The 72,089-nt window shown below is 44.5% G+C and overlaps 1 protein-coding gene across 1 annotated transcript; it reads right to left on the bottom strand.

Moving 5' to 3' along the window:
* Positions 1–21,926: 21,926 nt before the first annotated feature.
* On the bottom strand, positions 21,927–66,870 carry LOC126272494 (valacyclovir hydrolase). Its single transcript, XM_049975385.1, has 6 exons — positions 66,072–66,870; positions 65,903–65,993; positions 60,226–60,395; positions 45,898–46,051; positions 45,476–45,734; positions 21,927–22,165 (listed from the first exon to the last, which is right to left on the bottom strand). The coding sequence occupies exons 1-6, from the start codon at positions 66,183–66,185 to the stop codon at positions 22,075–22,077; spliced, it is 879 nt and encodes a 292-aa protein (XP_049831342.1). The 5' UTR covers positions 66,186–66,870; the 3' UTR covers positions 21,927–22,074.
* Positions 66,871–72,089: the final 5,219 nt, after the last annotated feature.

The raw sequence follows: 72,089 nt of genomic DNA, 5'->3' as shown, positions 1-72,089 counted from the left end.
AGGGATTTGGTGTTTTGGAGGCTAGGAAGGTCTCCTCTAGATGGCCCATGAAAAGGCTGGCATAGGAAGGTGTCATGCTCCAGTCACTGCACAGCATTTTATATTGGTATCACTACCAATCAGCTGTACACCAGGATAAATGGACACTGTCAAAAATGTTGCCAAAAACATGCTAGACCACCTTGTGGCACAACATGCAGCTGAACATAACACACTTGATTTCAATGCCTACTTCAGTACCTGAGTCATCTGGATCTTTCTCCCACTGTCAGCTTTTCTGAACTGCGCAGATGGGAATTATCTGTACAACACATTTTCCGGTCCTATAGCTATCCCAGCCTAACCTATGGTAACTTACTATACCCACACCCTCCACCCAACAGTTTGCACCCCCTCTGTCCTATCATCTCCTCCCAATTCTAATCTCCCACCCTGTTTATTTGCCAAAGCATCCACCTGTCTTTCCCCACTCCTCTCTTTTTTTGCTCCTTTTTCTCCACCTCCATGCCTCTAGGGGACTATCCAGGGCCAAGCCGAAATGGTGTCTATATAATTTATTGTTAAACATAAAGTAATTGTGTTCACAATTCAAAATAATTACATAAGTTCAGCAATTTCAAGATCTGTTAACTTTTTTGAAGCAAATTATTTTCATCAATCTCCTACATAGTGTCAACTGGAACATTGGGATATAAGCTAGTGATATCAAAAGAGATTATCTTGGCCCGCAGAGAATATGTGAATAATTTTCAACTTGTTAATCAGAACTACTGAATTTTTAATAGAAGAACTCTTTCAAACACATATGCTTCTTTAAATTTTATGTGTAGAAACCTGGCTGACTTATGATCCATAGCCAGTAATGTCAACAGTCAGATTGACTGGGTATCGATCTTTAGGGACCTTTTGCTAGTGGTTTGGGATTCACATTTATGAGCCATTTTTTACAGAACTTTCCAACCAATTTTTTAGTATTTTGTAAACCATACCTAATTTCTTTTTGGAAACTGGTAGTTAGGTCTGTGACAGTCTCTATGATATCGTTTTGTTCAAAAAATCTATCAGTTTTAGCTATATATTCACTCTTATTTCTTTTACAATTTTAAAAATGGGTATGGCAGTTGATTTTAATAAACACTGTATGAAACATTGTCTGATGCCAGATTATGTAAAAGCAAATATCAATGCCAAACAGAGTAACAAGGCCTAGTTAATTACAAAGAAACTAGTATAAGAAGTTCTGTCTAACATAATTGTGGAGCTTCATTCTAAGAAAGGTAAGTTAAATGAATAAGCATACATGTCTTATTTGTTATTCAATATCTATTTGAGAGACAATTTCAATTTTCAAATGGACAACGTTTAGTGTTATACCAGCGATGGGTTATGTAATCTAAAAGTGAAATTACTGACTGAGAGAAAAATAAATTAGTAAAATTGTTAAAAAAATCCTCTGTGGTTAAAAGCACCTATATATCTGGTAGTAACCAGCATGAGCATGAATTTTATGATAGGGTGGTAAACAAGACTGATATTAGGTTTATGCAGGAAGAAAAAGATGTTTTGTGTAAAAGTGTTAAATATAATGTGAAGCCTAAACTCACTGATCCCAATGTCACTGAAAACTTTGTTGTAGATCTTAAAAATCTGTCCCGACAATTTCAAAATAAAGAAATTTCAACAAGTTAAAATTGCACATGTATGCTGTAATGTGGTGGAAATAGAATGTTCTTTCAAAGACAGCATGTTCCCTGCAGAACAGATGATAATTAGTGGTATAAATTGCAAACTTAATAACACTGATACTTTATTAACTAAATCAGGTAAAGGAAATACTGTAATAGTTGTTCATAAGAGTGAATATATAGCTGAAACTAATAGATTTCCTGAAGAAAACAACATCTTAGAGACTGACACAGGCTGAACTGTTAGTTTGCTAAATGAAATTAGGTATGGTTTACAAAATAATAAAAAATTGGTTGGACAGTTCCCTACAAAATGGCTCATAAATATGAATCCCAAACCATCAGTTTTGAGGAACTAGTTTAAGGTCCTTAAAGAAGAATATCCAGTCAGTCAGACTGTTGACATTACTGGCAATGCTTACCATAAGTTAGCTATGTTTGTTGTTGTTGTTGTTGGGATGTTTAAGGGGGACTAAACAGCTAAGGTCATCAGTCCCCCATTCCAAAAACAGGCGAAACAAAATTTACGGAACAAGTAAAACCTCAAGGGGGGAGGAGACGCCCCTCCCCCCAGTCACTGAAAGAACACCAATGTGGCAGCGAACACTAGAGACAAGAAGAGTACAGACGAACACTGGACAGAAAGAAACGGAAGAAAAGAAGAGGGCCGGAGACTGGTTGACCGATCATGGGAACAAAAATTGGGAAAGAGTCAACCATCCGAATACACAAATGAAAATCTGCAACCAACGAGACACTCGAGGACAAGATACACAGAAAGGGAAAGGGACAGGTCCCCTCTAAATCGAACCATAAAAAGGACTACCACGGATAAAATTTAAAACATCGTCAGCCATGGAGGCATTGTCGCATAAAACCAAAGGCAATGTGCCCGGGAGATTAAAAGTCTGCCGGAGGGTGCGCAGGCGGGGACACTCAAACAAAATGTGGGCGACTGTCAACCGGGACCCACACTGACACAGGGGGGGATCCTCCTGAAGCAAAAGATGTCCGTGCGTCAGGTAGGTATGGCCGATGCGGAGCCGACACAGAATGACAGAGTCCCTGCGAGAAGCCCGCAGGGAGGACCGCCACACATCGGTCGTCTCCTTAACAGCCCGCAGTTTATTCAGAGAAGTCAGGCTACGCCACTCATCACGCCACATCTGAAGCACCTTACGGTGCAACGCCAGCTGCAAATCACGAGCCGGGAGGCCGATCGCCAAAGTGGGGGCGTCGACCGCCCCTTTGGCCAGCCTGTCGACACGTTCATTCCCCGGGATGCCAACGTGACCTGGCGTCCAAACAAAGACCACCGAACGACCCGAGCGGGTAATGGCAAAAACAGACTCCTGAATAAAGGATACCAGAGGAGAAGAGGTATAGCAGCGGTCGATAGCCTGGAGGCTGCTCAGGGAGTCACTGCAGATGACGATGGACGTACCTAAGCAGTAACGCATATGCTCAAGAGCACGCAATATGGCCACCAGCTCTGCAGTAAAAATACTGCAGCTAGCCGGCAAGGAACGCTGTTCAACATGGGCAGCGTGAGCAAAAGCGTAGGCAGGATGACCATCCACCAGGGAACCATCAGTGTAGACAGGCTCACAGCCTGAAAATGAGGCGACGAGCGCAAGAAAACGGCGACGGAGGGCCACATGCGGAACCGAGTCCTTGGGTTCATGTGCCAAGTCCAGGCAGACGGACGGACGGGTCATACACCAGGGAGGCGTGGGTGCACAGGCCCGGAAGGGCGGCAGAAGAGGGAACGACCCCAGTTCCGACAGCAGGGACTGGACGCGGACAGCAATGGAAAGCCCAGACCTAGGTCGCCGGTCGGGCAGAGGGAGGACCCTGGCAGGGAAAAGCAGGCGATGATTGGGATGGCCCGGTGAGCAATGCACGTGGACAACATAGTCGGCGAGCAGTCGGTGGCGGCGAATCCGCAGCGGGGGAACCCCAGCCTCCACCAGCAGACTATCCACGGGGCTTGTACGGAAAGCGCCAATTGCAAGCCGAACCCCACAGTGGTGTATGGTGTCCAACAATGTCAACACTGAGGGTGATGCAGACCCATAGGCCAGGCTCCCATAATCAAGCCTGGACTGCACAAGGGCTCTGTACAATCGCAACAGCGTGCTGCGATCTGCACCCCAAGACGCATGGCTCAGGCAGCGGAGGGCGTTGAGGTGCCGCCAGCACTTTTGCTTCAGCTGAGTAATATGAGGAACCCATGTGAGCCGGGCATCAAAGATGAGTCCTAAGAAGCGGCTAGTGTCCACCACTTCAAGTAGGTGACCGTCGAGGTAAAGTTCCGGATGAGGGTGGACCGTCCGACGCCTGCAGAAGTGCATAACTCGAGTCTTGGCCGCAGAGAACTGAAATCCGTGAGTCAGAGCCCATGATGCCGCCTTGCGAATGGCTGCTTGCAGCCTGCGTTCGGCGACTCCTGTAGTCGTTGAGCTGAATGAGATGCAGAAGTCGTCAGCATACAAAGAAGGAGACACCGACGACCCCACGGCTGCAGCCAGACCATTAATGGCCACTAGAAATAAGGAAACGCTCAACACCGAGCCCTGCGGGACCCCATTTTCCTGTATATAAGATGAACTAGAGGCGGCACCGACTTGCACCCGGAAAGAGCGGCGCAATAAAAAGTTTTGAAGAAAAGCTGGGAGCTGACCACGAAGACCCCACTCGTGCAACGTAGCAAGGATGTGATACCTCCATGTTGTGTCATACGCCTTCCGCAGATCAAAAAATACAGCAACGAGATGCTAATGGTGGGAAAAGGCCGTGCGGATAGCAGATTCCAGCCGCACCAAATTGTCCGCAGCAGACCGGCCCTGACGGAAGCCACCCTGGGATGGAGCGAGGAGACCGCGCGACTCAAGGACCCAACACAAACGCCGCCCCACCATACATTCGAGCAATTTGCACAAAACGTTGGTGAGGGTAATGGGACGATAGCTGCCCACCGCCAGAGGGTCCGCACCGGGCTTCAAGATGGGAACGATAACACCCTCTCGCCATTGCGACGGGAACACGCCCTCGCTCCAAATGCGGTTAAAGATGGTGAGGATGTGTCTCTGGCAGTCCCCGGAGAGATGCTTCAACATCTGCGCATGGATGCAGTCCAGTCCTGGCGCTGTATCAGGGCAATCAGCGAGGGCAGCGAGGAATTCCCTCTCGCTGAAAGGAGCATTGTATTTTTCAGAACGACGTATATGGAATGATAACGGCGTCCGCTCGGCGAGCTCCTTTAGAGAGCGAAAGGCAGGAGGGTAAGTTGCAGTCGCAGAGCTCGTAGCAAAGTGCGTGGCAAGGTGGTCAGCAACGGTGGCAGCGTCCGTGCAGACAGCGCCGTCCAGGGAGATTCCAGGGACACCCATAAGGGTCTGGTATCCATAAATCCGCCGGATGCGGGACCACACGAGCGACGGGGAGACACGGGAGCCCAAGGAGGAAATGTACCTCTCCCAGCACTCCTGCTTACGTCATGCAATAAGACGACGGGCCAAGGCGCGGAGCTTCTTAAAGGCGATGAGGCTCTCCAGAGACGGGTGCCGCTTATGACGCTGGAGAGCCCGCCTACGGTCGCGAATAGTCTCAGCAATCTCCGGCGACCACCAGGGGACAGCCTTCCTCCGAGGGAGTCCAGAAGAGCGGGGGATGGCAGTCTCGGCCGCACAAATAATTGACGAGGTCAAGACACGGACCACCTCGTCAATGTCACCCTGTGGGAGAGAAGCAATGGTGGCAGCGGAAGTAAAAGCCGGCCAGTCAGCCGTGTTGAGAGCCCAGCGGGGCAGGCGCCCAGAAGAACGACATTGGGGCAGTGACAAATAGATAGGAAAATGGTCACTACCACACAGGTCAGGATGCACTCTCCAGTGAAGGGATGGGACAAGTCCGGGGCTGCAAAGAGAGAGATCGATGGCCGAGAACGAGCCATGGGCCACACTGAAATGCGTGGGAGCACTGGTGTTCAAGAGGCTACGGTCGAGCTGAGCCAACACAGCGCGACCGCTGTCATCGGAGACAGTCCCACCCCATAGAGGGTTGTGGGCATTGAAATCGCCCAGAAGCAGCAATGGCGGCGGAAGTTGAGCCAGCAGCGCAGCCAAGACATGTCGGGGGAGCTGCCCAGATGGAGGAACGTAAATAGAGCAAACAGTAATAGCTGGCGAGAGCTCAATCCTGACAGAGACTGCCTCTAAAGGCGTCAGAAGGGGTACTGGCGAGCTACAGACAGAGTGGTGAACAAAGAGGCAAACTCCACCTGAAGCTCGTTGACAGTCAGCGCGGTTCTTATAGTATCCCCGATAACCGCGAAGGGCAGGTGTCCGCATTGCTGGAAACCAACTTTCCTGAAGACCAATGCAGAGAACAGGGGAAACACTCAGAAGCATCCGGAGCTCAGGCAGGTGGCGGAAATAACCGCCGCAATTCCACTGGAGAATGGAAGCAGGAAGGGACTGGGAGGGCGTGAAGGCGACTAAATGGCAGACGGCGCCGCAGTGTCAACGGCCGCCACCGGGCGAGAGTCAGCTGTGTCCATAGGAGAGGCCCCCGAGGGTTCCGTGAGGGCGATATCCGCGGCAGAGGCGAGGATCTCCACCGCATCCCCAGAGCCAGAACTATTGACAGCAGGCGGTACTGAAACTGCCGGAGCGTCCTTCTTCTTGGACGCGTTCTGTTCCTTCTTCTCGTGTCTGTCCTTTGGCTTAGAGGGCTGGGAGAGTTTCTCTGAAGGAGCGTCGGAGGCTGACGACGACGCAGAAGCCCTACGACCAGCAGGTGGAGGAACCTTCAGCCACTGGCTGACATCCGGCGGGGTAGCAGAAGAAACGGAAGAAGGGAGGGCCCCGAGGGACCCCTTCCGCGAGAGAGGAGCCGGCAGAGATGGCGCCGGCGGAGAAGGAGGGGGAGGGGGAGGGGGAGGGATCGAGCCCCCTGGTTTTGGAGCAGATGTCACTCCCGAAGCATGTGCGGGGGGAGTGACAGAAGGGGGTTTGCCCCCAACTGCTAAGGGGGCAACAGAGGAAGGCTTGCCCCCAGACACGAGGGGGGCAGACAGAGATGTACGGCCCCGAGGGCCCACTGAAGGCGACACAGAGGAGGAGACAACTGCCGCCCGCGAGGGCGACGATAACGTGGCTGCTGCATAAGAAGTGTGAAGAGGGACAGGATGCAACCTTTCAAATTTCAGTTTTGCCTCGCGATAAGTAAGCCGGTCCAGGGTCTTAAATTCCATAATCTTCCACTCCTTATGAAGAACGGGGCAGTCCGGCGAGCATGGAGAATGGTGTTCCCCACAGTTGACACAGACAGGCGGAGGCGCACATGGAGAATCGGGATGAGAGGGGCGTCCGCAATCTCGACATGTGGCGCTGGATCGGGAGGACATATGCCCAAACTTCCAGCACTGGAAGCACCGCATCGGGGAGGGACGTATGGCTTGACGTCACAACGGTAAACCATTACCTTGACCTTCTCAGGCAATACAGCACCCTCGAAGGCCAAGATAAAGGCACCGGTGGCCACCCTGTTGGTCTTGGGTCCTCTGTGCACACGACGGACAAAATGCACACCACGTCGTTCCAAGTCAGCTCTCAGCTCGTCATCGGACTGTAACAAGAGGTCGCGATGGTAAATAATCCCCTGGACCATATTTAAGCTACTGTGGGGAGTGATGGTAACAGATACGTCTCCCAGCTTATCACACAAGAGCAACGCCCGTGACTGGGCTGGGGAGGACGTCTTGAGGAGGATGGACCCATTCGTCATTTTAGACAGCCTCGCCACTTCCCCAAACTTATCCTCCAGGTGTTCCACAAAAAACATAGGCTTTGTCGAAAGAAAGGAGTCACAATCAGTCCTGCTGCAGACACGGTATTGTGGTACATAAGGCTCCTGCTTGGCACTAGATCTGCGTCCCTCCCATGGCGCAGCCAACGAGGGGAACGACTGAGGATCATATTGTGCAGCATCAAATTCAATTCTGCCTCGCTTAGAGACGCTGGTGGCAGTGCGACCACCAGCTTGGTGAGATTTATTGCGCTTCATTGCGCCACATCCGCCCAGATGCCACCTACTCTGAACGAGGGCTCTCCCCAAGGGCGCCACCCAGCCAAAGCAACGGGTACCTGGCCGATATCCCATTGCCCGGAGTCCCCGTGCCCCAGACAAGATGGGCACATACTCCTTGGCATGCATGGGGAGGAAACAGCTCTGGCATCTGTAGTGCGATCCCTGCGTGGTCAGGGGGCTACCACCAAGAGGGTACATGACGACCCCACCACAAAGGTCTGGCTACCGCGCTGGATTTTAGGTGTTGAAAGGGTCCACAGTTGTTGTGGGCGCTAAGAAGGGGATTGCGCACAAGACGAGGAGGCAACCCAGAAGACATGGGGTGTAAATCCCTCCACACGATGATAGCATGCAAGATGGAGGTGCACGATGGACTAATAGAAAAACACCACGTAAGGCGTCCTTCCCCAAATGGCACGCACTAACAACGGAAATTTTGAAAATGGCAGGTCAAACCCAAGTGGGGACCATCACATAAGGCCGAAACTTTGGAGACTCCTTTTAGTCGCCTCTTACGACAGGCAGGAATACTGCAGGCCTATTCTTACCCCGAACCCCGCAGGGGGGAGCTATGTTTTTATATGTAAAGTGTAAAGAAGCATATGTGTTTGAAAAGAATTTTTCCATTAAAAATCCAGTAGTTCTGATTAGCAAGTTGAAAACTATCACATGTTCTCTGCAAGCTTTTGATATCCATAGCTTATATTCCAATGCCCCAGATGGCTCTATGTTGAAGATTGTTGAAAATAATTTGCTTCTTCACAAAAAGTTAACAGATCCTGAAATTGCTGAACATATGACACTGTTTTGAACTGTGCTTAAATACAGTTACTCTATGTTTAACAACAAGTTATGTAATTATATATGCAGCCTTTTGACTTGCCCATGGATAGTCCCATAATTATTTATAAATTCCCTCAAAGAAGATTTCTCCAATTGTGAGGTAAAAAGTAATATTCGCTTTTATGCTCCGCACATTGATAATTTAATTTTTGTAATCAAAGGTACTTATGATGAGTTAGATCAACTGTTTTATACTTTCAATAAGTTCGTGAGAAAATAGTGTTCACTGAAGAATTTCAGAATGAAAATAGTAAGTTGCATTTCCTTGACCTTACTTTGGGTATAACAAATGGTAAAACTGCCTTCAGAATCTTTCGTAAGAAAGTTTTTCAGCTAACATTATCCTGGTTGATTCAGTTCAGACCCAAGCGTACAAACTGGACTTTTTCCATTCTGATATTCATCGTGCTTTGGTTACTTTATTATCCTTGGGAGAACATTTTGGAAGAGATAAATCTGATTCAAACTATGGGCAGTAATAATGGCTACAAACCATCTCTAGTAGACTGAATTTTGGACAGCAAAATTGCTAAAAAATATTCCAGTGTAGGAGATTACAAACTGGAAAAAGAAGGTAAAGAGGAAGGAAAATCTTCCCCACACAATTTACAGGAAATATTTCATGTAAGGTAAGCTGCCTTCCTACAAAGAAATATAGCTGTAAAGTTTTGTTCTCAGCTAAAAAAAGTTTTGGAAAAAATTTATTTCAAGCCTTAAAGTGTAATGATCAACTATTTTCTCATTCTGATGTCTGTACAATAAGATGTATTTCCCATTGTTCTTGTTCCTCTATAGGGCAGACAGGAAGAGCGGTCAAAGTTAGATTCAAAGAACATTTATTGGTTAGAGTAGGCAGTAATGTTCATAGCTCTACTTATAGGCAGCATCTCATACAATGTACACACTCCAGCATTAAATTGGAAGACATGGTTATTTTGCGTAGGGAAGAGAAGAGTTTTAGATTGGTCATGCTGGAGGAATTTCAAATTTTTAAGCACAGTTTCAATTATAGGGACTTCATTCTTAAAGATTAATTAAAGTTTCAAAACAGAAACTTTTTGATGTATTTCAGCTTGTTCTTAAATTGACATAGCAGCTGTATAATATATTTTGCCCTGTTTTGATGTTATTTTTCTCAAAGATGCAGTCTGTCATTATCCTACTTAAATTGTGCCATAGTTTTGTTCACCATTTTCATAGCTTTATATGCTTTTTTATAATTTGTTTGGTATGTTACTGTTTGTGTAATATAATTATATTAACATGTCACATGCCTTTTATGGTTGGCACTCCTCCTTATGTGAGCACAACCTGGGTGTATGTTTTCTGCTAGTTTGTCCCTTATATCCTGTTAGTTGTCTGTTCATGTGTATGATGCATGCCTGCATTAGACTTTACACAGATCTTTTTTACTGTTGCCCAGCCTTGTGACCGCAGCATAGCACATTTTACTGTTGACTAAGCCTTATGACTTCATTTCTCTTTTCACACTATATGTAACACGTAAGTCTATTTTATATTCCCACCATATGTGATTTTTTATGTTTCTTTTGCTGCATGTATGATTCCGTGTAGCGGTTGTAATGTATCCTATTTTTACGTGTTATTACATCTGCTGGGAAAAGACAGGTTTATATCTGTTGAGACCTAGGTAAAGGTTTGGATAAACGTTTTATGCGGATCTGGCTGGCTGTATGATTCCCACTGTATCCATAATTTTGTAGGTGCTGACTGCAGCCATTTTCTATTTTTTAGTTCATTTGCACAAAGCACAACTCCACATTTGATGCAGCATAGCTATAATATTTTGTCTTATTGAACTGCTGTGGGGTGCAAGAATGAAAATATTTGCTTTTGAATGAGTCTTTGACTTACTTGACTTAATTCCTTTGGCCCCTGTGGGGGCATAGGGCATCCAGGAGAACTCGCCATCCGTCTCTGTCTTTGCCCATTTGCCTCAATTCTGCCCAAGTCTTGCCAACTCTTTTTGCTTCCCCTTCCACTGTCCTCTTCAATGTGCCCCTTGGTCTTCCTCTCTCCCTTGTTCCCTGGGGATTCCACTCCAGTGCTTTTTTCTCAATGGCTCCATGTGGTTTACTCCAGGTGTGCCCCCACCCACCCCACTTTCTCTCTCGTATCTGGTCTTCTATAGGTATCTGTTTTTTTTTATTTGCCAGAACTCCTCATTACATATATTTTCTGGCCACCAGATATTCATGATGTGTTGCAGACATCTATATATGTAACTGAGATGTTATCTTTTTATCCATTTTCCAGCTTTCACTGGCACACAGGAGGACAGCCTTCACATTTGTATTAAAAATACGGATTTTTGTTTTGTACTTGATATTTCTATTTTTCCATATTGGATACAATTGTATGAATGCAGCATTTACCTTTTTAATGCGGTTTTTCACGTCATCTCCAGTACCATCATCTTCCGTCACTATACTACCCAGATACAGGAATAAGTTGCCAGTCTCCACCTGCTGCTCACCTATTAACAGTGGCACCTCCATGTTCCCTGAATTTACTCTCATTTCCTTTATTTTGCCTGTATTTATCTTGAGGCCAGCAGTCTCTGCTTCTTCTTTCAGCAAGTTTAATTTAGCTTGCATATCAGTCAGCCTTTGAGCTAGTAAAACTATGTCATCTGCAAAATCCAAATCCTCCAGACGTTCATGGACCCCCCACTGGATTCCTCATCTCCTGCCTGCTGTGACTCTTCTCATAACAAAGTCTAGAACAAGTAGAAAAAGTGTTGGTGATAAAATGCAACCCTGCCGGACTCCAGGTGGAGGGCTGCTGTATGCAGGTCAGACAGGTGAGGACACAATGCATAGGAATGGTGTAGGGCTCTTATTATCTAAAAGCAGCAAGAAGAGCTTTCTGGAGGAAAATCATCTCAGAATGAGTCTTTAGGGCATCATAATTAGCATTCAACCCAAACCACAAGAACTCTGAAACTGTACTTATGAGAATGCAGTACAGATATTGGAAAGATTAAAGGTAATCACCAGGTGCCAAATATTGAAGTGTCACTTCTACTTTCACTTGAGAGAGGATGGCATCTCTAATATATCTGATTTTGTTAATAGAACTTGCATCACCGGTCTGCAGTTACTTAAAATGGGCTTGTTATTTTAAAGTGATCCACGAATGAGTCTTCATTTATGAGTGCCACTTCCATTATACATTCAATAACTACTGGAAACATCATTGGAAGTTAATAGTGATCTGCTTGAAAATTATAATGTAATCAGTCTTGAGCCCAAGGATATACTAAAAACTAAAAATTACGTGTTACAATGATGTGTAATTTTTAGTTTTTAATAAATCCTTGTGACCAAGACTGATTTGTATTTTCATTTTAAGTTTGTTTCATACTTCTCTGTTACTTTTCTGTCAAATCCCCTTCCAGAGCCAAAATTTAAGCTTTCTCTAATTGTTATTGGATTCTAGGCTCACTTTTGATGTCACAACCTACAAGCTAAATGACTACAACAATGTCCATAGCATATTCCCAGATCAGGCCATACTGAAAACAGTGCCACTGAATTTTGCCAGGAACATGTAGAAAAAGCAGTACATTTCACTACTGCCATACCAGCTATCATGCCATTTGCTGTGGCATCATTTTTATTGTATGTGGAAACCTGGCTTTACACACACAATTGAAGCAATGCCACAGCTAATGGCATGCTGAGATGGCACCACAGTTGCATGTGTAAATGTTCAATTTTCAGCTGTGCCACTCAAGTTACACTACTTTTGTCATGCTACAAGAAGTTCACCTTAGTTTTACTTTTTCCTTCACCCACCACTGAATATGAAGGCAGCTTTAAAAGTTCATGGAATCACCACCAGATGTCATAACTGCTGGACCCACCCATGGTCATCTTGCAGACATCTATTTAAGGATCTAGGGATCCTCACAGAAACCTCACAGTATATATATTCACTTATGAAATTTGTTGTTAATAGTCCAGCCCAGTTCAAAAGTAATAGCAGTGTGCATAGCTATAACACCAGGAGAAAGGATGATCTTCACTATGTAGGGTTAAATCTGACTTTGGCACAGAAGGGGGTAAATTATGCTGCCACAAAAGTCTTTGGTCACCTACCAAACAGCATCAAAAGCCTGACAGATAGTCAACCAACATTTAAAAATAAATTAAAAGAATTTCTAGATGACAACACCTTCTACTCATTGGCTGAATTTTTAGATATAAATTAAGGCAGGGAAAAAAACTAACTTAAGCATTAGTGTCATGCAATATTTTGTGTAATGTAATATTGTGTACAGACATCTTTCATTAACCTGACACGTTCCACATCATTACGAAGTGTCGTATTCATGATCTATGGAACAAGTATTAATCTAATCTAATCTAATCTAGTGCTAGCACCATGTGGTTACCACATAATAGTTGTTCATCTTTTATGAGTAAATACATGATGTGTCAATACTCTAGATACAGATCTATTGTGAGGACATCTGTCCATCATGGTACCTGTGTGGTAATCATTGAAAATGGAAAAAATCCAGATTGAGCAGTGGTTAAGTATTTCATAAGGAAAGGTATGAAAGCAAAGGGGGTGCTGATGTTCAGAACAGATTAGTGAACTCTGCTCCTACATATTCAACTGCCACCAAGTGGACAAACAATTTAAATTTTACCAAGACTCCTTAAATGATGATCCATGTAGTCTCAGTATCCCAGAAGTTATTGCAAAACTGCATAAAATGTTCATGAAGGATGACTGACTGAAAATGCAAGAAATTTCTGAAGCTACATAGAAGTCATTTGAAAGGGCAGATCACATTTTAACAGTGGAGTTGGACATGATAAAATTATCTGCTAGATGGGTGTGACAAATCTTAACAAAGGATCAGAAGTGCATCAGAATGGATATGTCCAAACAATGTTTGACCCATTTTCAGATCAAGTGACAAGATTTTTTTGTGCTGGTTTATAAGCAGAGATGAAACTTCATTCCATTATTATACACCACAGACACAGAAATAGTCAAAGCAATGGAAACATGTGGATTCACCAACACTGAACAAAGCAGAGGCAATACATTGAGCCAGAAAGGTCATGGTGTCAGTTTTCTGGGATATGAAATGGCTTCTTCTAATAATTATCTTCCCATTGGTCAAACAATTATGGAAAAATATCCTGCTAACCTCCAGGATCATCTACAGCAAAAGATACACGAGAAAAGGCCAGGTTTGGCAAGGAAGGAAGTGGTCTTTCACCAAAACAGTGTGTGACCATCACAGGTGTCAGCCCATGGCAAAAATACGTGAACTAAGATATGAACTGTTACCTTATTAATCTGACGTGTCTCCAACAGCCATCCATCTCTTCCACAATGTAAAAATTTTCCTAAGCATTTGGAAATTCTCTTCAAATGGAGAGCTGACAGCTGAAGTTGACAAGTATTTTGGAGGCTTGGAGCAATCCAGTTTTTGAGATGGGATCATGGCTTTGTAGCTTTGCTGGACAGAGTGCATTAATGTACAGATATCTTACACTGAAAAATAAAATAAGTATCACTTTCCAAACTAACCTTGTAGCATCATATAACACCTCTTGGCTGAATTTGGTCATTAGCAACAAGTGATACAATTTCTCGAACAGTATGAGAAGCAGCCTCATTTGTGCAAACACAAACCCAAGTGAAGGAAAGAAAGAAAGAAAGAAAGAAAGAAAGAAAGAAAGAAAGAAAGAAAGAACACCTCAAAATTTTGAATGGTTTGTGGGAATATCTCCAGTTGTGATTTACATAATGCAAAAGTTAAATTAAAAATTGTTCACAATACCTACTTCAAAGAACACAATGAAGTATCAACATATTGTAGTAGTTGTGCATCTGCAGGTCCATTTCACACATGACAATATTTGTTTCTGAATGTGTATGGTTGTGTGGTGTCAACAAGTATAAATGACATATCTCCACCATCGCAGGTTCTTTGACTCTGTAACTTAATGACACACGTCATCTTGCTTGTGCAGTTCACTGTATGACTTGTTGTAATGTGGATGTCTGTTGAAATATACTGAGTCTTACAGAAATGAGAGGGTTTCCTTGAGCTACAACCAAACCAAAATCCCACAGTGGTGACCCCGAGTAGAATTCGTGCACCGTTCCCTCTTAGTGCAAATATTTTTGCACCTACCACACCGGCTTTGTTTACGCCTTCATTTGTTCTGCTTGGCCATGGATCCTGCTGTTCAACACATGGACATTGATGATCCTGCACCTACAATAGAACATTTTGTTGTATCACCATGTAATGCACCTCTTTCTCCGAGGAACAAATATTAATTATTATCAGTAGTAGTATATTAAGCTACAAATTATCATTTTAAACCTGTGTTGTCTCCCTGGTGTGCCTAGTCAACCACTTGTCCCTGTCACACTCTTCACGCAGTATCGTATCTCCCATTTCGTCTTCATCTACACCCTCTTCCATTTCCATAATATTGTCCTCAAGTACATAACCCTTGTATAGACCCTCTATATACTCCTCCCACCTTCCTGCTTTCCTCTCACATATGAAAGTAGCCATCTTGCTTAGGGGTGAGGTGTGTGGGTGATGCCCAGTTACTATTGGAGGGCTGTAAAATTCCCATCTCATGAAGTTCCTGTATTTGCTGGTGAGCCGAGTATAACTTGAGTGGGTTAAGGCGGTGAGCCTTGTGGTGAATAGGTGGGTTCTCGGACATGATGATGCGATGAACAGTTTCGTTCGTGACGGTGAAAACTGAATGTTCGATGACTGCGTGCAGGCAGGGCATGGTGTCGGATGACTTATTAGGGGCGCGTGGCTTGGAAGCAACATAGTTGTCTGCTTGAGAGGGGAATGACAGCTAAAAAGTCACATTTTTGTTATGTTTACACTGGCATTTGTGGCAGTTTGCGAGTACCGACCATGAGGCAGGCACGAGCAGTGCGTGTAGAGGCTGTCTATTGTTCGCAGTGTGCGAGAGAGGCGCACTTGGCAGTGGGGGTGCTGCTGGCACAGGTGGAGATATTGAGTGAGCCATGCAATTAGGTGCAAGAGGGGGCAGCCATGTGTGTGGCAGTGGGGGACATGGTTGGAGCCCGGACTGCTGGATTGTCAAGAGGAGCAAGATGGTGAGATGTTGAGTGGAACACACTTGATGGGAGCGGGGGGAGGTGGGCTAACACTGTGTAGTTGAGACTGGTATCACACAAGATAGGTGGGGTGTTGTTAACCTTGTGCTGTTGTTGGCAGAGTTGTCAGGTGCGGAGGATGAGGGCTTGGGTGTCGGTGCTGCCAAGTAGTGTGAATTGATATGGACAGTCATTGTGGCGAGCTAGTGGAGGGAGAGGCCATTAGAGAGGCGGAGTTGAAGCTCAACGGAGCCACAAATCTGGAGTGTGGAAGAGTTCATGGCTTGCAGGAGAGAGCATGTGCATCTGAGGGGGCATGTAACCACCAATTTAGGTACGATTGAGACGTCAGCGCCGGCTCCATGAGGAAGTTGTGACTCAAAGAATAGTCTTTGATGTAAAGGCTGCCATTTGATGGGATGGAGGCATCAACAGACTGTAGCGTGGGTTGGCGCTTATCAGACGATTGGCTTTTTGAATGCTTGCATTGGGTGCAGCACTTTTTTTCCTTTGTCGTCGAAAACATTGTGGTACCAACAGTCAGGGAAAGTTAGGAGAGGAGGTGGCCAACCCTCCTCTATGTGTTTAGGTTTGTACACCAGGGTCGTCAGCACAGGTGCGATATGCAGTGGCTCGATGGGCAGAGTGTGCATGCTGAGTGCCAAGTGGTGCAGCAGTCTGGGGGGAGGGGGGGTAGGCTGCCCCTGCCTGCGGCCGAATGAGCTACCAGTGCAGGAGTGCCATCCTGTTGCGTGAATTCCTGCTGATGGCGCTGATGTGTGTGCAAACAGACCTGGTCAGCAATCTGCAGACGTCAACTAATGGATTCCAGGGTGTCTGGGAGGAGATGAACCTGGAGATTTGTCAGCAGTTTTGATAACCACACTGACCACAGGGATTTGTTGGGCATCACCTGGTCGCTGACCAAGAGGCACAGCTGGTGCCAAACCTGTGATGGGGTGCAGTTGCTGAGCTGTTCCTCGTACAGTATTCATGGATTAACCTCTTTTGGGGGACATGAGAGGCACTCGATGATAGCCTGTTTTGCGAGATCGTACTTCAAAGTTGGCGGCAGCGTCAGAAGTAGGTCACAGATTAGGTCTGTGTGCCCATGCCATTGAATCATGAGGCATAGGAAGTTTGAATTGTCATTGGTGATGCAGTACAGTTCGAACAATTTCTCCACCAGTGCAAACCATTTTGTGGGTTGTCCTCAGATAGTGGGGGCAGGATCAGTAACTGGCCTAGTAGTGGTGATGAAGGCACAACTAGATCTGAACCTGAGTCCCTCATATCTCTCATATGACATTGATGCTGGACCGGCGTGGTCAACGCAGGTGGGTGCGAGTGAGCAGTCTGTCGGAGCAGATTAGAATGGCACCGAAGCACTAGAAAATGATGCTGTAGAACTGTCCCATACAATGTTTACTGTGCAGAAGTCCAACATGGAAGGCATGGCCGGCGCCATGTGAAAAGCGAGCAAGGGAACAGCTCTAGTTGAAACCACCTGCAAGTTTATTTGTGGTGGTGAGGGGTGTGGAAGAGTGGACTGCATGGAGCAGCACAGTAAAATTTTCTCACCGGGCTGTTGACATGATGAGCTGGGGCCTGTTCAGAGAGGTGGAAACCACAGTTAGTATCACTATGCACCACATTGTTCACATCAGATGGGGGCTCGTAAAGTGCACTGAGGGGCCAAACGGTCACTGGAGACAGAAACTGGCCTGAAAATGCTCATGATATACACTGGGCATTGTCCACTTTGTAAACCGATTAAGCGGTAAAGCACTTAGGCATCACGGGAGCACAATCGGTACACATGGTCCGTCCCAACACTTGGCACTGTTGTAATGGTTGCATGGGTGGCTGGTATCTGATACATAGCTTGTGCACAAAATACAGAATCCATGTCAGCATTATGAAATGCAGGAACTTTGCTCCCCTCATTATCGTTTTTAAAATGCATGTGTCGATGCACACTCGCTGGAGAGGCAAAGCCTGAATCTGCAGTCACATGTTGCACTGTCAAGTGGAGAAAGTGTTGGGGTGGCAAAACTGCAGGAAACATGTAAAATCCAGGTGGTGGTTGTAATGTAATGGACTACTGAAACTACCGATACCACCGGCTGGCGAGGTGTGCGCTGCTGTCAATCAACTTGAAGGAGCAAGTGAATTTAAACTACATAAACATAAAGTGAAATATTATAAATTTGTTACAAAACTGTTAATATGACAACAATAATGAGGTATATTGCCACCGAACTAATTACAAACACTTTTCATTTTTTGTACTATGTTTTTCATATATGTAAATGTGTGATGTGTAAAATATCGATATACAACCAAGGTTGGCAGTACTGCACAGTTTGTAAGCTCTGTGAACAGGAGCCAGTTGTTGGCGGGTGTAGAGACAATGGGCAGTTGGTTTTGAGATGTCTTGTAATACGCATGCTTTGAGAAGGTCAAGGATAGAGGGAATGAAATGATGTATTGGAAAAGCTATTACATTGAAAATTATTGAATATTGTCATGATCAGCATTTATAAAATAAAAGTTGGAACTTTAACTATGTGTCAGTTCTTACACAGCAAAACACACACCCTGGACCTCAAATTGATTTAACAAACAGCGGGTGGCAAGATACATCACTGGACAACGAGCTTGCAACAACGACCAATAAAGGTAAGAAAGTTATATTAATCTAAATTCAGATTGGATGATACCCATCTTTCTCCATGTCTTCGACCCTGTATGCCAGTGTAAACATAACAAAAACGTGACTTTTTAGCTGTCATTCCCCTCTCAAGCAGACAACTATGTTGCTTCCAAGCCATGCGCCCCTAATAAATCATCCGACACCATGCCCTGCCTGTATGCAGTCATCGAACGAAACTGTTCATCGCATCATCATGTCCGAGAACCCACCTATTCACCACAAGGCTCACCGCCTTAACCCACTCAAGTTATACTCGGCTCACCAGCAAATACAGGAACTTCATGAGATGGGAATTTTACAGCCCTCCAATAGTAACTGGGCATCACCCACACACCTCACCCCTAAGCAAGATGGCTACTTTCATATGTGAGAGGAAAGCAGAAAGGTGGGAGGAGTATATAGAGGGTCTATACAAGGGTTATGTACTTGAGGACAATATTATGGAAATGGAAGAGGGTGTAGATGAAGACGAAATGGGAGATACGATACTGCGTGAAGAGTTTGATAGAGCACTGAAAGACCTGAATCGAAACAAGGCCCCTGGAGTAGACAACTTTCCATTGGAACTACTGGAGGCCTTGGGAGAGCCAGTCCTGACAAAACTCTATCATCTGGTGAGCAAGAAGTATGAAACAGGCGAAATACCCTCAGACTTCAAGAAGAATATAATAATTCCATTCCCAAAGAAAGCAGGTGTTGACAGATGTGAAAATTACCGAACAATCAGTTTAATAAGCCACAGCTGCAAAGTACTAACACGAATTCTTTACAGACGAATGGAAAAACTAGTAGAAGCCGACCTCGGAGAAGATCAGTTTGGATTCCGTAGAAATACTGGAACACGTGAGGCAATACTCACCTTACGACTTGTCTTAAAAGAAAGATTAAGGAAAGGCAAACCTACATTTCTAGCATTTGTAGACTTAGAGAAACCTTTTGACAATGTTGACTGGAATACTCTCTTTCAAATTCTAAAGGTGGCAGGGGTAAAATACAGGGAGCGAAAGGCTATTTACAATTTGTACAGAAACCAGATGGCAGTTATAAGAGTCGAGGGACATGAAAGGGAAGCAGTGGTTCGGAAGGGAGTAAGACAGGGTTGTGGCCTCTCCCCAATGTTATTCAATCTGTATATTGAGCAAGCTCTAAAGGAAACAAAAGAAAAATTCGGATTAGGTATTAAAATCCATGGAGAAGAAATATAAACTTTGAGGTTTGCCGATGACATTGTAATTCTGTCAGAGACAGCAAAGGACTTGGAAGAGCAGTTGAATGGAATGGACAGTGTCTTGAAAGGAGGATATAAGATGAACATCAACAAAAGCAAAACAAGGATAGTGAAATGTAGTCGAATTAAGTCGGTTGATGCTGAGGGAATTAGATTAGGAAATGAGACACTTAAAGGAGTAAAGGAGTTTTGCTATTTGGGGAGCAAAATAACTGATGATGGTCGAAGTAGAGAGGATATAAAATGTTGACTGGCAATGCCAAGGAAAGCGTTTCTGAAGAAGAGAAATTTGTTAACATCGAGTATAGATTTAAGTGTCAGGAAGTCTTTTCTGAAAGTATTTGTATGGAGTGTAGCCATGTATGGAAGTGAAACATGGACAATAAATAGTTAGGACAAGAAGAGAATAGAAGCTTGCAAAATGTGGTGCTACAGAAGAATGCTGAAGATTAGATGGGTAGATCACATAACCAATGAGGAAGTATTGACTAGAATTGGGGAGAAGAGAAGTTTGTGGCACAACTTGACCAGAAGAAGGGATCGGTTGGTAGGACATGTTCTGAGGCATCAAGGGGTCACCAATTTAGTATTGGAGGGCAGTGTGGAGGGTAAAAATTGTAGAGGGAGACCAAGAGATGAAGACACTAAGCAGATTCAGAAGGATGTAGGTTGCAATATGTTCTGGGAGATGAAGAAGCTTGCACAGGATAGACTAGCATGGAGAACTGCATCAAACCAGTCTCAGGACTGAAGACCACAACAACAACAACAACATTTTTTATAACATCACCCTCTCAAGTGGCTGCTCCTACGTAGAAAGTGTGTAACAACAAATAACATTGTCTTTTAGAGTTCCATTGTTCTTTTCCAGTTGCTAGCCCGGCTCTATACACATTATTGCTTCGGCTAACACTTTGATAAGTTGTGTTGTCATAGTCCAAGAGAGCAGCAGTAACATAAAATTAACAGGGATCTAGGTGAAAAAAAAATATGATTCAAGCAAGAAAATGACCCAAATTCCGAGATAGCAGCACAACTCCACGAAGAGGCAGTTGCCTACAAGGAAGTAGCAATCAAATAAGCAGATGGCTTGATCTGATGCTACTGCGATGTTGGCTCATAACTGTGGGGTAACAGAAAGAGTGTGGTTACTGTTCAATTAAATACAGATACTAGTATTACATGTTTACCTTGGTAACAAAGTCAGCTGCACTTGACATGTAGAATACACTGTGTGCCTGCTAGTGTTATAAAAAACGACACGCCCTAAGGAGTAAAGAATGCACATTCAGTCACAGAGTTTTTTTATTGTTTAGATACCTCTTCATAGTTTTGTAGAAATAGATACTGTCCCTGAAAAAACTTAAGTCATGTTGTCATGCAAGCACTCACCACTTTCTTCAAATATTTTCTAATATCATTCCATTTGCATCATGAGTATGGCCACTGAGCAAGGCGATGCACTGGTGGAAGCACTTAAACCGCATTCAAAAGGAAGGTGGTTCAAATCCCTGTCCAGAGAACCAAATTTAGATTTTCCTAAATTCTTCAAGGTAAAATCACTGGCAATATCTTTGAGAAGAACATAGCCGATTTCCTTCCCCAATACAACTTGTGCTATGCCTCTAATCACCTTGTCACTGTTAAACTTGAATCCTCCTTTTGGCATTCTGTTCTGGGCGAAACACCCGGTTTCCTATTTATTAAAGAATTTGCTTCTTCCATAATTTTTCTTTTCAAAGAAATGAAACTGCCAATGAAATTACATAATTTTAGTGTTTTCAAGAAGCAGCTAGAAGGAAATAATTATATTTAAGACTCCTGCTAAAATGATGTTACCATTTACATTGGTTTATCTTTTCTGCTGAGTCTATGACTTTGGAATTGAGGTAGATCATGCCTTTTATGTTGGTGAGCTATTTCTTACTTACTAAATGTCACACAAGACATTACTACATTTATTTAGTGTCAAGCCTGAAGAATGTAGTGTGGATAAAGGAAGGAAGGAAGGAAGGAAGGAAGGAAGGAATGTTACAGATATTGTCACATACAGGATACTATCTCATACTGAAGAAAGAGGCATATAGTGCACTATATCTTCTGGCTGTGAACTATTGTCTTGCACAACTGCTCTATTATGTTGAAATAATCTTTATGAAGGATCTAATATTTGCTGGGTAAATGAATGGATATAGGAGCAATAAATTACTCATCAGTCTTATATTTTTATATTATCAAATATTTAAAACACTAATAACAAACATTTAATACACTGTATTAAAATACTTTTAACTTCACAAAAAGAGCAACTGCGTAGGATGACCATATGTTTTATACAGTACAACAGTAATAACAGTTACTTATTCATCAAGGAAATTTTCTACCAGCTTGTTGAAATCTTCTGCATATCGCAAGTGTACATTATGTTTCCCATCCTTGAAAACATATTTCCTGAAACAATTACTTTAAATTATTGGTGATCCTACATTATAGGCACAAATTAAAGCAAACAAGAACTAAAGCAACTTTCAATACTAAAAGCATAATCCACTTGCCAAAGATGCCAAACCACACTAAGCAAGCAAATATTTTCATGGACATTTACATATTTAGGTCTCCCTCTACACACACTGAAACACAATGCAAAATGCCTATCATGTGAATACTGTTGGGGCGTGGCAATAGGCTAGTTGCAGATTCCAAGAAATAAATCTTGCTCTCCCACTCCTTGTTTGCATATACAGTACATGTTGAAAGCCACTGTGCAATCCACAGCAGTGGGTACTTTGTGATAATACTAGTCATGGTACTTCTACCTCACATATGGAGAATGAGGAAAAATGAATATTTATAATCACTGGTATGGTACATGCCATAATCTCATCTTATTCTCATGGCCCCTGCCCAAAGACAGCTGGGGCAAGTGGCCTGCCACCCAAGCAGCAAAGAGAAAGGCACCATTCTACATGCCATCAGAGTTTACCTTTTACTTTACAATGCAGATAGTAACACCTGATGCGTCTGTTAATCAACTGCCTGCTGTTCAAGAGCTGGTGTAGTATGCAGTAAAGCATATATACACCAAAACTAAAATCTCTGCCTGTGTCCACCATTACGGTATTCTCAAAAATCACCACTTGGGACCAAACACAAAATTTATTTTATTTTTGATCAGGATTTGCATTAGCAGGGAAAAATGAAGTATTTGGTAGATGCTCATCCTAGATAAACAACCCCGAGAACTTCCAGTAGAATATCACAAAAATACTTTGAAAGTACAAACAGGAAGAAAAGGAGCAGGCTGCTGCTCTATACACCACCACCACCACCACCACCAGCAGCAGCAGCAGCAGCAGCATGAGTTGTCACTGTAGAGAATTTGGCCATCAGCAGGCCAAGTATGAGCTCCACACAAGCTACCACACATCACTGACAATGAGAACTTTAGTAACCATTGGCACACATGGCTGAAGTTTTGAAGCCAATTCCTTTCATATTAGATGAAACTGACAAGTTTGTGCATCATTATGACCCAGCTGTAACAATGGCAATTGAGCCAGGAATAAACTAGGGACTCACGAGATGCCAATTACTAATAAAGGACGTCACCAAAATTCTTATGGAAAAGGGGCAATCTGAGACCTATAAACAGCTAAATTAAACTATTTAATGCTCAGGGCAACAGAGTACTAAGGAACTCCCTCAGTGTACAGTCAGGATAAATCACCTGCAATGGCAGTTCCAGCAAGCCAGGGACAGAATCATGGCTGCAGATGAATTTAACTGAAGTTCAGCACTTGTTCAGAAACTCAGCTTTGTTGCTTTCACACAAAACCTATCTTACAATGGTAAAAATAATGGTTGGGTACTGGGATGAATATACTTCATACATGAAATTGAGTCAGATGAAAGCGATATTTCAGTAAAGGAAAACCAAGAATGGAACCACAGTGCAGTGAAATACTAGATATGAATCTTCCATTACAGGAAGGCTGTGTATAAGAAATGCATGGTGGGAAGCAGAAACGGTGATGCAAATACCCAAGGATTTGTATTGGAAAATGAAAATCCAGCCGATAAATCGAAGCCCGAAACGATATTTTCAGGAAATTTCAAGAAAAGATAGACTAAGAATAGCCATATGTGGATGCTGTAGCATTTCAAGACACAAGGAACTTCATGTGAATGTAGGAACTATAACTTGCCAAATATGTAACAAAAAGGGGCTATACGGCTCATAAACATAGAGGGAAGTGCATGGATACTATGTAGACAAACATTGAGGAACACTAAATCTCAAAGACAGAGAAACTGAAAACTACAATGAGCATTATGTTCATCCATTCCCAGGCCATCTTGACATAGAACACACAGGAAAAGCATTATTATGTGGAAATGCAGTCTATATAGTAGGGCAGCAATACTAAAGTTAATTATTATTAGACAGCACATTACAGATCAGTTTAACAAAATTTGCCCATTTTACAATTCTCATATGCACAAATAAAACTGATTGCAGGAGCAGTAAGAGAATAATGGAAGATGCCTCAAGCATGGCAAAACAAACACTAAAGAGAGCAGGTCAAACCTTGCTCATAGCCCACACCTTCCATGTAATCAGATTGAGATTATTTTAGCATCTGATGGGATAATGGGATGGTACTTCTTTATAGAGTGTACAGGTGTTACAACTTGTTGATCAACAAACAGAACATTTTAGCAAAGACAGTAGTAGAATGTAGTTCACATGGGACCCAAGAAAAGAGCAAAAAAGAACGTCACCAGAATAAGATAAGATGGATACCAAGTCAGATAACAGAACACCTGGAAGTCTTGCTCAAAATTGGAATTCCACCATAGAGCAAAATTCTGTAAACAAAAATGGCACTGATCTGTTAGAGGAGGGATTTGGGGGTGAGGCTAGGTTGGTTGATTGGGGTTGAAGGGACCAAACAGCAAGGTCATCAGTCCCTTGTTACAAAGGCGGTCAGTTCCGACAGAGGGACAGCTCAGAAGAGTCAAAAACGATAAAAGGTAAAAGGTAAAAGGTAAAAGGCTAAAAAAGTGCAGTTGTGTCGTCAATGATAAAAACACAAGGAGGGAAGTCAGTAAATGGGCAACCTCAAGAGAGGAAATATCCCACCTGTGATGCAGTACAAGCAAGACCACATGCTATTTAAAAGCGTTCAACCGCCAGAGTGTAAAAGGGCGGATTGTAAAAGGGATTAAACAAACCTAAAAGGCGATAAAAACAGTAAAAGGGAAAAAAGAAGGAACATGGCCAGGGAGGGGAGTCAGGAATCTCCAAGCACAGCCTACAGTGGGAGACATCCCAACCCTCACCGCCCTGCCCCTACTCCAGAGGGAGATGAAAATCCTTAAAACTGAGAATAAAAACCACTTTCACGGAGGAAACTGAGAACCAGTTCAACCATCCGGGAATCGTCTGCTAATATTAAGGGTAAAGTGCAGGGAAGTCTGTACTTAGTACGCAGAGCTAAAAGAAGGGGGCATTCCACCAAAATGTGGGCCACTGACTGGAAAGCTCCACAACCACAAAGTGGGGGTGGCTCACCACGCAAAAAAAAACCATGGGTCAGCCTGGTATGGCTGATGCGAAGACGACAGAGGGTGGTTGAGTCCTTTCGCGAGAGGCGTAAGGAAGAACGCCATGGGACAGGTGTCACCTTAATCGCACGAAGTTTATCAGACAAGGAGGTAGCCTCCCAGGATGTGGCCCATGATTGCGCAAAGTGGGATTTGAGATGAAGCCGTAAATCCGCCACAGGAGGGGTGACAGGGAATGGGGGGTAAGTGACTGCTCCCCCAGCCAAACGATCAGCAAGCTCATTTCCTTGGATGCCCACATGGCCAGGGACCCAAAGGAAGCTAACAGAACAAGCAGCATGGTGGAGATCAGCGAGATGGTCATGGATGGAGGAGACCAAGGGATGACGGGAGAAACACTGGTCAAGTGCCTGAAGGCCACTCATTGAGTCTGTACATAACAAAACGCGATTGAGCTTGGACTGTTTAATAAAGGCCAGGGCCCGGGAGACCGCCATCAATTCCGCAGTGAACACCCCACATGCATTTGGCAGGAGATGATTTTCCATGCCTACAGAGGAGGTGAAGGCATAGCCCACACGATCAGCAGATTTAGAGCCATCAGTGTAAAAAACAACAGCATCCCGAAACTCAGATAAAATGCGGCGGAAAAAACAACGGAACACCATCGGGGGAACGGAATCTTTCGGACCTCGGCAGAGATCCATCCGAACTCGGGGCCGAGGAACTAACCAAGGAGGTGTGTTGGGGAGGGAACGTGGGATACAGGAAAAGGAAGGAAGCTGAAAATCACGGCGAAGAGACGCTAGGCGGAGCCCAACCGGTAAACCCGCCCGAGGGCGGGAGTCAGGTGGGCGACTTCCTTGGGCAGGGAACAGGATAGAATAGGAAGGATGAGTGGGAGAGGAACGGACAGCGATTGCATACGAAACCAGAAGCTGGGAGCGCCGAACGGAAAGGGGGGGGATCCCAGCCTCAACCAGGAGACTATCAACAGGGCTAGTCGGGAAGGCACCGATGGCCAAATGGATACCACGATGGTGGACCGGATCCAAGAGGCGCAATGTAGAAGGGGCAGCTGAACCGTAAACTTGACAACCATAGTCCAAGCGAGACAACACTAAGGCCCGATAAAGGTGGAGGAGAGTGGAACGGTCAGCACCCCAAGAGGTGTGGGCAAGGAAGCGAAGGACGTTTAGTTTACGGAAACATCCTATCTTCAGGCGTCTGATATGAGGCAGCCAAGTGAGCTTGTTGTCGAAAAGAAGGCCAAGGAAACGAAACTGTGGGACCACAGGTAATCGTTGTGCATTGAGATAGAGCTCTGGATCGGGGTGGACTGTCACACGACGACAAAAGTGGACCACTCGCGATTTTAAAGGAGAAAACTGAAATCCGTGTGAGATGGTCCATGCAGAGGCACGCCGTATAGCACCCTGGAGCTGCCGCTCTGCAGCGGCCATCGAAGAGGAACTAACCCAAATGCAGAAATCATCCACATACAGAGCAGGAGTGACCAAAGGACCGACGGAGGCCACAAGTCCATCTATAGCAATGAGGAACAGAAGTACACTCAATACGGAACCCTGAGGGATGCCATTCTCCTGGGTTCGCGGAGAACTTAAAACTGTACCAACCCTAACGCTAAACAAACGATGAAACAAGAACTGGCGGATAAAAATCGGGAGTGGGCCCCGAAGACCCCACTCATGAAGTGTAAGTAAGATATGATGGCGCCAAGCCGTATCATAGGCCTTGCGAAGGTCGAAAAATACAGCAACCAAATGGCGGCGCTGGGAAAAGGCCTGTCGAACTGCGGATTCCAAGCGAAGTAAATGATCGATCGGAGACCGTCCCTCTCGGAAGCCACACTGGTAAGGGGACAACAGACGCCGAGATTCGAGGACCCAAGTGAGCCGACGGGCTACCATCCGTTCAAGTAACTTACAAACAACATTCGTCAGACTAATTGGCCGATAGCTGTCGACGAACAGGGGGTTCTTACCGGGCTTAATGACGGGAACCACGATGCTATCCCTCCATTGAGAAGGGAAGTCACCCTGGAGCCAAATACGGTTAAATACCCGGAGAAGATGTCGCTGTTGTGGAGCACTGAGATGTTGAAGCAGTTGGTTATGAATGGAGTCTGGGCCAGGGGCCGTATCATGAGAAGAGGAGAGTGCGGAAAGAAGTTCCCATTCAGTAAAAACGTCGTCGTATGATTCTGACTGGCTGGGGGTAAAACATAAGGCGGAAGCTTCGGCCCGCTGTTTCTGGGGAAGGAAAGCAGCCGGATAGGAGGCTGATGCCGACGCTGTTGCAAAATGGGTCGCAAGGTGTTCCGCGAGAATCAACGGGTCCGTGCAAAGGCCATCCGGGAGGTGAAGACCCGGGAGGGTAGACTGCCGATGGCAACCTTGGAGAGAGCGAAGTGTAGCCCATACCCGCGACAGAGGGACAGCAGAACCGAGGGAAGAAACAAAGTGTTCCCAACACATCCGTTTGCTCCGTTTGATTAAGTAACGGGCTTTTGCGCGAAGGCGTTTAAAGGTAATAAGATTGGCAACGGATGGATGCCTCTTAAGGTGTTGCAAAGCTCGACGGCGATCACGGATGGCAACGGCAATGTCCGAACTCCACCAAGGGACCTGCCGGCGGCGAAATGGTCCAGATGAGCGCGGGATAGCAAGGCTAGCAGCGTGAACAATCGCGTCAGACATGTCACGTATGACATCATCAATACCATCCGACAATGAGGGAGAAAAAACGACCTGTGCAGTATACAGAGGCCAATTGGCACGTTTGAAGGACCAACGAGGTGATCTGTCCATAGGGGAGCGGGAAGGGAGCGAGAGAATCAACGGGAAGTGGTCACTATCGCAAAGGTCGTCGTGCGGTGACCATTGTAGGGAAGGGAGGAGGGAGGGAGAAGAGAGAGAAAGATCAATGGCAGAAAAGCTACCATGACCGGCACTGAAATGGGTAGGGGAGCCATCGTTAAGAAGGCACAAGTCGTGGTCGGTAATAAACTGGTCAATGAGATGACCCCGACTAGATGGAAATGCACTGCCCCACAAGGGATGATGTGCATTAAAATCGCCAAGTATAAGGAAGGGAGGAGGAAGTTGCTGAAGGAGGGCACTTAAGGAGGCAGGTGTAGGAGTTCTGTCAGGAGGGAGATACAGATTGCAAATTGTGACCCCAGAGTCCAGGTGGATCCTAACAGCAACTGCTTCCAATGTAGTTTGGAGAGGAATCCACGTGCTGGCAATGTCCGTTCGGACCAACGTGCAAACTCCGCCAGACGCCCGTAGGGGGCCGACCCGATTTCGACAGAAAGCACGGAAGCCACGGAGGGTTGGTGAGTGACCACCAGTAAAATGAGTTTCTTGTAGAACCACACAAGCCGCAGAGTAAAACGAAAGAAGGGATTGCAACTCCGGTAGGTGACGGTAATAGCCATTACAGTTCCATTGGATAGCCAAAGAACGATGAGTCAATTGGGGGGTGAACAGGCTAATGTCAGTCATGCCGGTGGGTCACCACCCGTCACCGACAAGGAGGGGGCGACATCCATGAATAACAGGTCAGAGTCAGGTTGTGGAGATGGGGACAAGACCTCTGGCGACACCAGAGACTCCTTGTCCCGGGACTTGTGCTTCTTCTTTCTTTCTGTTTGGGATCGTGGAGGGCTGTGCAACAAAATGGAGCCAGCCACAGCAAGATCGGGAACAGAAAGAGAGTGGGCGATCTGGGGGCCCGCAGACCGTGGTTCTCGTGGTGGCCGCGTGGCAGCAGACCTTTGGCCTGGAAGGTGCCGGGAAGGGGGATCCCGCGAGGGGCGCCCATGACCGGCAGACGCCGAAGAAGCAGGACACTTCTCCAGCCGGGGAGAGGAAGCGGTGCCCGGAGGGGATGGTGTGGGAACCGCAGGGGGAGGGGGGAGGAAAGGGGTTCGGGACTGGGGTAAGGAATGAGGAGGAGGGGGTGAAGATACTGCTGAAGCATAACTAGTTGTCAGGGTCACTGGATGAAGGCGTGTATACTTTTTACGGGCCTCGGTATAGGTGAGACGATCAAGAGTCTTATACTCCTGTATCTTTTTCTCTTTCTGATACACTGGGCAATCCAGTGACCGTGAAGAATGATTCCCACGACAATTTACGCACACAGGAGGGGGAACACAGGAACTTCCCTCATGGAACGGATGTCCACAGTCACCACAGAGGGGGGCCTGCGAACAGCGCGAAGACATGTGGCCAAAACGCAAACACTTGAAACATCGCATAGGTGGTGGGATGTATGGCTTCACGTCACACCGATAGACCATAATCTTGACCTTCTCAGGGAGGGTGGGGACAAGATAAAGGCACCAGTGTCAACGCGGTTGTCCTTCGGACCCCTCTGAACCCGCCGAACAAAGTGAACCCCCCGCCGGCTTAGATTGTCCCGAAGTTCCTCATCAGATTGAAGGAGGAGGTCTCTATGGAAAATTACACCTTGCACCATGTTCAAGGACTGGTGTGGGGTAATTGACACAGGAATCGTACCAAGATGGGTACAGGCACGGAGAGCTGCAGACCGGGTAGCTGAAGCGGTTTTAATCAACAGCGACCCAGACCGCATCTTGCTGATAGAGTCCACCTCGCCAAACTTGTCTTCGATGTGTTCAACAAAAAACATAGGTTTCGTATGAGTAAAAGTATCCCCATCAGTTCTGGCGCAAACCAGATAGCGAGGGAAAGGTTTCGCCCCCAGCCGACGAGCCTGGCCCTCCTCCCAGGGGGTAGCCACGGAAGGGAAGGCGGAAGGGGCAGAGGAAGCAGCACGTGAAGAATCTTTTCCAGTCAAAGAGACGGCCGGAGAACGGCCAGAGTTGTGGACTCTCATGCGTTTCATGAGCATAGTGTCCGCCCTGATACCACCCACTCCGATCAGGGGCTCTCCTCATGGGCGCCACCCAGCCACAGCAAGGGCCGTCTGGCACGGCGGCCATTGCTGGGAGTTCCGATGCTCCAGGACGACAAGCAACCACTCCTAGGCTTACATGAGGAGGTCACAGCTCAGGTATCAGACGTGTGATCCCTGTGTTTTCAGGGGGCTCAACCAAAAGGGTACATAGCGACCCCACCACACGGGCTGGCTACCGTGCTGGCTATGGACCCTAGCGTCAAACAACGACGTAAAGGAAACGATGGAATCAATGATGATGGCACACGCTGGAGACACTAGGTAAGGTGCTCTTCCCCAAATGGCTCACACTACGGAAGAAAATTTAGTGATGGAGGTCAAACCCCAGAGGGGACCAGAGAATACCAAAAGGATGAAGGAATTACAGAACAAGGCCGAATTGCAAGGTCAACAGAACCAGGAGAATAGCAGGGCCAACATAAGGAGGGACACCATAAGTAGGGACACCAAGAGAGGGAGAGGAGAGGTCGGAGGGAAGGATGAAGGACAGGAAAGGAGGGGAAGGGAAAGGAAATGCAGCCCGGAAAAAGAAGGAAGGCTGCAATAGCTCGGGGCTCCGTGCTCGCCATGCACGTACTCACGAAAGGACCGCGAGCCCCCTGGGGGGGGTGAGGCTAGGAAGTGGGAGAGGGGGGAAGGATGGGATGGGCGAGAGGGAGAGAGAAGAGAGAGAAGAGAGAGAAGAGGGAGGGGGGAGAGGGAGGGGGGAGAGGGAGGGGGGAGAGGGAGGGGGGAGAGGGAGGGGGGAGAGGGAGGGGGGAGAGGGAGGGGGGAAGAGGGAGGGGGGAAGAGGGAGGGGGGAAGAGGGAGGGGGGAGAGGGAGGGGTGAAGAGGGAGGGGGGAGAGGGAGGGGGGAGAGGGAGGGGGGAGAGGGAGGGGGGAGAGGGGGGGGGAGAGGGGGGGGAGAGGGGGGGGGAGAGGGAGGGGGGAGAGGGAGGGGGGAGAGGGAGGGGGGAGAGGGAGGGGGGAGAGGGAGGGGGGAGAGGGAGGGGGGAGAGGGAGGGGGGAGAGGGAGGGGGGAGAGGGAGGGGGGAGAGGGAGGGGGGAGAGGGAGGGGGGAGAGGGAGGGGGGAGAGGGAGGGGGGAGAGGGAGGGGGGAGAGGGAGGGGGGAGAGGGAGGGTGGAGAGGGAGGGGGGAGAGGGAGGGGGGAGATTGGTTGGTTTGTGGGGGTTAAAGGGACCAGACTACTTAGGTCATCGGTCCCTTGTTCCATGACCATAACAATACACGAAGAAAAGTCCAACAAGCAATAAACACATAACAGAGACGACAAGGGACGACACAGTACAAGAAAGACATAGACGAAGACCAGAGAAAAGAGATTAAAAGACACACAGAGTGCGACGGTCATTGGCCGACCATGAAAATAAAACTGGAAAGGTCAACAACCAAGGGACACATTAAAACACCACAAACTAAAACCCCAGGCTTAAAGCCACAGTCGACACTAAAAAAAATAAAAGGGGACTCTCATATTGAATGATAAAAACCCCCTGCTCGAATAAAACGGAGAACTAAGTCAGCCATAGTAGAGTCATCGGTTAAAAGAGCAGGGAGTGTATCAGGCAGCGCGAACGTCTGCCTGAGGGCAGTTAAAAGTGGGCAGTCTAGTAAGACGTGTACCACGGTCAGGGCCAATCCGCAGCGACAGAGAGGCGGGTCGTCACGGCACAAGAGATATGCATGCGTGAGCCGGGTATGTCCTATGCGGAGCCGGCAGAGGACGACAGCGTCCTTGCGAGACCCCCGCATGGAGGAGCGCCACACACTGGTTGTCTCCTTGACTGCCCGAAGTTTGTTGGGAGAGGGCAGGGTGCGCCACTCATCACGCCAAGCAGCAAGGACCTTCTGCCGCAATACGGATCGGACGTCACTCTCTAAAAGACCGATCTCCACGGCCGGGGAACTGACTGCCTGTTTCGCCAGTTCGTCAACCCGCTCGTTACCCGGGATGCCGACGTGACCCGGGGACCAAACAAAGGTGACAGAGCGGCCGCAACGGACGAGAGTATGGAGGGACTCCTGGATGGCCATCACCAGACGGGAACGAGGGAAACACTGGTCAAGAGCTCGTAAACCGCTCAGGGAGTCACTACAGATGACAAAGGACTCACCTGAGCGGGAGCGGAGAAACTCTAGGGCACGATAGATGGCAACCAACTCGGCAGTGTATACACTGGAGCCAGCTGCCAATGACCGTTGCTCACAATAATCCCGTAGAGTGAGAGCGTAACCAGTGTGACCAGAGACTACCGAACCGTCGGTGTAGGCCACCGCCGCGTTCGGAAACTCGGCCAGGATGGAAAGAAAGCGGCGGCGGAGGGCCTCCGGAGGCACTGAGACCTTCGGACCCTGTGCCAAGTCGAGCCGAAGGCACGGTCGGGGCACACTCCACGGGGGCAGACGGAGATTGGCCCGGAAAACAGGCGGCAGAGGAAAAAAGTCAAGGCCACGGAGAAGGTCCCGGAGGCGAACCGCAATGGGACACCCTGACCGGGGCCGCCTGTCTGGAACATGGACGATCGAGCGCGGGAACAGGAGACGGTAGTTTGGATGCCCTGGCATGCTATAAACGTGCGCGGCATAGGCGGCCAGAAGGCGGTCACGCCGGAACCGCAAGGGAGGGACACCAGCCTCCACAAGTATGCTGTCGACGGGGCTTGTCCGGAACGCTCCCGTGGCGAGGCGGATCCCGCAGTGGTGTATGGGATCCAGCAATCGCAACGCCGAAGGCGAGGCAGAACCGTACGCCACACACCCATAATCAAGGCGGGACTGGATCAGCGTTTGATATAGGTGGAGGAGGGTGGACCGGTCGGCACCCCACCTGGTGTGGCTTAAGCAACGGAGAGCGTTTAAGTGCCGCCAGCATGTTTGCTTCAGCTGCCTAATATGGGGCAGCCAAGTCAACCGTGTATCGAACACCAATCCCAAGAACCGATGCGTCGCGACCACAGCAAGAGGTTCACCGTCAAGGTAAAGGCGCGGCTCAGGGTGAACCGTGCGACGCCGGCAGAAATGCATAACGCAGGTCTTCGCGGCCGAAAACTGGAAGCCGTGCGCTACAGCCCATGACTGCGCCTTGCGGATGGCACCTTGCAGCTGCCGTTCAGCAGCGGCGATGCCACTGGAGCTGTAATATAGGCAGAAGTCGTCCGCATATAAAGAAGCCGCGACGGACGACCCCACCGCCTCAACAAGCCCATTGATGGCAATTAAAAACAGGGACACACTGAGGACAGACCCCTGTGGGACCCCGTTCTCCTGGACCCGGGAGGAACTATGCGACGCAGCTACTTGCACGCGGAAGGAACGATACGAAAGAAAATTCTGAATAAAAATCGGGAGCGGGCCCCTAAGGCCCCACTCATGAAGTGTGGCCAGGATGTGATGGCGCCAAGTCGTATCGTATGCCTTCCGCATGTCGAAGAAGACGGCAACCAGATGTTGGCGGCGCGCAAAGGCTGTACGGATGGCAGACTCCAGGGAGACCAGATTATCGACGGCAGAGCGGCCTTTACGGAACCCACCCTGAGACGGAGCCAGAAGGCCCCGAGACTCGAGGAGCCAACTCAACCTCCGGCTCACCATACGTTCCAGCAACTTGCAAGGAACGTTGGTGAGGCTTATGGGGCGATAGCTGTCCACCTCCAGCGGGTTCTTGCCAGGTTTCAATACGGGGAGGACTATACTTTCCCGCCATTGAGACGGGAAAACACCCTCGACCCAGACGCGATTGAAAAGATCTAGGAGGCGTCGCTGGCAAGGCACTGAGAGGTGTTTCAGCATCTGGCTGTGAATGCGGTCTGGTCCAGGAGCCGTATCAGGGCAAGCAGAAAGTGCGCTCTGGAATTCCCATTCGCTGAAAGGAGCATTGTACGACTCCGCGTGGCGCGTGTGAAAGGAAAGCCTCCGACTTTCCAACCGCTCTTTCCGGGAGCGGAAGGCCAACGGGTAGTTCGTTGACGCGGAACACTGAGCAAAATGCTCTGCTAACCGGTCCGCAATCGTGTCGGAGTCGGTGCACACTGCTCCATTCAGCGAAAGCCCAGGGACAGAGACAGGTGGCCGATAGCCTTGGAGTCGCCGAATCTTGGCCCAAACCTGCGATGCGGAGGTACGGACGCCAATGGTGGAAACATAACGTTCCCAGCACTCCTGCTTCCGTTGGCGAATAAGGCGTCGGGCTCGGGCGCGGAACTGTTTAAAAGCAATGAGGGTCTCCAACGACGGGTGCCGCTTATGGCGCTGAAGAGCCCGCCGGCGATCTCGAATCGCCTCTGCGATCTCGGGCGACCACCACGGCACAGTCCTCCGCCGAGGTGCCCCGGATGGACAGGGAATCGCAGATGCCGCCGCAGAAACGATGCTGGTGGTGACCGACTGAACCACCGCATCAATCGGATCAGTGGAAGGAGGTGCGATCACTGCGACAGATGTAAATAAGTCCCAATCAGCCTTATTCAGAGCCCATCTGGAGGGGCGTTCAGAAGAGTGACGCTGTGGCAGTGACAGAAAGATGGGGAAATGGTCACTACCACATAAGTCGTCATGGACCCTCCAGTGGATGGATGGTGAAAGTCCGGGGCTGCAAATAGAAAGGTCAATGGCCGAAAACGAGCCATGGACCGCACTAAAGTGGGTCGCCTCTCCCGTGTTTAAAAGGCAGAGGTCAAGCTGTGACAGAAGAGTCTCGACATCTCTGCCCCGGCCAGTAATCGCGGCGCTACCCCACAAGGGGTTATGGGCGTTAAAGTCGCCCAGCAACACAAAGGGAGGCGGCAGTTGTCCTATCAATGCAGCCAACACATGACGAGAGACATCACCATCCGGCGGAAGGTACAAACTGCAGACAGTAATAGGCTGAGGCGTCCACATCCTTACAGCGACAGCCTCTAAGGGTGTATGAAGAGGCACATACTCGCTGTAGATAGAGTTAAGGACGTAGACGCAGACTCCACCAGACACCCTTTCATAAGCTGCCCGGTTCTTATAATAACCCCGATACCCTCGTAGGGCAGGGGTCCGCATTGCCGGAAACCACGTTTCCTGGAGGGCAATGCAGAAGAAAGGGTGACTGCTGACGAGTTGGCGGAGCTCAGCAAGGTGGTGGAAAAAACCGCTGCAGTTCCACTGGAGAATCACTTTGTCCATGGGCGAAATAGGCGTGAAGGGACCGAGGAGGCAGATCACGTCACTGGGTCACCTGCTGTCACCGATCGAGGACCAGTACAATCGGCGTCCTTGGCGTCTGAGGGTATGGCGAGATCCAGGTCCTCAGCGGACGCCATGATCTCCACCTCATCCTCAGACGCAGAGCCTGTATGGAGCGGTGGGGCGGATGCCACCGCGCGTTCCTTGGCCTTAGAGGCCTTCTTCTTCTTCGTCTTCTCTCTCTGCTCCTTGGGCTTTACTGGCTGGGAGGGCTCCACCGAGTCAGTCTCCGGGACGGAGGAGGAGCGGGAAGCCCTGCGACCAGCCGCTGGCCTGCTTTTCAGCCATTGGCTGACGCCACCCTTCCCAGAGGTGGAAACCTGGGAAGGGAGGGACCCGAGGGATCCCTTGCGAGAGAGAGTCGCCGAAGAAGTCGGACGCTTCTCCGGCTTAGAGTTGGGGACTTGTGTCCCCGATGGTTGGGGGGTCGTTGCTCCTGGGGTAGGTGCTGCAGGAGCAACAGATGGGGAAGTGCCCCCCACCATCAAGGGGGCAGGTGTAGTATTCCGGCTCAGAGGGTTCAGTGGAATCGGTGCAGCAGATGACAAAACTACTGTTTTGGCAGCGGTGGCATAGGAGCTGGTCAGAGCCACAGGATGTAGCCTCTCGTATTTCCGCTTAGCCTCAGTATAGGTCATGCGGTCCAGGGTCTTATATTCCATGATCCTTCGTTCTTTCAGTAGAACCTTGCAGTCTGGCGAGCAAGGGGAATGGTGTTCGCCGCAGTTCACACAGATGGGAGGCGGCGCACATGCAGTATTAGGATGTGAAGGGCGTCCACAATCTCTGCATGTCATGCTGGAAGTACACCGAGATGACATGTGGCCGAACTTCCAGCATTTGAAACACCTCATCGGGGGAGGGATAAAGGGCTTCACATCACATCGGTAGACCATCACCTTGACCTTTTCGGGTAGGACGTCACCCTCGAAGGCCAAGATGAAGGCACCGGTGGCTACCTGATTATCCCTCGGACCCCGATGGACGCGCCGGACGAAGTGAACACCCCGCCGTTCTAAATTGGCGCGTAGCTCGTCGTCTGACTGCAAGAGTAGGTCCCTATGGAATATAATGCCCTGGACCATGTTGAGACTCTTATGGGGTGTGATCGTGACGGAAACATCCCCCAACTTGTCACAAGCGAGTAACCGCCGTGACTGTGCAGAGGATGCCGTTTTGATCAATACTGCCCCAGAGCGCATTTTGGACAAGCCCTCCACCTCCCCAAACTTGTCCTCCAAGTGCTCGACAAAAAACTGAGGCTTGGTCGCCATAAACGATTCCCCATCGACTCGTGTACAGACTAAATAGCGAGGTGAATAAGGTTCGCTGCCAACCGTAGCCTTTCGTTCCTCCCATGGTGTGGCCAGGGAGGGGAACGATTGTGGATCATATGCCTGAGCGTTATATTGAGGCCGAGAACGCTTAGAGACTGCTGGCGGCTGGCCGCCAGCAAGAGATGGTGTACCACGCTTCATCGCGGGTCATCCGCCCTGATGCCACCTACTCCGACCAAGGGCCCTCCCCACGGGCGCCACCCAGCCTCAGCAACGACCACCTGGCGGGATGGCCATTGCCGGGAGTCCCGATGCCCCAAGCAGACAGGCATCTACTCCTTGGCATACGCGGGGAGTTAACGGCGCAGGCATCAGTAGAGCGATCCCTGTGTTGTCAGGGGGCTACAACCGACAGGGTACATGGCGGCCCCACCACAACGGACTGGCTACCGAGCTGGATTTCAGGTGAAATGTAGTCCATGATCGTCATTGGCGCATAAAGCGACACAGCAGAGCAGACTGCAAAAAACCGCACCCAAGAACAAAGCCACGCCCTAGAGATGGTGAGTGGGCGGGACAGCTATGAGACGACGACCAACCAAGCTAGAGATGGTAATGAGCGATGAACACATTGCACCTTGTAAGGCGCCCTTCCCCAATCAGCTCGCTCTTCGGGAGAATTTAGAAGATGGAGGTCAAACCCGGTAGGGGACCATCACATAAGGCCGAAACGTTTGAGACTCCTTTTAGTCGCCTCTTACGACAGGCAGGAATACCGTGGGCCTATTCTTACCCCCGAACCCACAGGGGGGGCCACGCCCTAGAGATGGTGAGTGGGCGGGACAGCTATGCGACGACGACCAACCAAGCTAGAGATGGTAATGAGCGATGGACACATTGCACCTTGTAAGGCGCCCTTCCCCAATCAGCTCGCTCTTCGGAAGAATTTAGAAGATGGAGGTCAAACCCGGTAGGGGACCATCACTTAAGGCCGAAACGTTTGAGACTCCTTTTAGTCGCCTCTTACGACAGGCAGGAATACCGTGGGCCTATTCTCACCCCCGAACCCACAGGGGGGGGAGGGGGGAGAGGGAGGGGGGAGAGGGAGGGGGGAGAGGGAGGGGGGAGGGGGAGGGGGGAGAGGGAGGGGGGAGAGGGAGGGGGGAGAGGGAGGGGGGAGAGGGAGGGGGGAGAGGGAGGGGGGAGAGGGAGGGGGGAGAGGGTGGGGGGAGAGGGTGGGGGGAGAGGGTGGGGGGAGAGGGTGGGGGGAGAGGGTGGGGGGAGAGGGTGGGGGGAGAGGGTAGGGGGAGAGGGTAGGGGGAGAGGGTAGGGGGAGAGGGTAGGGGGAGAGGGAGGGGGGAGAGGGTGGGGGGAGAGGGTGGGGGGAGAGGGTGGGGGGAGAGGGTGGGGGGAGAGGGAGGGGGGAGAGGGAGGGGGGAGAGAGAGGGGGGAGAGGGTGGGGGGAAAGAGAGAGAGGGGGGAGGGGGGATCAGCACAAGCTACTCAAGATAACATCTACGATTAATACTACAATATGGGAAACAGTATGTTCAGAGATACTACAATTCAACAGACTCTGAAGGTGGTCTAATTGCCAGATTAGCCCTCCGCTTTAGTGCCAGGAAGGAGGAATTCTTTTCTGGTCAGGGAGTTGGAGTTGTTCCATCAGGGGAAGGGAATAGTAACTGCGGGACAGGAGTAAAGGGAAGACGGACAGGATAGAGGGAGGAAGTGGAAGAGGAAGGGGGTGCAACTGAAGTAAATGCAGATATTAAAGATGCTGGGTGGAGACAGCTGAATTACTGTCTGGCCTCAAAGTAGAATAGATGATCGAGAGTTTTGAATTTCTTAATCTACCTTTCATTTCTATAGATCAGGTAATCCTGTGAACAGGGAGAATGTGGGCCAGAACAGTTCACACACTTGGGCAGTGGGGTGCAAGGACTTCACACACTGATAGGTCAGCTGCAGGCATCACAAATAGCATTCACTTCATATTGCAAAAACTTGTGACCAAAATGGAGACACTGGAAACAGTGCATGGGAGGTGTGATATAGAGCTTCACATCACAATGGTAAATAATGAATTTGACTTTTTCCAGAAGAGTACCCCATCAAAAGCAAGGATGAAAGCACTGGTATCAATACAATTGTCCTCGAGACCTCTCTGGACTCAATGGGCAAAATGAATGCCGTGCCACACCAGATTAATACTGAGTTGCTCACCAAATTCAAGGATGAGATCCCTGTGAAAAATAGTGCCTTGGGTCATATTTAAGGACTGGTGGGGAGTTATGTTCACCCAAATGTCTCCTAAGTGCTTGCAAGCATAAAGGGAAGTCAATTGAATGGTAGAATAGGTTTTAATCTGTAGAGAACCTGACCGCATCTTCCTACGTGAGGCAACTTCACCAAACTTATGTTCGATATGTTCTACAAAAAAGAATTATTTGGTAGTGGCAAGTCTCTCCCCTGACTGTCCTGGAACAAAACTAACAACAGGGAAAGGGCTTCACTCCAAGCTGGTGGGCCTGGCCCCCATCCCAGGGAGTGGTAGTGGGGGGGGGGGGGGGGGGAGGCTGAGGAAGCAAAAGTAAGAGCAGAGAGAGAACCACGCCTGTCTGAAGACATAGCCATGCAAGAGCAGCCAGAAATATGGAGCTTAGCACACTTCATGCACAGAGCATCTGTCCTGGTATCACCCAATCCAGTCAGGGGCTGTCCCTGTGGTTATCACACAGCCATGGCAAGGGCTGCCTGGCACGGCAGTCGTTGCCGGGAGTTCTGATGCCCCAAAAAGATGAGCAACCACTCCTAGGCATACATGATGTGGTGACAGCTCAGGTATTGGAAATATCATCCATGTGTTGTAAGGGGTTTCAGTCAGGTAGGTACAAAACATCCCCAACACATGGGCTGGCTACATGTGCTGGTGACCTAGCAGTGAAGGAAGGGGAGGAAGGAGGTAGGGGGAGGGGGAGGAAGGAGGTAGGGGGAGGAACCCAGACCGGAGATGCTAGGGAGGGAGTTCTTCCCCAGATAGTTCACACTCAGAAAAAGAATTTAGAAAGAGAGGGCAAATCCTAAGGGAGACAAAACAAAAAACAAGAAGAAGAAGAAGAAGAAGAAGAAGAAGAATGGAAACTCAAGGTAAGACAGAAAAGGAACAGCTGGGTCATTCAAGGAAAACACCTACTAGGAAGAGGGGGAGCGGCAAGAAGATGAGGAGCTAGGATAGGAAAGAGTGGATACAAGGAAAGGGAATGAAACCCGGGAGAGAACAGAAGCTGCATTGACTCGGGGCCCTGTGTGTGCCACACACGTACCCACAAAAGCGCTGTGGGCCCCTCTGGCGCATTACTGTGGGCAGTTCAATAGTATAACTCAAAAGCTAGACAATTTTTGGAAAGTTTTGTTGACCAAATTATAGAGTTAAATATTAACACTTATGAACTGACAGATTACGCCAATGCCAACAAAGTCTTTCTTTAACAGCAAGAGCATAATGCGCTAGAAGCATTCTCGCCAGGCTTGCCAAATGAAATTTCCTGTAAAGTGCAAGCAGACTTTTCAGGATCTCTAAACAATGTTGTGGTAACTGTGACTGACAGCTTTAGCAGAAAAATAGTTGGTGTCCAGAACTAGGGAAAAGAAGGTAGTTCTCAATGCAGAGACTGTGCACAATCAATGTGGTCAACCTGGTCACATTAAGCAAAATTGTTTGTGGGAGATGTAAGCAAATTAAGGACACTCAGAATGGGAACATCAGCACAGGTTTCCATAGGCAAAGGGAAGGTGCTGGCAGTAAGAGCTTGCAACCTCAATGTTAACCAACATAGGGAACATATGAGACCCCTGCACTGCATTTCCAGTAAATGTGAGTGGAGGATACCAGTGTGCAAATCAGTGGCAGACTACTGTTTGATGAGCTATGTGGTAGGAAAGGCGTATAAATCTCTACTGGATACAGGATCACAAGTATATGTAGCAAGTTATAATGTACCTTTGTACAGAGTTTGAACTAGCATCATAGTAGACTATGTAACGCAGGAGGGTGTAGTACTCATTCGCTCAGTTCGGCATTTATAAACTCCTGAGTGGGTGGGGGATGGGGGTAAGACTTTCAGACTTGCAAAGCATGGAAGTATTTCCTCGAATTGGCTACAATTATAATTTCATACTCAGATTGGATTTTCTGAGCAAACAGCATGCCAAAGTCAATTTGGAAAGGTGCATGGTAGAGCTGGGCAGGACATCACTCTGTTAGGTTTTACTGCCATAAGAAGAGAACCACGTGTATGAATATCAAGAGCTCAGATGGCAGCCCAGTTCTAAGCAAAGAAGGGAAGGCAGAAAGGTGGAAGGAGTATATAGAAGGTTTATACAAGGGCGATGTACTTGAGGACAATATTATGGAAATAGAAGAGGATGTAGATGAAGACGAAATGGGAGATACGATACTGCGTGAAGAGTTTGACAGAGCACTGAAAGACCTGAGTCGAAACAAGGCCCCCGGAGTAGACAACATTCCATTAGAACTACTGACGGCCTTGGGAGAGCCAGTCATGACAAAACTCTACCAGCTGGTGAGCAAGATGTATGAGACAGGCGAAATACCCTCAGACTTCAAGAAGAATATAATAATTCCAATCCCAAAGAAAGCAGGTGCTGACAGATGTGAAAATTACCGAACTATCAGTTTAATAAGCCACGGCTGCAAAATACTAACGCGAATTCTTTACAGACGAATGGAAAAACTGATAGATGCAGACCTCGGGGAAGATCAGTTTGGATTCCGTAGAAATGTTGGAACATGTGAGGCAATACTGACCTTACGACTTATCTTAGAAGAAAGATTAAGAAAAGGCAAACCTACGTTTCTAGCATTTGTAGACTTAGAGAAAGCTTTTGACAATGTTGACTGGAATACTCTTTTTCAAATTCTAAAGGTGGCAGGGGTAAAATACAGGGAGCGAAAGGCTATTTATAATTTGTACAGAAACCAGATGGCAGTCATAAGAGTCGAGGGGCATGAAAGGGAAGCAGTGGTTGGGAAAGGAGTGAGACAGGGTTGTAGCCTCTCCCCGATGTTATTCAATCTGTATATTGAGCAAGCAGTAAAGGAAACAAAAGAAAAATTTGGAGTAGGTATTAAAATTCATGGAGACGAAGTAAAAACTTTGAGGTTCGCCGATGACATTGTAATTCTGTCAGAGACGGCAAAGGACTTGGAACAGCAGTTGAACGGAATGGACAGTGTCTTGAAAGAAGGATATAAGATGAACATTAACAAAAGCAAAACGAGGATAATGGAATGTAGTCAAATTAAATCGGGTGATGCTGAGGGAATTAGATTAGGAAATGAGGCACTTAAAGTAGTAAAGGAGTTTTGCTATTTAGGAAGTAAAATAACTGATGATGGTCGAAGTAGAGAGGATATAAAATGTAGACTGGCAATGGCAAGGAAAGCGTTTCTGAAGAAGAGAAATTTGTTAACATCGAATATAGATTTATGTATCAGGAAGTCGTTTCTGAAAGTATTTGTTTGGAGTGTAGCCATGTATGGAAGTGAAACATGGACGATAACTAGTTTGGACAAGAAGAGAATAGAAGCTTTCGAAATGTGGTGCTACAGAAGAATACTGAAGATAAGGTGGATAGATCACGTAACTAATGAGGAGGTATTGAATAGGATTGGGGAGAAGAGAAGTTTGTGGCACAACTTGACTAGAAGAAGGGATCGGTTGGTAGGACATGTTTTGAGGCATCAAGGGATCACAAATTTAGCATTGGAGGGCAGCGTGGAGGGTAAAAATTGTAGAGGGAGACCGAGAGATGAGTACACCAAGCAGATTCAGAAGGATGTAGGTTGCAGTAGGTACTGGGAGATGAAGCAGCTTGCACAGGATAGAGTAGCATGGAGAGCTGCATCAAACCAGTCTCAGGACTGAAGACAACAACAACAACAAGAACAAAATGCTGCAAGGTATGTTCCAGATGTTGGGGAGACACCTACACTGCTCGCACAGGCCCTTAGAAATTATTTGCAGGATAAAATATCAAAAAGTAAAGAGAAGCCAGACTGGGTAGATGTAGGAGCAGATTAGCCTCTTAATACTTTCAGCACAGGAATACAGTAGAAGAAGAATGGCTAGCTCTGAGAAATGAAATAGTGAAGGCAGTAGAGGACCCTGTAGGTAAAATGATGAGGGCTAATAGAAATCCTTTGGAGAGATACTGAATTAAATTAATGAAAGGAGAAAATATAAATATGCTATAAATGAAGGAGGTGAAAGAGGATTCAAAGTCTAAAGAATGAGATTGATAGGAAGTCCAACATGTCTAAGCAGGAATGGCGAGAGGACAAATGTAAAGCTGTAGAAACATATGTCACTAGGGGTAAGATAGATGCTGGCAACAGAAAAATTAAAGAGACCGTTGGAGGAAAGAGAACCATCTGTATGAATATCAGGAGCTCAGATGGAAAACCAGTCCTAAGCGAAGAAGGGAAAGAAGAAATGTGGTAGGAGTATACAGAGGGTCTATATAAGGGAGATATACTTCAGGGCACTTAGACAAGATTCCGTTAGACCTACTGATAGCCTTGGGAGAGCCAGTCCTGACAAAATTCTTCCATATAGTGAGCAAGATATATGAAACAGACAAAATACCCTCAGACTTCAAGAAGAATATAATAATCCCAATTCAAAAGAAAGGAGCTGCTGACAGGAGTGAAAATTATTGAACTATAAGTTTAATAAGTTACAGTTGCAAAATACTAACATAAACCCATTACAAAAGAAGTGAAAAACTGGTAAACGTCAACCTCATGGAAGATCAGTTTGGATTCCGGAGAAATGTACGAACATGTGAGGTAACACCGACCCAATGACTTCTCATAGAAGATAGGTTAAGGAAAGGCAAACCTACATTTATAGCATTTGTAGACTTATTTATTTATTCAACCTGATCAGATTAGGGCCATCAGGCCCTCTCTCACATTGGACCAGTGTTCCACACATGCAGCATTTCACACATCAGAATTACATCATGACAATAGTTTAAATAAGAAAATCAGATTACTCTAGTGACAATATGAATAAAGAGTAATGACTAAGACCTAATAAAGTAAATGCTAGCAGTATTTTTACAACAGGTGCTATACAAACAAATTATGATAAAAGCAATAATAATAACATAAAAAAATCAAAGCACTGCTGACTATGCAGTCTCAAGAATCCAATGCAGCTCGAGAACATCAGGCTTTAATTCGCTCTTTGCAAACTCCTTCCAAAAATGAGGTGTGGCATAACTGATTGAGAGCATCATGAATTATCTTGATCCTCAGATTCCTTTACTCCCATGGGATTAACGAGTTACTTCTCTGCAGCACAACATTACAGTAGCACAGGTGAGAGAGCTTTTATATTCTGAATCCCACTGATTGCTAACAATTTACCATTTTGTTTTATACAAGAATGGTTCCCAGTGGGATTATGTCATGTCTTAATTCTAAACAAAGCACAAGGCCATATAATATTTTACAGGAATGGAAATTAGTGTCAATTGCTTTTTGCACAGCCAGCTCTCCTGTATTAGCTAAGCAAATCAGCCCTTTGATCATGTCCCCAAACACACTACTTCAAACATTGTATTCAAAGAAGTTTCATAAGCTAAAAATTCATTCAATGTGTACGAAGACTTGGGCATTACTGCAAATGCAAATCTAAGACCAAAAAAATGATGCACCATTAAGGAATTATCCAAATGGGATAGAAATTAGTAGATATGTTGTACATGTACAGACAAACAAACAAAATCTGTCTGGAGTCACCCCAGACAGCAGTAGGATACCAACCCGACTGTCACCAGCCACACACCTCAATAACCAAGAGTGATGGATAGGGGGTGTCATTTCTTTTGACAGCAGGACCCCTTAGCTGTCATCCGCAGCACCCTTACAGCACAGTGGTATGTGGATGGTATTCTACATCCTGTTTTGTTGCCCTGGTATTCTACATCCCGCTTTTGTTGCCTTTCATGACAAGCCATCTTGGGCTCATATTTCTGTAAGACAATGCCCTCATGCATATGCCGAGAGTTTCTACTCCTTGTCTTCATGCTTGCCAAACCCTACCCTGGCAAACAATGCCACCACGTCTCTCCCCAAATGAGAGACCCTCCAACCAACTTGGGTTATGACGATCTAATGTGCCACCTGGACAGAATTTGGCATGATAAACACATTATTGACTTCTCAATTTGTGAAGCCTTTTCCCTTGGATAAATCATCCTATTCTTCTGAAATTGCATTTTTTTCCCACTACACGTAGATCACATCTACTAATTTTTGTCCCATTCTGATAATTTTACTATGATGCATCGAGATTTTTTTTGTTCTAGAATGTAAGTGCCCAGAGAATGCTGAGTTTGTCAGATAGTATTTAAAAATGACTAACAATGTTCAAAATCTTTGATTCTAAGAGATATGTAAATAAGCATTTTAAGTATTTTCATAAAGTTTCCCTGCTTCAAAACTCAATTTATCATATTTCAAGAACCAAACTATTAAGAGTAGGATATGCAAATAATTAATATTTCTGAACTGAAATTTTGATTTAATACTTGTATATATTGCATGTAAGAGCATTAAAACCAGCATTTAACATTTCACTAGAAAACAAAAGCTTTATATTAATCTTATGAAAGCCATCTTTTCCTCATACTCACTTGGCACCAGGTATATTGGAGACTAGAAGTGCAGGATGAAATTCAGGTACCATTGGATCCTTTGCCCCATGGATCACAAGTGTTGGGCAGCGAATCAGTGGTAACAGCCAACGACAGATGTCTCCATTCACCTGCTCACGTTGCATGCATACCATTGCATCCACCCATGCAGCCCATAAGTCTGCAAATCCTTTTACCCCATACAGATCTTCCATGGGTTTCCGGTAGCGTTCCGACATTGCACTAACATCACGGATACCTACAAAGTATTAGACAAAAATAAACATGTTCTTTGTAGCTATATATGACGATTGACACTGGATATCGTAGAATATAAGTGAAGGAGAATACTGAACAAGAAAAGTAAGTAACAGATGCAGATGGTGGTGGTTGTGGTTTTACTAAAAGAAAATGCACACTACCTTTGTAAATTTCAGCATCTTCAGCACTGATGAAAGCATTTGCACCCCAAACAATTAATTTTTTGACATTTTGGGGATATTTGCCGGCCATTATTAGTGCTGTGATACCTCCATCACTCCATCCCAGAAGTGAGTATTTGTTGATATTCAGTACCTTACAAAACAACAAAAAATTCTGTAACCTTGGTTATAAGTCAAGAATTTGAGTCACATTGTATCTGGCATTCTTTCACATTTTATCAAGTGTTGCTTTGCATGGTATCTCATTACTTATTGTATATAAACCATGAAATACAGCACTGAGATGCTATGCATGTCTCACAAATGATACTACCGAAAGTATCTCTAACAATTCTAGCAATGAAATTTTTTAAGCTGTTCTAGATTTTTGCAGCCAGCATGCGCACTGAAGTTGACTTTTTTTTAATTCTAGATAGCAAACTTAAAAATGTGTAGAAAAAGAAGAAATGTCAAAGTAAAGTAAGAAGTGAAATAGCCCTTACATTTCACACTCACTGGTAAATTACAACTAATAGCAAGCAAGAAACTAAACTTTTTTATAGCGATAAAATGAAGTGTAGTGGCACAGTGGTTAAGATGCTGGAACCTAGTTTGAGAGGATGTCAGTTCAAATACCCACCTGTCCATCCAGATTTAAGTTTTCTGTAGTTTTCCTACGTAGCTTAAGGTAAACACTTGATAAGGACATGGTCAATTGCTTTCTCTGTCCTTCCCCAATCTGTCCTTGGGCTCTGTTTTGAATAGTCTTTTTGTCAACAGATCATTGAGCCCTAATCATCTGTCCTCCTTCCTTTATGGTGAAGTAAATATTAAAACATGGAACTGATAATAGAGAAGAGAATTCTTTTAATCCTTAGTGATAGGAAATGGCAATATTAATGCACATTGCAGCAAAGGGAAGAAACTTGACAGTCAACGCAGATCACCTTACACAGAATTGAACAAAAGTTATTCATCATTATTCATTTTCTCAAATGAAAGCTGTCATTTGTGAATACAATGAATAAAACAGCAATTTCAAAGCCAAAACCAGTACATTGTCATTTATACAACTAATGTACTTTCTGTTGCATTTAGTTCTCAGATCAATTTTTTTTAACATCATCTGACAAGGTACATTTGATTTTGGAGGATCTGCCATTGTAAAAGAAACATATTCCATTGATGCATAACAATCTAAGACCATCAAATTATGACTCGTCACTACTTCTTGAAATCTTTTGGCCACTATCCAGTGTGTTTCATAATTACACCACAAAGAGTTTTGAATCCTTTCAAATATACCCAGATCATTTCAAAATTCTTGAGAAACACTGACAAGTCTCTGCACCAATCCTTCAATCATGTTAACTGGAGTGGCATACAATACACCTGTAAGGTAGGCCCAGACATGGAAATCAATGAGGTCAGATCAGTTGATCTTAGGAGGCCACGATACAGGTCCTACTTATCAATTGATCTGTGGCCATATCAATGTGGTAGATATCATCTTACCATAGCAGCAAAATGTGCCAGTGCTCCATCATGCATGCACCACATCCTCTGGTATTGTTCCAAGGAACATCCTTGAGCAATCCTGCAAGATGATGCCACAGAAATTTAAAGTCATTCACCCATCAAGTTTGTTTGTAACTATAAGGCACTATAAGATGATTAACTAGTACTCCTAATCACATATTCAATGAGAAATGTTGCTTGTGCACAGCATGTGGATTGGAGTCTAGATGACTCCAATGTGATATTGTGATAACTAAAACACCCCATCAACTGAAACTTGCTTCACCTGTAAGTAAAACTTTATCATCAAATGCAGAGTTGCCTACAGCTTGTTGTTGCATCCACTGGCAGAACTTTAGTGTAAGACAAAGGTCTGCTACACCAAGACTGGAATGGTATGAGTACATTGCACTGTGATGAATTATTCTTCAATTACTAGTGTGGCTCATTCCATGAATTTGTGTGGCAAATTTACTTGTTGAGATTCTTGGGTAGCATGTGACTGTTTTGAGCACCATATTTTCAAGCAAGGTGTAATTCATGAAGGCCTACCTGTTCCAACAGGTGCAAAATCCCCAGTTTTTTGGAGACACTGATGCACCCTTGTAAATATTCAACTCTTGAAGTGCCTTCAGGCAGGGTATGCTTCTTGGTACAAGTGGGTAGGCTCCTGTGCATTGCTGTTCTTACCACTTATGAAATAAATATCTGCATATTCCTTGTTACTGTAATGTTCCATGTTGCCACCAACACTCACAATGCAACTGACACTCTGCAGGCAACTGTGGCAGGCACTCTGTGTACAGTACCATCGTATCCAATCTGTTTACAAATCCACATTTTGAAAATGTAAACAAAGACCATACTTTGGAACAGCATGGAGTGTTTACACAGAATCCCTATATCTATATATCATAAATTCATTGTAAACCTCCCTCAATCACACCACAACAATACAGATGAACCATTTACGGCTATACTTCACCTTTGGTGCAGAAAGGTGAAAATAATCTTCAAATTGTATCTTGATACTCTGCCAATAAGCTGCCATATTTAAGTGGGCTGCCCTCCAGTTTTTACACACTTATTTAGTGTCATTAAGTGCAGTACTAAAAGTCTGTAATGCATATTTATTTCACCTTGCATTTTAACAAGAATGCACACTCAAAGCTCTATGTAATTGAATCTAAGAATGAATAAATTTGTTTCATTGTATGAAACAAACAATTCCAACTTGTAATGGCAGGCACACATCGAGAGTCTACTGAAGTGGTTTTAAATACACTCCTGGAAATTGAAATAAGAACACCGTGAATTCATTGTCCGAGGAAGGGGAAACTTTATTGACACATTCCTGGGGTCAGATACATCACATGATCACACTGACAGAATCACAGGCACATAGACACAGGCAACAGAGAATGCACAATGTCGGCACTAGTACAGTGTATATCCACCTTTCGCAGCAATGCAGGCTGTTATTCTCCCATGGAGACGATCGTAGAGATGCTGGATGTAGTCCTGTGGAACGGCTTGCCATGCCATTTCCACCTGGCACCTCAGTTGGACCAGCGTTCGTGCTGGGCGTGCAGACCGCGTGAGACGACACTTCATCCAGTCCCAACATGCTCAATGGTGGACAGATCCGGAGATCTTGCTGGCCAGGGTAGTTGACTTACACCTTCTAGAGCACGTTGGGTGGTGCGGGATACATGCGAATGTGCATTGTCCTGTTGGAACAGCAAGTTCCCTTGGCGGTCTAGGAATGGTAGAACGATGCGTTCGATGACGGTTTGGATGTACCGTGCACTATTCAGTGTCCCCTCGACGATCACCAGAGGTGTATGGCCAGTGTAGGAGATCGCACCCCACACCATGATGCCGGGTGTTGGCCCTGTGTGCCTCGCTCGTATGCAGTCCTGATTGTGGCGCTCACCTGCACGGTGCCAAACACACATACGACCATCATTGGCACCAAGGCAGAAGCGACTCTCATCGCTGAAGACGACACGTCTCCATTCGTCCCTCCATTCACGCCTGTCGCGACACCACTGGAGGCGAGCTGCACGATGTTGGGGCGTGAGCGGAAGACGGCCTAACGGTGTGCGGGACCGTAGCCCAGCTTCATGGAGACGGTTGCGAATGGTCCTCGCTGATACCCCAGGAGCAACAGTGTCCCTAATTTGCTGGGAAGTGGCGGTGCGGTCCCCTATGACACTGCGTAGGATCCTAAGGTCTTGGCGTGCATCCGTGCATCGCTGCGGTCCGGTCCCAGGTCGACGGGCATGTGCACCTTCCACCGACCACTGGCGACAACATCGATGTACTGTGGAGACCTCACACCCCACGTGTTGAGCAATTCGGCGGTACGTCCACCCGGCCTCCCGCACGCCCACTGTACGCCCTCGCTCAAAGTCCGTCAACTGCGCATACGGTTCACGTCCACGCTGTCGCGGCATGCTACCAGTGTTAAAGACTGCGATGGAGCTCCGTATGCCACGGCAAACTGGCTGACACTGACGGCGGCGGTGCACAAATGCTGCGCAGCTAGTGCCATTCGACGGCCAACACCGCGGTTCCTGGTGTGTCCGCTGTGCCGTGCATGTGATCATTGCTTGTACAGCCCTCTCGCAGTGTCCAGAGCAAGTATGGTGGGTCTGACATACCGGTGTCAATGTGTTCTTTTCCGTGTGAGCAAAAAAGTCCAGAGCAAATTTCTGTTTTGCTGGCAGGTCAGCACAAAGAAACATCTAAATATGGATGATTTTGTGTGGATAGCAATGCAGGATGTTTCGCAGGGTTTTCTACACTGTGCTATCAGGTTGGTTGGTTGGTTGGTTGGTTGTTTTACAGGCGGGAGAAGGGACCAAACGACAAGGTCATCGGTTCCTTGTTCCTAATAAAACAATGCCACAAGTGTGAGAATAAAACAGACGAAACATATAACACAAAACGGAAAGAAAGGAAAAGCCACAAGATCGAACAGAAGGCAACAAACACTAAAAGCAACAAAAGAGGACAAGAATACAACAGAGAGACATTAGAAACAGAAGAGTAAAACATGAAAGCAGATTAAAGTGGCTGGCCAACAATGAGGGAAAAAAAAGAAAAAAGAAAAAGGGAAAGCAGCCACTCTGCAACACATTAAAACCTCCACCCTAAAAGCACTAGTGGAAGATACAGAGTGACAAAGGACATGCACTAAATCTACATAGACATATGAACCCCCCTCTCACAGATAAAACATAAAACTAAAGCTGCTGTGGAGGCATTGTCGTCCAACACGGAAGGTAGGGTGCTGGGAAAGTTAAAAGTCTGCTGCACAGCAGCTAAAAGTGGGCAGTCCAGCAAGAGGTGGACGACTGTCATTTGGAAGCCACAGCGACACTGAGGTGGGTCCTCGCGACGGAGTAGGTAACCATGTGTTAGCCACATATGGACAATGCGGAGCTGGCAGAAGACAACTGATTCCCTGCGAAAGGCCTGCCTTAATGATATACAGTTTGTTGTGCATGCTGCTATGACATTCAGTCTCCCAAAACTGGAAAACCGTGAGGTGTAATACAGAACGCAGGTCAGCTTCAGAGATGCATATCTGCAGAAGCGGTTTCCACGTTGCCTGTTTGGCCAGCCTGTTGGCAAGTTTGTTGCCGGGAATTCTGACGTGTTCTGGGATCCACACAAACACCACGAAACAGCGGGACTGTTCCAGGGCATAGATGGACTCCTGAATAGACGCTAACAGAGGGTGGCGGGGTAGCACTGGTCAGTAACTTGTAGGCTGCTCTTTGAGTCAGTACACAGGAGAAATGACTCTCCAGGGCATGAGCTGATGTACTCAAGAGCACGAGATATGGCCACCAGCTCTGCAGTGAAAACACTGCAGCCAACTGGCAAGGAGTGCTGCTCAATATGTCCTCCATGAACATATGCAAAGACTACATGACAATCAGCTGTTGAGCCGTCGGTGTAAATCACTTCAGAGCCTCGGAACACCTCAATAATCGAGAGGAAGTGACAGCGGAGAGTGGTGCTCGCAGGCATGACCAACGTTTGGGCAATTCCCCGTGCACTGCATATTTTCACACCACCACTTGTACCCTCCTGCAATGCTGTGGTCACATCTTCGGCAGATACCATATCAACTGCTTTCCTCCCTCTGCCACATAGCACTTCAAAAGAACCTTTCATTTCGAATTTTGTAATCATTTTCTCCAGACCATTAGCAGACAATGGAAAATGGCTTTTTTTTTTACACCCTTGAGTGCCCGGAATTGCTGCAGAGCTACTGGTGCCCAGTCACTGTTCTTGTGAAAGACCTATATTGGCTCCTTCGTAGAGAGAGAGAGAGAGAGAGAGAGAGAGAGAGAGAGAGAGAGAGAGAGAGAGAGAGTCATGTTGGACGTCTCAGACATAGACCAGCATTCACCGTTGTTTTCAGAAGGAATTTTTCACTCTGCAGAGAGGTGCACTGATAAGGAACTCTCAGGTTAAAAGTTTGTGCTTCACTGGGGCTTTTAACTTTCGCAGGCTCTGCCAACTGAGCTACCAAAGCACAACCCGTCCTCACAGCTTTACTTCTGTCAGTAACTTACAGAAGTTCTCCTGCAAAACTTTTAGGACTAGTGCTCCTGGAAGAAAGGGTATTGTGGAGACATGGCTTAGCCATAGCCTGGAGGAATGTTCCATAATGAATTTTTCCAGATTGAGTTCCAGCCTGGTTCACAGTTTTAAACTGCCAGGAAGTTTCATATCAGCACACACTCCACCACAGAGTGAAAAATTCATTCTGGAATCATCCTCCTAGCTGCAGCTACACCAGGTCTCTGCAATATCCTTTCCTGCACGGTTGTTAGTGCTGCAAGTTCTGCAGGAGAGCTTCTGTGGAGTTTGAAAGGTAGGAAATAATGGGGTGGTGGAAGTAAATCTGTAGGGATGGGTTGTAAGTTGTGCTTTGGTAACACAATGGGCAGAGAACTTGCCCACAAAAGGCAAAGGCCCAGGTTTTGAGTCACTGTCCAATACACAGTTTTAATCTGCCAGGTATTTTCAGAGTTGTTTTGACTGCTTTGTTCGTAACACATCGACACTGGCATCTGATTTGCAACACAATTACATCTTAATGTTAGAAAGGGTAAGATTTTTTTTTTACTGTTAGCAGTGGCCTAGGTAAACAATTACGTTATTACTGTTTATATAGGTTCTTGATGGCTGATTACACTCAGAGTTAGCTGACATACACTATGCGATCCAAAGTATCCGAACATCTGGCTGAAAATGACTTACAAGTTTGTGGCACATTCCATCGGTAATGCTGAAATTCACTCTTAGCCTTAGCCTTGATAACAGCTTCCACTCTCACATGCATATGTTCAATCAGGTGTGGAAGGTTTCTTGGGGAATGGCAGCCCATTCTTCGCCGAGTACTGCACTGAAGAGAAGTATCAATGTCAGTCGGTGAGGCCTGGCACGAAGTCGGTGTTCCAAAAAAATCCCAAAGGTGTTCTATAGGATTCAGGTCAGGACCCTGTGCAGGCCAGTCCATTACAGGGATGTTGTCATGTAAGCACTCCGCTACAGGCCGCGCATTATAAACAGGTGCTCGATCGTTTTGAAAAATGCAATTGCCATCCCTGAATTGCTCTCCAACAGTGGGAAGCAAGAAGGTGCTGAAAACATCAATGTAGGCCTGTGCTATGATAGTGCCATGCAAAACAACAATGGGTGCAAGCTCTCTCCATGAACAACACAACCACACCGTAACACCACCACCTCCGAATTTTACTGTTGGCACTACACATGATGGCAGCTGACGTTCACCAGGCAATCATCATACCTACAACCTGCCATCGGATCACCACACTGTGTACCGTAATTCGTCACTCCACAAAACATTTTCCAACTGTTCAATCATCCAATGTTTATGCTCCTTAAACCAAGTGAGGCGTCGTTTGGCAATTACTGGCATGATGTGTGGATTATGAGCAGCCGCTCAACCATGAAATCCAAGTTTTCTCACCTCCTGCCTAACTGTCATAGTACTTGCAGTGGATCCTGATGCAGTTTGGAATTCCTGTGTGATGATCTGGATAGATGTCTGCCTATTACACATTACGACTCTCTTCAGCTGTCAGCGGTCTCTGTCAGTCAACAGATGAGGTCAGCCTGTACTCTTGTGTGCTGTATATTTGTGTGTGTGTGTGTGTGTGTGTGTGTGTGAGAGAGAGAGAGAGAGAGAGAGAGAGAGAGAGAGAGAGAGAGAGAGAGAGAGAGAGCTATTTTTGACAAAGGCCTTACAGGCCAAAAGCTTTATTTGGGACAGTGTTTTTGTTGTGCTTACGGTGACTCAGCAACTCAGCTATATGGTGAGCGGCAACTTTCCTTTTCATTACATTGCTACATTCCATCCTGGATTTTCCACTGTTTGATGTTCGGAACTAATTAATATTCCACATGTGTTATTAACTTTTTTAAGCTTGCTATTCATATATTTTCCAGTACTTTTAAAGAAACAGGAGATTGCTGTATTGGACAAAAAGTTTATCACTGTGTTTCTCACCAGCTTTGAAAATAGGAATTACTTTAGGTTGTTTTTGACATCCCTGGAAATATGCCATATTGTAATGAACATCTGCACATATAATACAGGATACTGTTAATTATAATTTGGAAGGAGAACTGTAAGATCCTGATGGGTATCAGTAACTTTTGAGAACGTTTCTTGTGGAGAACTGTGATTTGTCTTAGTCCATTAAAATGAACAGAAATGGTCTCAACTGCAAGAAACTTTTATTTTTGTGGTTACCAGTTTCGGTCAGTTACTGATCATCTTCAGACCCCATATACACATGTTGGTAGGTGATGGCAGTGAATGCAGCAGGTATTACGAAATCCACAAATGTCAACTGCTAAGTTCAGTGCAGCTGTTGCTTAAATATGTGATGTTCTGCCCACAGCACACTGAATTACATCAGTGATAGCCAATCAGGCGTACAGAACACAAAACAGTTCTTACAATACAATATATATACAGAATGATTAGACAAAATCTAATAAATGAAGAAATAGGTGTCTTACATCATATAAAAAAGAGATAATCAATCATAATCAGTTATGAGAACACCTACAGGGATTTATCGGAAACTTATAGATCGTATGGCAGCAAAGGTAGTGGCTAATCAATGTTAATGGTTCCCACGGAGACCGCAGTCATATCGACACGCACCATCCAGCCGAAGAGGATTTCAGAGTTGCAACTGTGGCTGGATGTCAAATATGTACTGGTGACATGTAGAAATGCAGGCCCGGTATAGCATATTGCTCCTACATCATAGTGGTAGTGGAAACACTACTCGACTCATGGCATTGTTTACCATCAAAGCAGTGTGGAGGTGTCAATGAGCATGTTTCACAGACAAAGATTGCAACAACTACTAGTTGTTACAAAATACTGGCATGCAAGTAAGACAACTGTTGTATTATGTGTCAGATAACCAACAAGATGACAAGTAAAGTAGGATACAATACTTACAACATGAAAAAATATCAGTTACATCAAAAGAACTATGCCACAAAATCTCATTGAGACACTGAGGTAGTTAAAGACAAAAAGCATAAAACAACTGAAGTTTAAAAGAACTGTGAACATAGTTGTTTACAATTATTCCATAAAACAGGCATACACTATGTCAGGTATATAGAAATACAGATTACACTGCTACAGTATAATACACCAAGGATATGTCTACGTAGACATAAATGTAAAACAAACCTGTATGCAGTTAAAAGATACTGTGACTGTAGTTGTCTACAGTCACAAAAAGTCCATAAAATCACAATGAATATGACATTACAATTATTATTTGGATAAATAAATGCAAAAAGAAGTAAAACAGCATTCTTTAGTTAAACCAGCGCAAAATCATCATATTAGATTACGGGAGGCACTGCACACAAAATGGGTCTATTGAGATATTCACGAATAAAAAATAAGAACATAAGCAGCCAAGAGTTTAAAATAAAGTGCACAAAAATTATTACAAACATGAAATGAAGCCATAGAAAATAAAGAAAGAATAAAAGAGAAATGGAAGAGCAGCAATATTCTATATTAATTCTTCAGAAAGATCATAGAAATACTGTTCTCTAAAGTCTAACATCTAGCCGAGTGTGGATGAAGGTATTTGTAGTGAGCATAAATTTCTCTCTCTTCTAATGTGTTATGTAACAATCCTTTACTTGTATTGTGAAGTTATTTGTTATAGATACTCTTCAGTGATTGTGATGTGTTAGGTGTTCGACAAATACTGATTTATTACGAGAGGTACATGAAGCGTTTTCCTTACACCAAGTAGTGAAGTTTCTATTTGTCTGGCCAATGTACTCTTTGTCACAATCTTTACACAATATTTTATGAACACCGGAACTGAGGTAGGTATTATTGCAGTTTAAAATTGTAAGTTTCAGCCTATTCTGCAAAACGTTGTTAATTGTAAACACTACCGTATTTACTTGAATCTAAGCCGCACTCGAATCTAAGCCGCACCTGAAAAATGAGACTCGAAATAAAGGAAAAAAAAATTCCCGAATCTAAGCCGCACCTGAAATTTGAGACTCGAAATTCAAGGGGAGAGAAAAGTTTTAGGCCTCACCTCCAAATCGAAACAAAGTTGGTCCATTGTAATACGAGACACAATTTAGGTCAAATGAATAATGACGATACAGCTACAGCAGTTTGGTTCAAGCCGTAAGCTTAGCAGTTAAGCTTTACCATGTAGCCATTGCTATGCGTCAGGCGCTCCATCCGTATTTATACGGTTACCCTTCCTTTTTCACATGCTTCGTCTGGTTTGAGTCGATTGTTTATTTTGCTTTGATCTAGTAAGTGCCGTTTTCTTTGTTATAGGTATTTGCGTCACTCTTAAGCTGAAAATGCATTACTGCACTGTGTCATGCATTGTTTGTCACATTCTGTTAGTGCGTGTTTACGGCCTGTTGCGGATTGCGGCATGGCTTGCTTTTGTGCTGATGTCTGGAGCATCCTGTTAAGCTCAGTGTTAACACACCTTACAGCAGTGTTTACCCAGGGCTGATCATGGCACTGAAAGACCGCCACAAACCCCACATTTGCGTGCTCAGTTTCTGCTCCTATTTTATCCAGGTGACTCCTAATACTGTCTCTTAGATTCATAGCCAGGCTGTTTCCTGCTCCCTCAACTATAATTACCTGATCTTCCTTCTCAAGTTCCCTGCACAGCTGACCTTTGACCTGGTACCCTGCACCTAATTTCTCCTGAAGCTGCTGGCCCACACGCCTCCCATGACTACTACCTATAAGCAGAATTATTCTTTTCCTGTTCTGATTTGACCCCGACCTGTCTTTTTTCTTTAAGATAATATGCTGCTTCAACCTATTTTCAACTACATCTGGATGAAGCTCTGCCTCCGCTTCAGATAGCAAGCCAAACTGATTTATTAATTGAATTTCTGGAGTTTTTTCCAACTGTTTCCCTTTTTCGCCCTTTGCTTGCTACCTTTTCCCAGTTCCCAGTCTCTTTTTCCTCCATTAACCTATGTAATTCCAAGTTCGCGTTTTCTAATTCAGCCTTAAGGGCACAAATTTTTGCCTCCTGTTCTGCGATTTTTCTGTCCTTTCTACATAACCTGCACTGCCATGGAAGAGCCTCATTTTCTACCCTCATTTCCTCGCAGCTACATTCACCCCAATGAAACCATAACTTACAGTCTACACAGAATACCCCCTCTTTCAAAATTCTACGGCAGTCACCACATTTGTCACACACGGTTTGATAGACAAACTTACCACAAAAGCAGAGAATGAGTTGGCACAAGACCACAGTAGTTTCATAACCTGTAGCCTACAAATCCATAAATAAACACTAATGTAAACAAACTTTTAAACTTACTTCTGAAAGTTTTAACTACATAAACTCTGTACGACTGGCACGAATTAATTTGAGTTCGAAGCGACAACTCTAGTCAAGAAGGAAAATCAACACTCGTGCGAAATTTACACTGAGAAAATGTAAACAAAACTAGCGACTACCGGCCTTTTACGAAATACTTCCTTTTCAACCTGAATACGGTCAGAAAAGCGAAACCTTCAATAGATAGCCTAGAGAAGAAGTATTTACACTAATCTAAAATCTAATATTAACTAATTTATCTCTTATTTCAATATTAATCACTTAACTTAGCGAGAGCTTCATATACGCTCGTCTGCCTAGCTCCAAAGATGATATCCACTTCCATGTGACTGTCTCATATGATGGTGCATTGTTAGTGTAAACTTGCACCATTCAGCATGGGTTATTATGAGTTTTCTCCTTCAAATGCAAAAAGACAATTATCATACAATATTCTATTTTAAAAAGGGCTTCACCATTCATTTTTGTTCCTCTAGGTTCTGCTACTGTAATGCTACTGTACTGTGGCACAAGGTTTTCAGTGTGTACAAGACATTTTCTGCAAAAAAAAAATCACATAATTTTATATTTTCAAATTGATAATTGAAACTGTACAACAACCCCTCATACTTTCCACACTACATCAAGTGAGTGCTTCAGCATCTGTAATACTAAGAAGATGAATGTAGTCAGATGTGTGTAGTTACATGTTACACACATAAACACAGGTGCTGTGCATTAGGATGTGATTTTTTGTGATTATATATTTTCTCTAATTGTTCACAGAAACTAATGCTGCTATATCCATGCCATTGTAATCAAATACCATCATTTGGCATGTGACTCCTTCTGGTATGCAGCCTTACCTTGGTTCTGGTATATTTCATTCAATTTTATTCTTTCACCACACCCTTCTTTGTGCATGCTGATAGGACTGTACATTTGCTTCACACATGCAACACAATGCATGGTGAGATAATTAGTACATAAAATATTTGCATTCTCACTGCTGTAATTTTAGTCATCATCAAAAGCCTATGTACAGATGTTCTCATTGAAAGTAATTCATTAGCTTAGCTGTACCAGTCAGGTAAACTTCCTTATGCTATTTGCCAATGAAATAAGTAAACCATGTTTCGCAGATTTCCTTGTTTAATAATTGGTGTGTCATGCACCTGTAGTATAAAAAAAAAAAAAAAAAAAAAAAAAAAAAAAAACTAATCTTCAATGCAAGGAACTCTGAAGTGGGCAGATAATTAAATGAAATGTCATCTCTTGTAAAAATCAGATGCCCATCTGAACTGAACTGAACTAAAGACGCACCCAGTGAGTGTATGAGTGTCAATTATCTCAACCAATAAGTAAATGATCTTCAAGCATACGTATCTCACATTGTAACAGAGTAGGATGGGCACAACCAACTATTCTTTTCTAAAAAGAAGTTAATGAACTTCCTCTTGTCTTTAGATACAGCCCTAGTGGTTACAGCCTCTGTGTTATTTGTCAACATATTAATGAAGATGCAAAGTTAGTTCTTTTTGCTGATGATACAAGTATAGTAATAACATCCAAAAACCAAGAACTAAGTGATGTACTTGTAAATGATGTTTTCCACAAAATTATTAAGTGGTTCTCAGCAAACGGATTCTCTTTAAATTTTGATAAAACACAGTATATACAGTTCTGTACAGTAAATGGTACAACTCCAGTAATAAATATAGACTTTGAACAGAAGTCTGTAGCTAAGGTAGAATTTTCAAAATTTTTAGATGTGTCCATTGATGAGGGGTTAAACTGGAAGCAACACATTGATGGTCTGCTGAAACATCTGAGTTCAGCTACGTATGCTATTAGGGTTATTGCAAATTTTGGTGATAAGAACCTCAGTAAATTAGCTTACCATGCCTACTTTCATTCACTGCTTTCGTATGGCATCATATTCTGGGGTAACTCATCGTTGACTAGAAAAGTATTCATTGCTCAAAAACGTGTAATCAGAATAATTGCTGCAGCCCACCCACGGTCATCCTGCAGACATCTAAGGATCTAGGAATCCTCACAGTAACCTCACAGTATATATATTCACTTATGAAATTTGTTGTTAATAATCCCACCCAGTTCAAAAGTAATAGCAGTGTGCATAGCTATAACACCAGGAGAAAGGATGATCTTCACTATGTAGGGTTAAATCTGACTTTGGCACAGAAAGGGGTAAATTATGCTGCCACAAAAAGTCTTTGGTCACCTACCAAACAGCATCAAAAGCCTGACAGATAGTCAACCAACATTTAAAAATAAATTAAAAGAATTTCTAGATGACAACTCCTTCTATTCATTGGCTGAATTTTTAGATATAAATTAAGGGAGGGGGGGAAAAAAACTAACTTAAACATTAGTGTCATACAATATTTTGTGTAATGTAATATTGTGTACAGACATCTTTCATTAACTTGATACGTTCCACATCATTACGAAGTGTCGTATTCATGATCCATGGAACAAGTATTAATCTAATCTAACAACAAAAGCATTTCCTTTTGCCAGAAAATACTCCTATATATTACCTACAAACCTTTTGTTTGAGTATGTGATGGACACATGCAATTTTGGTAATATTATCATAAATTTATCTTTTTCCTTTACCAATTTTGAGAAGTATAGCGCTCCAACCCCCCCCCCCCTCCCCCCCTCCTACTTTCCATGTCAGTATTTACTTATGCAGAAAAGAATGCCAATGTAAACTGGATATGAAGAGAAACCTCTTTCAGAGACACAACACACTGAAAATTTTGAAATAAATGCATAGTAAACACAGTATGATGGGAATTGGCAAGTAAGGAATACTTAACAGAAACAATTTTTATGATTGAAAACAATGACATACTTCCATGAGCTTGGCTGCACAAGTTGCATCTCTGAAGAAGAAATCTGGTGGGAAGTCACGTGAAGGAGGTTGGCTGTGCCCATAGCCTGGAGGATCCCATGCTATAATAGTGTATTTTGACTGGCTTAAGCCACCTTCTACTTGCGGCTTAAAATCAGTCCAAATGGAACCTGCAATGTTTAAGACAAATTACATTGTTACATATATAAACATCATTATGCCTTAGATAAGCTCTTAGACTACCCTCTGCCCCCTCCTTACTTATGATGCTTAGCAATCTGGTTGTAGGGCAACAATTCAATGTTAACCACTGACCATTTACAGTGGAATAAGTTTAATCACTAAATACAAGATTGATGACAAACACATTGTTACATAATAATTCTTACAATTTAATGGTACTTCTTTTCCTAAAAACTTATCAATGCAGTTTATTTAATCACTGTTACTTGTTGAATGATTTTTCAACAACTGATCATCAATTGTAACTTTAAATTGATGTATTTTGAGGCACAGACCAAGCAGATTTTGGAACATATTTAAAAAGTTTAAATATTTTATTTATGTGAGTCTTTGGGTCCTCACAACCTGTTACGTGGGACAGCAATTTGCCTCTAGTGTTGTGATGGTGTATGTTATATCAGTTGTCAAACTCATTTTAGTTGCAAATGACCTTTCCACATAAGACAGACCACTTGAGCTATTCTCTTAAACATGTGGGTAATACGTTACTCCAGTTTTAAACAATGGAAACACCAGGTTGGAATATCAACAATGCACAAAAAGATAAATTATTACTTACAGTGCAACTGGCACATTAAGTTGGAGACAGACACAATTAAAAGATATAAGATTTTGCTAACAACCTTCATGATAACAAGAACCCACTACTCATTCACACACACATGCACACCTTATGCACACAAAACTACCAACTCTGGCAGCTCAGATTCTGGTCAGAGCTGCCAGAGTTGGTGCTCATGTGTGCATGAGATGTGCTTGCTTGTGCGAATGAGTGGTGTGTGTTCCTCTTTCTAGCTCTCACAAAGGTTGTGGCCAAAAGCTTATGTGTAAGTATCTTTTAATTGTACCTGTCTGCAACTTGTAATTTTTACGGTAAATAGCAATGTATCTTTCCCTACATTGTTTCTTCCATTTTAACTTGAAGTCAACAAGAAAGCCTAACAGTTTTACTTATTTACTTTGTACATCATCTAGGTACTACTAGACTAAATTCCTGTGTTTCATCAGAATTACAAATATAATCAATTCTCTGCTACTTGAATTTTTCCACTGTTGCCCAATTGTACTCTATGGTGTTATGGCATGTGTTATGCAGTGTCGTGTTGCCTGCATAACTTTCTACCGAATTAGCTTCTACATGCAAATATCAGTAAGTAAATAATTAATTGCAAATATCAAAATTTCCTTCAGGAAAGAGCATCTACTTTTAACAGTGATGAACTATCTCCAGTTGTTTGAACAGAACTTTATTACAGCTGAAGATAGGTTGTGTATGCCATAAAATTTGTTTTGCAAGTAGAATGTTTGCAGGTATACAGTCACTTCACTGAATTCACAAAATACAGTAGGTGCCAAATCCTTATTTCCAAATGCATTTAGGACGTGGCTAGCAACTTCTGTAACAGAAGCAGTTTTACTTTTACTGGCTTAGAACCCAAACTGCTTGCTGGAGAGGAGATCATGCTTTTCAAAACAGTAGATTGGCTGGTTGTACATAATAGACTAAGACTAAGGAAACTGGAACAGTAGAAACTGGTTTCATTAGACTAAGACTAAGGAAACTGGAACAGTAGAAACTGGTTTCATGTAAATGCTTAGGCCTACCTGCACTTTGAAGATTGAGATAACTTCAGAAGTTTTGTGTGTATTAGGGAAACCCAGGAGACAAGACATTTATGAAAAACATTAAGCAGTTGACATAAAAATTGTTTAAGTAAATAATCTGAGAATCAATAACAGTCTACACTTGGAGACTAGCTTTGTCAGTTAGCGCAGTAGCTGGCACTGCTGCCAAAGGATATTCCAGCCATGGACATTCTTAACTCAAATGTACATAAATAGCAGAGCATATCAAAATATTCAACAGACATTATTCATCCAGATAGTCTGGTCAACATGCAATAATATGCATGAAATATCAAGAAAACAGAAACTGTGTATTTTAACTGGAAATATGGAAAATGATGCAAATTCAGTGTACACAGTACTTCAACAGAGATCATAACAAATGTAAAATTTCTACAAATGAATAGTGTCAACTGAAGTCATGTGAACACACAAAGGTACTTGCAAATCAAATGTCATCAGCACATTTCTGACATCAATGTACAACTGCCACAAACATTTAGTTATGTACTATTCATATGTACACAATTTTTAGCTATGGAATTATTTTCTGATGAACAGCAGCATAAAATGTCAGTTTCCAAATGCAGAAAGGAACTATCAGAATATTAAGCGAAACAGTAATTGTGCTCAGTATATGGATCTGCTTAAAACACTGCGACTACCAACTACATCATGTTACTGCATGTACCAACTATTCCTGCACTCCAAAACTAACCTTGACTATTACTGTATGAACACTTCTGTCCATAAAAATGGGATGAAATCTAAACTGGACTTACATTTACCAAGGAAGAATAAACATAAGAAACAAAATGTTCAACCAAAGAATAAAATTATACAAGTAAATAATAACAAAGCATGTCATTTCACTACACATTTTCACATAATAATATATTGTCTTTTGGAAAACCTAGCACCGAAGCCTTTTAATGGTGATACTAACATCTTATCCTCTTTCTGGCCTCAATATCTTTCTAATTATGGAGGGTTTGTAATGATATTAAACTATATGCTTGCATGCATTAGCAACCACTACAAATCTAATGACTGTCTATGGAGAGAAAAGCAAAAAAGGAAATCTCCTGGCAGAGTAAAACTGTGTGCTGGATCGGGATTCGAACATGGGACCTTTGCCTTCACAGGCAAGTGTTCATTTGACTGAGCTATCCAAGTATGACTCAAAACCCACCCCTCATAGCTTTACTTCTGCTACCATCTCACATGAAGCCTATCAGTGGTGAAGGACCTAGTTTTGAATCCTAGTTCACAATTCTAATCTATGATGAAATTTCAAACCAGCACACATACCTCTGCAAAGTGAACTTCATTCTGGAGATAAAAAAAAGGAAATAAACCAATTATGTCAGCAGAGGTGATCAAGTACACTGACGCAAGCCGAAAATGCAACACTAACAGGTAATTAGACAATGTCGGGGGGGGGGGGGGGGGGGGGGATGTAGTATTTTGTGAAAGACGACATTGACTTTAATCTGACTCTCGCATATTAATGCTGGGGGATAGTAAATGTAATGATAATGGTTTCAGCGCCATCTGCAAACAGATAACTTGGTGGTATAGCTACCACAGTGCCGCCTGTGACTATCTTTTATTAGGGAATGCTCACAGCCAGGAGACACACTGTAGCCCAAATGTGTTGAGCAAGCAGCCAACAATGGCACGGAGACACATTTGTGCTTCCTAAGTTTGAAAGGGGTCGAACTGTGGCCTACTGAGTGGCTGGATGGTCCTTTCAGGGAATTGCCACACAAGTTGGACATTCTGCGTCAGTCGTGCAATGATATTGATATCAGTGGTAAAGTGAGCATTCTCACATCTGAAGACAAGAATCTGGGCAACCATGTGGCCCAGGCAGCCACGAGGTGCATCATAAGGTCAGCAGTGGCAGGTTGTACAGGTCCCACAGCAAAGATATTAGGGTTTGTGAGATGAGATGTGTCAACACAAACTGTTGTGATTATCAGCAGTGGGACTATGGGCTCACACACACCTCTAGTCTGTCTTCCACTCACGTCACAGCTTGGACATGCATGGCTCAACTGGTGCCAGCAGACAATCATTTGGAATATGGAATGGCACACTGTGACCTTCAGTGGTGAAAGCAGATTCCACCTGGATGCAAGTGATGCTCGTTTGTATTTACAATGTAGGCTGGTATGTCTTGCAGAATGTGTTCTTCCAAGAAACACTGCCCCCACCCTTGGCCTTATGGTTTGGGATGCAATAAGGTACAACTCTCGTTAACCATTGGTGTTTCTGGAAGGAATGCGAACAAGCACTTGTTATGTGCAAAATGTTATTAGATCCGTTCTTTTGCCGTTCATGCAACAGGAAGGTGATGTGTTGTTCCAATGGGAAAAAGCTCATCCACATACTGCCCGTGAAACTCTATGTGCTCTGCAACCTTCGGACTTGTATCCAATCAAGAACATGTGGGATATGATGGGACAAGAAGTGACTCGTGCTACCAGTCAACCAACAACTCTAACAGAACTATGTGAAGAGGTCGTACAGCATAATGTATCTTAGGACAGTATATGCTCTCTGTGCGATTGACTGGATGCCAGAGTCAGCATTTGCACTGCCACCTGTGGAGGCTACACCACATACTAATATGGGCGTTTCAGGACAGATCAACACCTGGTACCTCAGAACCAGTTTTTCTACTTATCTGTAAATGTAATCATTTCTCGTACTCCACGTGTTCTGTTGTAACAATAAACCATGAGTGAATTGAAAACCTCTAAAAGGATGTACTAATTTTTTCTGGCAGGGTATAAACAACGTGAAAGTAATGTCATATGGCAATCCAATATCAATAGGGTCAGTTGAAAGCAATTGCCCAGTAGAGATAGCACTAGACAGGAGGTCAACAAGGTGCTTCATTTCTCTGTTTCTGTGTTTTGTAGACCAACTAACTGACAGACACAGCTAGTAACAGTATCAAAAACAAATGAAGAGAATTACCATCAAACTAAATGGAAATAGTAGCAATTAAAAATCAAATGCATTTAGTAATATATGCAATACCTCTATGTCACTCTCTTAGAAACAAATCAAAAGTGAGAACTCACTTAACTCTAATTTTGCTTCTGATGGGTTACATCTCAAATAGACATGAAAAATGCTGAAAGTTCTCTTGTACCACTCAACAAAAGCAATGTTCATGTAACTGAGGAACTTAACATTATGTCATGTAACGAAATTCTTAGTGGTAGAAACTAGATTCATTACACAAACATTTGACAAAGTTGGCTTTGGAAAACGCTTGAGAGGAAAGGACTTCACTGAAACAGTCACTAACAATTCACACAGAATGAGACACGATACTGACTAGTATAATCCCTCTTCTTTACACTGCACCAGTCACTTACAAATATTCCAGAAGAAATAGTTTGAGGACGGAAGTGTAACAGATTTCAACATTATAACTGTCCTCTAATGCAATGATGGCTACTTAAGCAAATAGTAGTTTCAATAAAAAAACATAACGCAGGACATTCGCAACGTAGCCTCTTAAATGTGATGTCATTGTACCAATGACGAGTACACTAACACAATTCTGCTTCAATACTACGTTTTCCTTTAATTATATTTTGGTGTTGGTAAACTTCGCTGTTGTGGACTAAATTTTTATGATGGAATTAATAAAGCCAGCTTGAACTTCCACTGACAAATATAAGTTGATAAAACACGAGAACAACTATTTGTTAAATTAACAGAAATAAGTTTTATTATTTAATACACAAGGAAAATTTTCCGTAAATTTCTTCTCTTGCTAACTTACCTAGAGCCCCCGGTAGAAGCAATAAATGATGCTGTCCCGTACCGACCTTCAAATAGTTAATAACTTGTTCTCCAACATTAACTTTTTGTTCCTGTAAATTACAAAACGCATTGCTCAAGCACACGTAACCTTTGATTTACTATACACTGAAAGTAGAATCAGTACTTACCTTCGTAACCGTGCTGTAGCAGTTTAAGATAAATTTATTACTGTTACCATACTTTTGTGTCAATCCTGTGTGACAACCGGAAAATGCTTTTGTCAGTATGTGTCTAAAGAACATGTTGACCGTTGTTTTATTTACTATTTGCCATGTAACAGGCGATTTTTCACAACCCGCGGCGACTCAGACAATTACTACGACCTACTGTTAAAAGCTGTTCATATCAGGCTGTGATAATCAAAGCCCTACGAAAGTTCATTCTGTTTGTTTGGAATGTGCCGCCCTTAACTGCACTCGAGAGAAGGGCACAAATAACGTGTTGAGAACACTGTTCTCGGGAACCAATTAAATTTCAGAGAACTTTTTTTCGCAAACTGCGTAAGGTACTAAGGGTCGGAAGCCGCTGAAAGACTGCCATGTATTATGGATGAAAACACACATAACACTCGTTTAATATTCTACCACACTGTAGAGTATTACATCAATGTGTGTGTTCTCATTCCTATTGTATAAACTATAAAATATTTTACCAAGAACCTAACGTCCTGTCGACATCGAGGTCATTAGTGACGGAGCACAAGCTCGGATTACGGAAGGAAAGCGACCGTGCCCTTTCGCACGAACCATCCAGGCAATTGCCTTAAGCGATTTAGGGAACTCACGGAAAACCTAAATCAGGATGGCCGGACGTACGTTTGAACCGGCGTCCTTCCGAATGCGACAAGAGATTAGAAATGAGTGTTTAACGTAGCCACGCCTACGAAAACACGCACACGTTTACTTGCTTCGAAAGAAAGCAAGTTTACTGTACATTTTTTCCATAAACAAATTACGTAATCATCCTTTTTACGCGACGCTTTTCTTTCTTTTCTATTGTTTGTTAAAAAAATTTGTATTCTGTTTTACCCCATACATCTATGCTTGAACAGTAGATGATCATCTGGGGTTTCGCGATTTCTAAGTACCTCTCCTCATCAATAGGTCGGTAGTTTACAATATTTCATTCTTTTTAGTTCCAGACCATTCAAACCATCATACAACTGTTCAGGATATTTACTCCTTAATGAAATTTGCTGCAAGTAATATGTCTGTTGCCAACCAGTAGCTCAATACATAGTATCAACACTAGAAATAAGAACAACCTACATAAAGACGTAAAATCACTTACCTTGGTCCGAAAAGCAGTCCAATATTCAGGTACACACATTTTCCACAAATTCCCAGAAACCATTAAAAGCTTGGTTTTAAAATAAAGCAGAGTTTAGGGAAACACTTTTTATTAGGCAACTCCTATTCTGTAGACGAATATCTGAACAGGGACTGTTAGACCAGCTTAAATAAAATTCTCTCTTAGATTTCAGTTTCGACAGCACTTTGTCATAGCAGCCTAGATTAGACAGTTTGTGTATGATAAATTTATTAAGAGTGGAGAACTATGTTTCATTCTAACCGGGTATTAACTCTGTAAATATCAGCAGTTCTCTTCACTGTAACGTATACACATAATTTGACAATGCCCTGACAAACGACCAGGGTAGCGATATCATATTCAGATGTTTTATGTATTTTATTTACATTTTCTGACTTGCTCTATATCACAAAAATCCTCTCATCCTGGATCTACGGAACGAAGAAAAAAAATTATTATGGTTTGCATTGGTGTCCAACGGGGGTTGTTACTATATATCCACTGAAGCTGCAGATTTAGTACTTACGAGCACGTAAGGAAACATTGTCACTTCAGCAATATCTACCGGTATACGTACTGTTTTGCCACGCTGTCCACTGGAAATTGTGATAAATACTTGGTGTAACGGCGGTATCGGCACTGTTCTGCAATCAAAATAGGTAAACAGCAGTGCCGAAACAGTGTCCTCAATCTTTTTCGATTCTTTGCTTAGCTCTTATCTATCAGCAAAAATGGACCAGTCTAACATAGGCACACTGGCAAGCGAATACCAGCTCAACACAAACAGGACAGCAGTTTATGTAATCATCATTTATCCCTTTCGAAGAGCCTTACAGTGCTATAGTTTATCTTGTTTCAGATCAGTGAAAACCCGTGATTGCTTGCCGATTCTGTAGGGCCTAAGCAGTTTAAACGGCAGATCTATGGTATTTTACTAAATCTATGGACACACATGCATGAATCGAAAAAAGAAAGGCTCATTTTTTACGCTGCAGTATAGGAGAAAAAATTGAGAAATGTAAGGGTTACAAAGATCTCTCTTTCGAACTGGTATGGCTGCACAAAAACTTCACAAACTAGAGGGGCTATGGTCTCAGTAATCGGTTCTTCTGGCCAATATGAGTGTGATTAATAGGTTTTTCACTGTCATCCAGTGCTGTAGTGGTCTTGGGCTACACTGTAACTAAAGACCATAAAAATATGAAACACATTTCGTTCAATTTTAGTGATGCCACTCGACATGAATGTAAAGCCAGGTTGACACATGCAACGAAAGTATCGCCACAAGTCAAGTCATTCTGAAGTGGCGCTGTGCGCTACCGTTCACACAGGACGCCAAAAATTCTTCGTAATTGCGCAGTTTGCAAAATGGCGTCACCTGTATCAGCTGATTAAACGACTGTACCTATTACTAAATAAGATGTTTTGGAAACATAATAAATGTAAAATATTACTTACCAAAGTGTTTCTCGTCTCTCTTGACTAGACTACATGTTTTATGAACCGGTCTGGATCTTCAAACCAAGCAAGGCTCGGTTTATAAATACCGCCTGTAGACGCACCACTCTTAAGTGATTTCAGTACTTTTTTATGTTAATTCATGTAAGCATTTCGAATGCTTAGAATTTTTAACTTTGTTGTAGCTAAATGAATTCCAGGTACATATTCACGCATACTGTTTATTATTTCAATTAATGCAGCATCTCTCAAATTTCTATCTTTGTATGATTCGCTTTTGTGGTTCCAAAGGTATTCTCGTTCTTGATACACCTCCAAGAATCTCATAATTGCCGCTGTTGACCACTTTTTCGACATATTAATAGCAAATGCACAAACAAAAGCACTATCTGCGAACCAATACGCACTGGAAAGGTTTGAATCCAGCCACGAAGTAGCAATCGAATGACGTTATTCGATTGTGGAGAAGGCAAAATGGCGCAACAAAGTAGAACGAAGTTCAACTTTTTGTGGCGTGACAAAATTTGCGCATCTTAAATGGCACCACCGAAAACTAGGAGTTCACACATGCAACTACAAAGCAACTGCAGTTTGCCATTCGCAGTGGCGATACTTTTGTTGCCTGTGTGAACCCGGCTTAATGGAATTCTCAGGGCCTTGTACACATACGAACTTATCGGCCGTCCACTGTCCAGTAAATTATGTCACGTGTAGCGCTTTCCGACCAACTTCTGACTGGTGATAGTCTGCTAGCTGTGTGCATGAAAATATATTTCGTCAGGTGACTATAAATCAAGTAGTAGATTTCAGGAGTCATTTTTCGATAACAATTGTGGACATACAAAAGTAATGAATTTATGATCCTCTTTACTTCAACGGGCTAGAAACACTAATTTAATTACATAATAGCCTCTCCTCGCTCAACCTTCGCAAGACTGTATTCCTTTTCGTTAAGAATGGTTTCATTGCATCGAGCAGCCCCTAAAAGCAAGTTTCATCCATTCTTGGTGCACTAATATTGTAGTGTATGTAAATGACATGCCAGCAGTGATGGCTGCTCTGAAAGAGCACAAGAGTAAGTGAACACCCTAACTTTTCACACTTCGCAGATTTATTGTTTATTTTTCTTTGAATGCTATTAAATGTAATTTAGATGCGGTAATCTGAAATACACGGCACTAAATCTACCCCGCTGTACTGCCAGCTCGTACTGCCAGCGCTTACCACTCAACTACTAGTTTACGTCAGTGCCACCAGATGGTAGCAAACCGCAGCAAACTTTTATCTATGTTCGCCATAAATCGCACTACGTGGTACCACACTCCACAGATATGCGAATTCACATTCTAGATACTAAAATTAGATCAGAGATCAGTATGTGCTGCAGTTATTGTTGTTGTGGCCTTCAGTCCTGAGACTGGTTTGATGCAGCTCTCCATGCTACTCTATCCTGTGCAAGCTTCTTCATCTCCCAGTACCTATTGCAACCTACATCCTTCTGAATCTGCTTAGTATATTCATCTCTTGGTCTCCCTCTACGATTTTTACCCTCCACACTGCCTTGATCCCTTGATGCCTCAAAACATGTTTTACCAACCGGTCCCTTCTTTTTGTCAAGCTGTGCCACAAACTTCTCTTCTCCCGAATTCTATTCAAAACCTCCTCATTAGTTATGTGATCCACCCATCTAATCTTCAGCATTCTTCTGTAGCACCACATTTCGAAAGCTTCTAATCTCTTCTTGTCAAAACTATTTATTGTCCACGTTTCACTTCCATACATGGCTACACTCCATACAAATACTTTCAGAAATGACTTCCTGATGTTTAAATCCATTCTCGATGTTAACAAATTTCTCTTCTGTACTGTGAACTCTTTCCACTTTCATTAGAAGACCCATGTTCTAAACCCCCAAACAAACTAGTTTTGCAGTGTGCGCATTTGAGGCCCTAGATAAAATTACGAAAATGTGGAGGTACATTGAAAATGGTCCTATATTCTGCTGATGTGCACGTCTGAAATCTTTTATTGTGTTCTACAATTGTTTAGTACACACTGTGGAAGGTATCATCAGAAGTCTTTATAACTAGGAAAGGAGTGAGTCACAAAAACTGCAAATAAGTAGTGTTTCCAGTTTTATTAAATGTCTACAGTTTTTGTTGTTGTGGTCTTCAGTCCTGAGACTGGTTTGATGCAGCTCTCCATGCTACTCTAGTCTGTGCAAGATTCTTCATCTCCCAGTACGTACTGCAGCCTACATCCTTCTGAATCTGCTTAGTGTATTCATCTCTTGGTCTCCCTCTATGATTTTTACCCTCCATGCTGCCCTCCAATACTAACCTGGTGATCCGTTGATGCCTCAGAACATGTCCTACCAACTGATCCTTTCTTCTAGTCAAGTTATGCCACAAACTTCTCTTCTCCCCAATCCTATTCAATACTTCCTCATTAGTTATGTGATCTGCCCATCTAATCTTCAGCATTCTTCTGTAGCACCACATTTCGAAAGCTTCTATTCTCTTCTTGTCCAAACTATTTACTATCCATGTTTCACTTCCATACATGGCTGCACTCCATACAAATACTTTCAGAAACTGAGAGATAAACTCAAATGGTTCAAATGGCTCTGAGCACTATGCGACTTAACTGCTGAGGTCATCAGTCGCCTAGAACTTAGGACTAATTAAACCTAACTAACCTAAGGACATAATACACATCCATGCCCAAGGCAGGATTCGAACCTGCGACTGGAACGGTTGCTCGGCTCCAGACTGTAGCGCCTAGAACTGCACGGCCATTACAGCTGGAAGATAAAGTCATTTTGTGGGATTCTGATTGAGATGTGGTACATAAAGTTTTGCCATAGAGTAATCAATTTATGGCACTGAAAACGATAAAGCACGTCATCGTCGATTGTGATATGGTAGTTTTTATTCCTGCTTCTGACATCTGTTGATCTTATGGTTTAGTAGTACTGTAGGTCCACATTGAACATATATTTGAAAATTCACGAAAAGCTGTCTCACTGGTTTCTCTCATATTCACTTAAACAGGCAGGTCGAAGACGGTGTGCTTTGGGCTCCTATGGCTCTCAGCATCTCATTTGTATTATAGTCAAAAGACCGTGTTCATAGCTAGTACTACATGAATTTAATCATTTCCGCAAACGGCAGTTCGTGTTTAGAGTTGGTTGCCTACTATGCAGAAACTGGCTTTTCTGTGAGTGTCAGCATGAACTCTGTTGGACCTGTAATACGCGCTAACAGAAAATTGCCAGTAAAAGTTAGCTGCAAAGAAACTAGGGCATTCCAAACCAGATTCGTTGTCTGAGAAAGTGACAAAATCAAATAAGCGTGACTGCAAACGAACATTTAACA

The sequence above is a fragment of the Schistocerca gregaria genome, chromosome 1 (assembly GCF_023897955.1).
Source record: "Schistocerca gregaria isolate iqSchGreg1 chromosome 1, iqSchGreg1.2, whole genome shotgun sequence".
Classification (NCBI taxonomy): domain Eukaryota; kingdom Metazoa; phylum Arthropoda; class Insecta; order Orthoptera; family Acrididae; genus Schistocerca; species Schistocerca gregaria.
Note: the sequence above shows the minus strand (reverse complement) of the source record. Positions and strands in the feature narration are given on the sequence as shown.

What these genes read in the sequence shown, in the direction of transcription:
- LOC126272494 (XM_049975385.1), bottom strand. Translation starts at nt 66,185, where the DNA reads ATGTTCTTTAGACACATACTGACAAAAGCATTTTCCGGTTGTCACACA. An exon ending in GCTTCTACCGGGGGCTCTAG is followed by an intron (nt 60,396 to 65,902) that starts GTAAGTTAGCAA and finishes TAAACATTGCAG; the next exon opens with GTTCCATTTGGACTGATTTT. An exon ending in AGATGCTGAAATTTACAAAG is followed by an intron (nt 45,735 to 45,897) that starts GTAGTGTGCATT and finishes AATACTTTGTAG; the next exon opens with GTATCCGTGATGTTAGTGCA.